At 47.0% G+C, this 72089-nt stretch overlaps 1 protein-coding gene across 1 annotated transcript; it reads left to right on the forward strand.

Annotated features, from left to right (window-relative positions):
- Window positions 1-1470: 1470 nt before the first annotated feature.
- On the forward strand, window positions 1471-35281 carry LOC144819188 (avidin-like). Its single transcript, XM_078677164.1, has 4 exons — window positions 1471-1607; window positions 22063-22264; window positions 31387-31507; window positions 35053-35281. The coding sequence occupies exons 1-4, from the start codon at window positions 1530-1532 to the stop codon at window positions 35084-35086; spliced, it is 435 nt and encodes a 144-aa protein (XP_078533290.1). The 5' UTR covers window positions 1471-1529; the 3' UTR covers window positions 35087-35281.
- Window positions 35282-72089: the final 36808 nt, after the last annotated feature.

The raw sequence follows: 72089 nt of genomic DNA on the forward strand, positions 1-72089 counted from the left end.
AGAGGGCCTTTAACAACCAGGATAAACCTACGCAGAAGGGCGATAGAACTGAAGGCTGCAAACTAGGGCCTATAACGAGGGAGAGGGCCTTTAACAACCAGGATAAACCTAGGTAGAAGGTCTGTAGAACTGAAGGCTGCAAAAGAGGGCCTATAACGAGGGAGAGGGCCTTTAACAACCAGGAGAAACCTAGGTAGAAGGTCTGTAGAACTGAAGGCTGCAAACGAGGGCCTATAACGAGGGAGAGGGCCTTTAACAACCAGGATAAACCTAGGTAGAAGGTCTGTAGAACTGAAGGCTGCAAACGAGGGCCTATAACGAGGGAGAGGGCCTTTAACAACCAGGAGAAACCTAGGCAGAAGGTCTGTAGAACTGAAGGCTGCAAAAGAGGGCCTATAACGAGGGAGAGGGCCTTTAACAACCAGGAGAAACCTAGGTAGAAGGTCTGTAGAACTGAAGGCTGCAAACGAGGGCCTATAACGGGGGGGGGGCCTTTAACAACCAGGAGAAACCTAGGCAGAAGGGCGATAATGCTATCACAACATTCTATCCAATGGGGTGGAGTTAAATGCATTGAAGGGTGAGGGGGCAGCAGCACAGATGTTGGAACGCTCGCGCAGAGGTCAGTGTCTAGGGCCTTTGTCCTATTAGAGCGGCAGGGCAGGCGCCTCCATCTTGTAGGTCTTGCTCCGTACCGCACATCTGTACTTAGCACTGTTCGAGAGGGACTGTGCTTTTTAACCTCCCTAGCAGAGTCACTAGTGGTGGTTGTCCGACCCTAAGAGCCATTCGCGGAGGACGTCCTGCTCTTCCAGTGGGTTTGTCGCTGTAAAACTCTCCTTAGTGTAGGTGTAAACCCTATGGCTCACTAGGGCTGTCCCCTTCTCTAGGGAGCTGCTGTATTGTACATTGTGGAATCTGAATGATGTATGCACAAGAAACACAGATTACATATATTTAACTTTATATTTATAGAGGGACTTTAGGTTCAGAAAAAAGTATTTTTTAACATTTCATACTTCCCATCTTTGTTGTTACAATCTTGGCTTGTGCAGAGTATCAGAGTTTATTTTTTTCTATAAGTAGGTTTTTACATTTAGAACGTTATGTTTAGTATTAGGATGAAGTGATGGTGCATTAGCAGAGGGGGGAGTGTGTGCTGGTCCAGGGGTAGCAGAGCACCTGTTCAGAGCAGCGGATAAAGAGATGGTGCATTAGTGGAAGGGGTAGGGTCTGCTTTCATTCAAACCCACCAGTCCTGCTTCATGGCAGCTGCTAGGTGCAGAGGGTCAACTAGCTGGGATCACAAAATAAGCGCTGCTGAGATTTGACGGATTGGGTAATAACAGAAAGAAGAAGTTTACTGGAAGAGCCTTAGAAACCACCTCTCCTTCCGCTTTCTTTTTGAGACGGATCGAGAGGGTGACGGCCCCGAGGGAGCCGGGGGTATAAATACAGGGTGCCGGCGGGTGCCAGGGGCGGATCCGTGGGGGCACAGACACGGGCACAGCTCTGCGCACAGCGACGCCATGATGACCTGCAGCATCCGTGGGGGGGCTCAGACCCTGCTCCTGCTCCTTGCCCTCTGCGCTGCAGCTCGTGCACAGGTAAGAAGCATCGTGTGCTGGGACTGCACCCCTGGCAGGGGCACCGCTGTCTGTGGGCACCACAGGGGCAGGTGGGCATAGGGGCATGTGTGCTGCACTGCTGGGGCTCAGACCCTGCTCCTGCTCCTGCTCCTTGCCCTCTGCGCTGCAGCTCGTGCACAGGTAAGAAGCATCGTCTGCTGGGACTGCACCCCTGGCAGGGGCACCGCTGTCTGTGGGCACCACAGGGGCAGGTGGGCATAGGGGCATGTGTGCTGCACTGCGGGGGCTCAGACCCTGGCACTGCTCCTTGCCCTCTGTGCTGCAGCTCGCGCACAGGTAAGAAGCATCGCTGCTGGGACTGCACCCCTGGCAGGGGCACCGCTGTCTGTGGGCACCACAGGGGCAGGTGGGCATAGGGGCATGTGTGCTGCACTGCGGGGGCTCAGACCCTGGCACTGCTCCTTGCCCTCTGTGCTGCAGCTCGCGCACAGGTAAGAAGCATCGCTGCTGGGACTGCACCCTCAGCAGGGGCACCGCTGTCTGTGGGCATAGGGGCAGGTGGGCATAGGGGCATGTGTGCTGCACTGCTGGGGCTCAGACCCTGGCACTGCTCCTTGCCCTCTGTGCTGCGGCTCGCGCACAGGTAAGAAGCATCGTCTGCTGGGACAGCACCCCTAGCAGGCGCACCCGCTGTCTGTGGGCACCAGAGGGGCATGTGGGCATAGGGGCATGTGTGCTGCACTGCTGGGGCTCAGACCCTGCTCCTGCTGCTTGCCCTCTGTGCTGCGGCTCGTGCACAGGTAAGAAGCATCGCTGCTGGGACTGCACCCCTAGCAGGGGCACCCGCTGTCTGTGGGCACCAGAGGGGCAGGTGGGCACCAGAGGGTCAGGTGGGCACCAGAGGGGCAGGTGGGCATAGGGGCAGGTGGGAACCACAGGGGGAGGCGGGCACCCGCTGTCTGTGGGCACCAGAGGGGCAGGTGGGCACCAGAGGGGCAGGTGTGCTGCACTGCGGGGGCTCAGACCCTGGCACTGCTCCTTGCCCTCTGTGCTGCGGCTCGTGCATAGGTAAGAAGCATCGCTGCTGGGACTGCACCCCTAGCAGGGGCACCCTCTGCCTGTGGGCACCAGAGGGGCAGGCGGGCATGTGGGCAAGTGGGGTGCACCATTTTTACTGTTTTTAAAAAGCAAGTCTTTCAGTTGTGAAATGCAGGCATAATTATTAATTTTTAGAAAAGAATCATTCGCCTTCTAACCTGGTAGTCAAATCCCAGAAAGTCACAATGTTGCGCTGTTTTACACCTTTTATAAGACCAACTTTGAATAAGCATTGGTAAAACCAAAAGGCTTGGCCTTGGAAAAGTTTTGGAAAGGTTTTGCCATGCTTGAATTTGTGTGCGCTCTGCCTTAGGCACGTCAGGTGTAATATCTCACTGGCTGTCAGGTGCACACAGCTCCCGAGCAGTCAATGTCTGCCACAAGCCCCTCAGGCGCAGCCACGAGGTGCACACAGAGGTAGCAAGTTCAGGAAAAGGTCACATTGAGAAATAAAGAGATCACTGGAACCCTAATCTTGGTGGCCACGCCTCTTATCTGTCAGTTTGAAGCCAGTGAAAGGTTGAGTACACCCCCTTGATCTGAGAGGACACGCCTATGCGCGCACAAACCTGTGATCTTTGTCACAGGAAAGAGTGCTTCCGGTTCCTGCAGGACGTCGCCACCAATGTTGGGCCGTGATCATCAGGCTATCAAATGAAAACCTCTCTTCTTAGCCCTTAGATTTCAAGCACAATATAGTAAATAAGGGGCTTACTTACCTGAGGCCGGCGCAGCCCGAGCGGCACTTTTTTTCACGCTCCTGCTGCGCAAACCTCTCAACCATATCTATGAGGCGACACAAAACCACTCTGTGTGGCTTTCATGGCCTCATAGAGATGGAGTATGTCAATCAGCGCAAGTCGCTGCGTTGCCTTACTCTATGTCAAGGAGGCGTGCCATGGGCGTTGCGGCGGGTGTTCCCACGCAGCACCCATGCATTTTGATGGGGCCCCAGATTTACTTAATCAGGTAAACCCGGGGTACCGCCAAAACCTTACGCCTCCCCAAAGCAGGCGGATTGAGGAGAAATGTCTTTATTTCTTCTCTTTTTTTCCTCTTTCCATGTGTGATGCTTTCTGCGGCATACATAGAAAGAGAAAAACGCCTCTCAGGATGGTTTGTGTACAAGTAGATACCCCTTCGTGCTCAAAAACAATCCTGCCTGCAACGGAGGCACCCTTGCACCATGGCACAAGGTTGCCTCTGTTGGCGCTGGGCAGTGAACTGTGCACCAGCAGTGAAAGGACGAGAATGCACCTTATGTTATAAATATAGTGCATTTCTGCCCTTTCACATTGCCATAGGGCGTCACAGCAGGTAGACTTGGGGCGCTGCCCTGAGCACGTTCCCTGTAAATGAGGCCCTAGGGTTCCTACCATACCCAGAGAAACCTACTGGCAATGTGTTCATATTTTAAGATTTTGCAAAGGCCCTCACTTTATGAAATCGTCTGTATTCATTTTAACGTGGCTTTTCTGCCTTTGTTTACTTTATGTATCAATCAGGGACATCACATTTTATGGTGATTTTTTATAATGTTTACTGTTTAAAGCATGTACTGATAAAGGGAGAAAATCCTTTAGGTGATTTCACAAATGTTTGTACCAGCTGAAACATAAAAATGCTGGTCATGCATTAACCCGTTCCGTGCTTGTGTCGGCCAATTGCCATCGCGAGAACTACCTCGCTGGTTCTGTGCACGTCCGTTGGCCGACGCGGCCCACCCACTCATTAATTCTCCTGCACAACGGGAGAATTTGCGCCGCGGATAAAAAAATGGCAACCCTTACAACAGAACTGTATGACTGCAAGAAACAGTGGGTCATATTACCAAGCTATAGCGATAATTATCACTAAGCTTGGTTAGCGGCCAAAATTATATCTCCGAGCTTCGCCTATTTTTATCGCTTAGGAGCCTTGATATTATCAAGGTTTATCTCCTAAGCGATAAAGATCGGACGAAATGCATGAATATCGCTGAAAAGTCAGCGATATTCATGCATTACCGAGCAAATGCTCTTAGCCATGTTATCCACCTCCCATTGGATAACATGGCTAAGAACTGCTCTGGGCAGGCATTAGCTTTTGGAGATAATCACGCTTAGCGCGATTATTTCCAAAAGTTGGTAATAGAGGATAGCAATGTTAGCGACTGTTTCCAGTTGCTAACATCTTGGCACGCCCACTTTGCATGTCATTAGCGATAATTATCGCTGACATGCAAAGTGGCCCCCTGAATGCCCGCTATCGCCTATTAGCTATCGCTAACTGGTGTTAGCGACAGCTAGGTAATAGGGCAATAAAATTATCGCCGCTTTAGCGGGAAAAATTCCCGCTAAAGCGGCGATAAGGCCCTTGGTAATATGCCCCAGTATTTTGTAATTTCAACCCGGCTCTACAGACACTCCTAATGTGGAATTTGAGGCACGGTTACTCTGCTTTAAAGATCTCTTTAAGGAGATAATACAGAAATAAAAAGAGCTCATATTTTATAAATACTTGTATATTTTATGCCAAATCCTGCAGTTCTAATAGCGTGGGGAAAGCCCTGAAACACTATTCCTTCGCTTTCCATATGTTGGTTGTTGAAGATGGCGGACATTCGGAATGGTAAAGAATGGGAAAGAAATTTAAAAAAAAAACAGGCACCGAAGCAGTGCCCACACTACAAGCATCAGTTGGCACTGCGTGGGACAGGGGCCTAAGTCCTTAACAGGGGGAGCATTCAATCCAAGGCCAGTAAATAGCAGTGAGATATGGGAGACTCAGGGGCCCCCCTTCACACTCTGCAAGGAGACCCATCTTCTTAGGTCTTGACTCTGTGCAGCGCGCATGCGCTGTCTCGAAGAGAGACATGCTGTATCTACTTGTGGCTTTAAAGCCCGTCCATAGGCTTCCCATTTGCTGGCACCATCGTAACTCCATTGTGCATTCTGCCCATTTGTCAAGGACATGCTTACGTCATGCCTCTTCCAGTGTTTAGCCCTCTCTAAGAGCACCAGCCACCTACTCTAAAACAACCGCCGCAGCCATTTTCATGCATCGGGACTACTTTTCCCCCCAAATGGGTGAACGGTCCCGGCACATCCTAGGGGCAGATTGCTGCTGGTCCAGGCTTTTTCTGCAGAACATAAAATATTTATTTTCTGTTTAGTCCATCCTAATGCTCTGTGTTTAACAAAGCTAACTCATGGGTTTGGGCTCTGTATTTAAATGATCTAAACTCACTGGGCTTCATTTATGAGGCTATGCGTCACTTTTATGCCACTGGTGCGGCACTTTTTGTGACGCGCCAGTGACATAAAAAATGCGCCTTGTTGCACCATATTTACAAAGTGACGCATCTAGGTAGATGCGTCACTTTGTAAACCCCTGCGCCACATTATACCTGTGCCAGGTATAATGTATGCAAGAGGGGCGTATTGACGCAAGAAAGGGTCGTAGAAGTGACGCAGCGAAATCTATGTGATTTCACTGCGCCACTTCTAGGACACAAATGCGTCAATTTCTTACGCCTGCCTCACAGCAGGAGTAAGACTGACGCAGGCCCTTTCACATGGGATACATTGCAGGAGTTGCGTCACTTTTGTGACACACTCCAGCAATGCGTCACTTTTGCGCTTACAGATACGTCAGATATACTGACGTATCTGTAACTCCTTGCGCCATGATGCGTCATACTGTAAATATGACGCATCATTGGTGTTGCAAGGAGGGCGCAGTGAAAAGTGACGCTTCGCTGTTTTCACGCAGCGATGCGTCACTTTTCATAAATGAGGCCCACTGATTCTGGCTTTATTGTTAGATAGGGACCACGACAGAGTGAAAGGAAAGGATGCATTACTGGTGGATGACTTCCTCCATATCAGTCTGTGTACTCACCCTATTCTCTACCATGCAAACAAAACATGTTTATATGAAACGCAGAATAACATATGTACACTAATGCTGTACGTACGGATTGTATTGTTTTAGAATCTCTCTTTGCACATTTACAAAGAATGCATAAATGACAGCCTTCTAAATACATCAAGAGACACGATTTATAAACATAAAGAAGGATTTTCAGAACATGGCAATTTTGTATGACCTACCTTTCTCACAGTTCTGCAATGGTGCGTGCTCTATAGCGTCTCCATCAATACACTGTTAACAAGTATTGGCAAAGCCATTAGGTCTAGGCAATTCAAGAGCTAATAATATAATAATCCACATTTGTAAAGCGCACAATCACCCGTTAGGGTCTCTAGGCGCTGGGGGCCGTCGGGAAGATTAAGCAAGCTATTGCCCAGAGTCATATGGTGCTGGGCTACTCTGCCGCCGGTGCCGGGGATCGAACCGTGATCCCCAGATTCCGGAGTCAGTCGCCCTGGCCGCGGCGCCACACTATAGGCGTTGGCAATGTAAATGCATGTGTGCACTGCTCTGGGGCTGTTTCTGTTAATATATATCAATGCATTAACATTGCCAATGCCTATAGGACTTACATTGCTGAGACCTATTTGGCTTTGCCAATGCTTGTTTCGTAACCACTGATGTGGGGAGCGGCTGGGCCACTATAAAATGAAAAAAAAAGGTTATATCAATGTTTATTAAAATAAAAAAATAATGTATTTATTAAGAAAGAAAGCAAACTGCCCTTGACACTGAAGCAGACTACTTCCATACATGCCACAATTTTACAACTAGAAAGGAAGATTTTGAAATAAAAATTGGGAGAATGTGTTTTCCCCACTGACTTATATTGTTGCTTTGGCAAATTTAGGTGGAGAAAGCCATTTTTGGCTTAAAAAATCAGGGGCTGTATTATAGAACGCACGCTGTGTGCACAACAGGCATTTGCGCACACGTTGAGTGCCCCCGTGGAACTTTGGTATTACAGAAGAGGCCACAGATTCTTGTGCTGCACTTTCTATAATACAGATAGCGCTGGTGCACATGTAGCACTAGTGCTATCACCAGGGGGTGTACCCTCATTTGCAAGGGGGCATGGCCCAATGCAAATGCGGGGATCCCTTGGCCTCTGCGCCCGCGCCTTATTACAAACACGTGCACAGTGGCAAAGAAGCGGTCAGGCGGGGCACTGACAGTGTGATGCCTAATAGTTGGCACACTGTAAGTGCGCTCCCTGATGACCACCATTTAGAGGGGCGGAAGGGGGTCCTATGGACCCCCAGACATCCCCTTGCTGGAAGGGGCAGCCACTCACTGCACCCACCTGCAAGGAGACGTCTCACTCCTCTTAAAAGTGCAGGCGCGTTACTTCCAGCAGAGTGAAACACGGAGCGGCAGCTTAAAAATCGCTCCTTATTTCATTTGAATGCGCTGCTCCCAGGACAACCCGACTTTGTGGCTGCTCGGGGGGCAGCGTATTCAATGTAATAGGGCGCACTTTCCCTGTCTGCACATCGTGTAATACAGTTCCAGGAGTTTCCAGTCTGGATTGGGTCTTTTGACTTCTCTGGACTTGTCATCACATACTTTAAACTGTAAATCTAAAAATAAAGCACTTTAAAATGTGTTCTATACCTGCCCTAATGACCTCTGGCTGATATTTAAAATAAAAAAAGAGGAAAAGCCATGTTAGCCAGCATTTGCAATACAATAGGTCTCGCATTTGCAAGAGTTTAAGCTATTGGCATTGTAAATGACAATGCAATTTTATTTATGTGTTTTTAAAACTAATACATGTACAAAAGACATTGTTATTTATAATGTCAATAGCTCAAACTCTCGCAAAGGCGAGACCACTTTAATGGTGGCTGCGGCCCTTTCTTTAGACCGTACTCGCCGTATTCAGGTTACAGTGAGCAGCGTCTAAAGAAAGGGGCGAGGCCAATATTAAAGTGAAAGTGCGGTATGGGGCACTTTCACCCCAAAAAAATAATAAAAAATAAACAATGTAGTGAAAATTAACTAATAAGTGCAGCCACTATACTTAAAGCGGACCCGCAGCCATAAATATTAAAAATATAAAAGCGGGTGTTGTGCTGCCTCGTAGGAAAGCACGTCATGGGTGGAATAGTGGAAGATCATTAAAGAAAACAGTGCTCACAGACTAGATGAAGCAGACCGTGTAACACCACAAGTAAAAAGTCCAGGCCAATGGTGAGGTTACAAATGCAGACAAGGCGGTACCATGGAGGGACTACTAAGCCTGTTCATCAATCAAAAGCAAGGGATTTGAAAGGACAGTAACAGGAGCCAATTGAAAAGATGGGTGGGAAAATGGGCGGAGCTTCTGTTCCATACCTCAATACAGCATGCCTGCCCAGGCTCGAACCAAAACTGAATACCGATGACTCCATACTTAAGAACCATCTCTGGGCCTTTGCAGAATGGTAAAATGTTGACGGATGAGCAGTATTTTTCTCTTGGAAAGGTGTTGACCCTGCCCTGACCCTAGGGTGGACAGAAGTAAAACATGATTGCCAATAGAATGATGAAAACCACAGAGCACAAGCCCCTATCTGTAGGTACATTATGCATTTTAAAAAAAAATTGTCTGACGGAACAGCTAAAGCTGTCTCAAAGGCCAGACCTAGAAAGGGGCATAAAATAAGTCACTATTTAACAAGGCACCTGAAATCTCAGGTACATTAAATAACTTGGATGTAAACTTAATATAAAGAAAGAAGGAAAAATGCGGACTTTGAGCAACCTTTGTCATTGAAGAGAAAAAACTATTTTTAAGTCGATGTGAACAAAGTGCAGAGACATGGAATAGCAGCCCATGGGAAGAGTGGGATTATCCACTGTCGCGTGCAGGAGCAAAATGTGAAGGAGAATTTAACAGACCAGTCAATAAATCCTGCTGACCAAAAAGACCCTCTGCCCATGTACATTAAGCATGTTTGTTATTTTAAAAACAATAGTCTGGTAAAAGAACTGAAGCTGCCTCAAAGCCAGACCTAAAAAGACATTTGAATGACAGAGAACAAATCCTCTGTGACACTCTTTTAATATATTGTAATATTTAGTGGGGTGTTTCATGCTGTAGATGGAAGTATTTCCTTCAAAGAAACAATTAAAAACTAATAGGAGAGGTCCTAGACCTGAGTCACAAGAGACGACCACAGGGAGTTATAGAAGAGGGCCTAGAACTAAGACACAAGAGACAACCACAAGGAGGTATAGAAGAGGGCCTAGAACTAAGACACAAGAGACGACCACAAGGAGGTATAGAAGAGGGCCTAGAACTAAGACACAAGAGACAACCACAAGGAGGTATAGAAGAGGGCCTAGAACTAAGACACAAGAGACGACCACAAGGAGGTATAGAAGAGGGCCTAGAACTAAGACACAAGAGACGACCACAAGGAGGTATAGAAGAGAGCCTAGAACTAAGACACAAGAGACAACCACAAGGAGGTATAGAAGAGGGCCTAGAACTAAGACACAAGAGACAACCACAAGGAGGTATAGAAGAGGGCCTAGAACTAAGACACAAGAGACGACCACAAGGAGGTATAGAAGAGGGCCTAGAACTAAGACACAAGAGACGACCACAAGGAGTTATAGAACAGGGCCTAGAACTAAGACACAAGAGACGACCACAAGGAGGTATAGAACAGGGCCTAGAACTGAGACACAAGAGACGACCACAGGGAGTTATGGAAGAGGGCCTAGAACTAAGACACAAGAGACTACCACAAGGAGGTATAGAAGAGGGCCTAGAACTAAGACACAAGAGACAACCACAAGGAGGTATAGAAGAGGGCCTAGAACTAAGACACAAGAGACAACCACAAGGAGGTATAGAAGAGGGCCTAGAACTAAGACACAAGAGACGACCACAAGGAGGTATAGAAGAGGGCCTAGAACTAAGACACAAGAGACAACCACAAGGAGGTATAGAAGAGGGCCTAGAACTAAGACACAAGAGACGACCACAAGGAGTTATAGAACAGGGCCTAGAACTAAGACACAAGAGACGACCACAAGGAGGTATAGAACAGGGCCTAGAACTGAGACACAAGAGACGACCACAGGGAGTTATGGAAGAGAGCCTAGAACTAAGACACAAGAGACAACCACAGGGACACATAGAAGAGGGACTAGAACTAAGACACAAGAGACAACCACAAGGAGGTATAGAAGAGAGCCTAGAACTAAGACACAAGAGACAACCACAAAGAGGTATAGAAGAGGGCCTAGAACTGAGACACAAGAGACGACCACAAGGAGGTATAGAAGAGAGCCTAGAACTAAGACACAAGAGACAACCACAAGGAGGTATAGAAGAGGGCCTAGAACTGAGACACAAGAGACGACCACAAGGAGGTATAGAAGAGAGCCTAGAACTAAGACACAAGAGACAACCACAAGGAGCTATAGAAGAGGGCCTAGAACTGAGACACAAGAGACGACCACAAGGAGTTATGGAAGAGAGCCTAGAACTAAGACACAAGAGACAACCACAGGGACACATAGAAGAGGGACTAGAACTAAGACACAAGAGACAACCACAAGGAGGTATAGAAGAGAGCCTAGAACTAAGACACAAGAGACAACCACAAGGAGGTATAGAAGAGGGCCTAGAACTGAGACACAAGAGACGACCACAGGGACACATAGAAGAGGGACTAGAACTGAGACACAAGAGACGACCACAAGGAGTTATGGAAGAGAGCCTAGAACTGAGACACAAGAGACGACCACAGGGAGTTATGGAAGAGAGCCTAGAACTGAGACACAAGAGACGACCACAAGGAGGTATAGAAGAGAGCCTAGAACTAAGACACAAGAGACGACCACAAGGAGGTATAGAAGAGAGCCTAGAACTAAGACACAAGAGACGACCACAAGGAGTTATAGAACAGGGCCTAGAACTGAGACACAAGAGACGACCACAAGGAGTTATGGAAGAGAGCCTAGAACTGAGACACAAGAGACGACCACAGGGAGTTATGGAAGAGAGCCTAGAACTGAGACACAAGAGACGACCACAGGGAGTTATAGAAGAGGGCCTAGAACTGAGACACAAGAGATGACCACAGGGAGTTAAAGAAGAGAGCCTAGAACTGAGACACAAGAGACGACCACAGGGACACATAGAAGAGGGCCTAGAACTGAGACACAAGAGACGACCACAAGGAGGTATAGAAGAGGGCCTAGAACTAAGACACAAGAGACGACCACAAGGAGTTATAGAACAGGGCCTAGAACTAAGACACAAGAGACAACCACAAGGAGGTATAGAAGAGGGCCTAGAACTAAGACACAAGAGACGACCACAAGGATTTATAGAACAGGGCCTAGAACTGAGACACAAGAGACGACGACAAGGAGTTATGGAAGAGAGCCTAGAACTGAGACACAAGAGACGACCACAGGGAGTTATGGAAGAGAGCCTAGAACTGAGACACAAGAGACGACCACAGGGAGTTAAAGAAGAGAGCCTAGAACTAAGACACAAGAGACGACCACAAGGACACATAGAAGAGGGACTAGAACTGAGATGCAAGAGACGACCACAAGGAGTTATAGAAGAGAGCCTAGAACTGAGACACAAGAGACGACCACAGGGACACATAGAAGAGGGACTAGAACTGAGACGCAAGAGACGACCACAGGGACACATAGAAGAGGGACTAGAACTGAGACACAAGAGACGACCACAAGGAGTTATAGAAGAGAGCCTAGAACTGAGACACAAGAGACGACCACAGGGAGTTATGGAAGAGAGCCTAGAACTGAGACACAAGAGACGACCACAGGGAGTTAAAGAAGAGAGCCTAGAACTAAGACACAAGAGACGACCACAAGGACACATAGAAGAGGGACTAGAACTGAGACGCAAGAGACGACCACAAGGAGTTATAGAAGAGAGCCTAGAACTGAGACACAAGAGACGACCACAGGGACACATAGAAGAGGGACTAGAACTGAGACGCAAAAGACGACCACAGGGACACATAGAAGAGGGACTAGAACTGAGACACAAGAGACGACCACAAGGAGTTATAGAAGAGAGCCTAGAACTGAGACACAAGAGACGACCACAGGGACACATAGAAGAGGGACTAGAACTGAGACGCAAAAGACGACCACAGGGACACATAGAAGAGGGACTAGAACTGAGACACAAGAGACGACCACAAGGAGTTATAGAAGAGAGCCTAGAACTGAGACACAAGAGACGACCACAGGGACACATAGAAGAGGGACTAGAACTGAGACGCAAGAGTCGACCACAGGGACACATAGAAGAGGGACTAGAACTGAGACACAAGAGACGACCACAAGGAGTTATAGAAGAGAGCCTAGAACTGAGACACAAGAGACGACCACAGGGACACATAGAAGAGGGACTAGAACTGAGACACAAGAGACGACCACAAGGAGTTATAGAAGAGAGCCTAGAACTGAGACACAAGAGACGACCACAGGGACACATAGAAGAGGGACTAGAACTGAGACACAAGAGACGACCACAAGGAGTTATGGAAGAGAGCCTAGAACTGAGACACAAGAGACGACCACAGGGAGTTATAGAAGAGGGACTAGAACTGAGACACAAGAGACGACCACAAGGAGTTATAGAAGAGGGCCTAGAACTGAGACACAAGAGACGACCACAAGGACACATAGAAGAGGGACTAGAACTGAGACACAAGAGACGACCACAAGGAGTTATGGAAGAGAGCCTAGAACTAAGACACAAGAGACGACCACAAGGAGTTATAGAAGAGAGCCTAGAACTGAGACACAAGAGACGACCACAGGGACACATAGAAGAGGGACTAGAACTGAGACACAAGAGACGACCACAAGGAGTTATGGAAGAGAGCCTAGAACTGAGACACAAGAGACGACCACAGGGAGTTAAAGAAGAGAGCCTAGAACTGAGACACAAGAGACGACCACAGGGACACATAGAAGAGGGACTAGAACTGAGACACAAGAGACGACCACAAGGAGTTATAGAAGAGAGCCTAGAACTGAGACACAAGAGACGACCACAGGGAGTTATAGAAGAGAGCCTAGACCTCAAACACAAGAGACGACCACATGGAGTTATGGAAGAGAGCCTAGAACTGAGACACAAGAGACGACCACATGGAGTTATGGAAGAGAGCCTAGAACTGAGACACAAGAGATGACCACAGGGAGTTATGGAAGAGGTCCTAGACCTGAGACACAAGAGACGACCATAGGGAGTTAAAGAAGAGAGCCTAGAACTGACACGCAAGAGACGGCCACAGGGAGGTAAAGAAGAGAGCCTAGAACTGAGACGCAAGAGACGACCACAGGGAGTTATAGAAGAGGGCCTAGAACTGAGACGCAAGAGACGACCACAGGGAGTTAAAGAAGAGAGCCTAGAACTGAGACGCAAGAGACGACCACAGGGAGTTATAGAAGAGGGCCTAGAACTGAGACGCAAGAGACGACCACAGAGAGTTAAAGAAGAGAGCCTAGAACTGAGACACAAGAGACGACCACAGGGACACATAGAAGAGGGACTAGAACTGAGACACAAGAGACGACCACAAGGAGTTATAGAAGAGAGCCTAGAACTGAGACACAAGAGACAACCACAGGGAGTTATAGAAGAGGTCCTAGACCTGAGACACAAGAGACGACCACAGGGAGTTATAGAAGAGAGCCTAGACCTCAAACACAAGAGACGACCACATGGAGTTATGGAAGAGAGCCTAGAACTGAGACACAAGAGACGACCACATGGAGTTATGGAAGAGAGCCTAGAACTGAGACACAAGAGACGACCACAGGGAGTTATGGAAGAGGTCTTAGACCTGAGACACAAGAGACGACCACAGGGAGTTAAAGAAGAGAGCCTAGAACTGAGACGCAAGAGACGGCCACAGGAAGGTAAAGAAGAGAGCCTAGAACTGAGACGCAAAAGACGACCACAGGGAGTTATAGAAGAGGGCCTAGAACTGAGACGCAAGAGACGACCACAGGGAGTTAAAGAAGAGAGCCTAGAACTGAGACACAAGAGACGACCACAGGGAGTTAAAGAAGAGAGCCTAGAACTGAGACGCAAGAGACGACCACAAGGAGTTAAAGAAGAGAGCCTAGGACTGAGACGCAAGAGACAGCCACAAGGAGTTATAGAAGAGGTCCTAGACCTGAGACACAAGAGACGACCACAGGGAGTTAAAGAAGAGAGCCTAGAACTGAGACGCAAGAGAGGGCCACAGGGAGGTAAAGAAGAGAGCCTAGAACTGAGACGCAAGAGACGACCACAGGGAGTTATAGAAGAGGGCCTAGAACTGAGACACAAGAGACGACCACAGGGAGTTAAAGAAGAGAGCCTAGAACTGAGACACAAGAGACGACCACAGGGAGTTAAAGAAGAGAGCCTAGAACTGAGACACAAGAGACGACCACAGGGAGTTATGGAAGAGGGACTAGAACTGAGACACAAGAGACGACCACAGGGAGTTATGGAAGAGGGACTAGAACTGAGACACAAGAGACGACCACAGGGAGTTAAAGAAGAGGGCCTCAAACTGAGACACAAGAGACGACCACAGGGAGTTATAGAAGAGAGCCTAGAACTGAGACGCAAGAGACGACCACAGGGAGTTATAGAAGAGAGCCTAAAACTGAGACGCAAGAGACGACCACAGGGAGTTAAAGAAGAGAGCCTAGAACTGAGACACAAGAGACGACCACAGGGAGTTAAAGAAGAGGGCCTAGAACTGAGACACAAGAGACGACCACAGGGAGTTGAAGAAGAGAGCCTAGAACTGAGACACAAGAGACGACCACATGGAGTTAAAGAAGAGGGCGTAGAACTGAGACACAAGAGACGACCACAGGGAGTTAAAGAAGAGAGCCTAGAACTGAGACGCAAGAGACAGCCACAAGGAGTTATAGAAGAGGGCCTAGAACTGAGACACAAGAGACGACCACAGGGAGTTAAAGAAGAGAGCCTAGAACTGAGACACAAGAGACGACCACAGGGAGTTAAAGAAGAGAGCCTAGAACTGAGACACAAGAGACGACCACAGGGAGTTATAGAAGAGGGCCTAGAACTGAGACACAAGAGACGACCACAGGGAGTTAAAGAAGAGAGCTTAGAACTGAGACACAAGAGACGACCACAGGGAGTTGTAGAAGAGAGCCTAGAACTGAGACACAAGAGACGACCACAGGGAGTTATGGAAGAGAGCCTAGAACTGAGACACAAGAGACGACCACAGGGAGTTAAAGAAGAGAGCCTAGAACTGAGACGCAAGAGACAGCCACAAGGAGTTATAGAAGAGGGCCTAGAACTGAGACACAAGAGACGACCACAGGGAGTTAAAGAAGAGAGCCTAGAAATGAGACACAAGAGACGACCACAGGGAGTTAAAGAAGAGAGCCTAGAACTGAGACACAAGAGAAGACCACAGGGAGTTAAAGAAGAGAGCCTAGAACTGAGACACAAGAGACGACCACATGGAGTTATAGAAGAGGGCCTAGAACTGAGATACAAGAGACGACCACAGGGAGTTATAGAAGAGAGCCTAGAACTGAGACACAAGAGACGACCACAGGGAGTTATGGAAGAGAGCCTAGAACTAAGACACAAGAGACAACCACAGGGAGTTATGGAAGAGGGCCTAGACCTCAAACACAAGAGACGACCACAGGGAGTAGTAGAAGAGGGCCTAGAAATGAGTCACAAGAGACAACCACAGGGACAAATAGAAGAGAGCCTAGAACTGAGACACAAGAGACGACCACAGGGAGTTAAAGAAGAGAGCCTAGAACTGAGACACAAGAGACGACCACAGGGAGTTATAGAACAGAGCCTAGAACTGAGACACAAGAGACGACCACAGGGTGTTATAGAAGAGAGCCTAGAACTGAGACACAAGAGACGACCACAGGGAGTTATAGAAGAGGGCCTAGAACTGAGACACAAGAGACTACCACAGGGAGTTAAAGAAGAGAGCCTAGAACTGAGACAAAAGAGATGACCACAAGGAGGTGTAGAAGAGGGCCTAGAACTGAGACACAAGAGACGACCACAGGGAGTTATAGAAGAGGGCCTAGAACTGAGACACAAGAGACGATCACATGGAGTTATAGAGGAGGGCCTAGAACTGAGACACAAGAGACAACCACAGGGAGTTATAGAAGAGAGCCTAGAACTAAGACACAAGAGACGACCACAGGGAGTTATAGAAGAGGGCCTAGAACTGAGTCACAGGAGATGACCACAGGGAGTTATAGAAGAGGGCCTAGAACTGAGATACAAGTGACAACCACAGGGAGTTATGGAAGAGAGCCTAGAACTGAGACACAAGAGACGACCACAGGGAGTTAAAGAAGAGAGCCTAGAACTGAGACGCAAGAGACGGCCACAGGGAGGTAAAGAAGAGAGCCTAGAACTGAGACACAAGAGACGACCACAGGGAGTTATGGAAGAGGGCCTAGAACTGAGACGCAAGAGACGACCACAGGGAGTTAAAGAAGAGAGCCTAGAACTGAGACAAAAGAGACGACCACAAGGAGGTGTAGAAGAGGGCCTAGAACTGAGACACAAGAGACGATCACAGGGAGTTATAGAAGAGGGCCTAGAACTGAGACACAAGAGACGACCACAGGGAGTTAAAGAAGAGAGCCTAGAACTGAGTCACAAAAGACGACCACAGGGAGTTATGGAAGAGAGCCTAGAACTGAGACACAAGAGACGACCACAGGGAGTTATAGAAGAGGGCCTAGAACTGAGACACAAGAGACGACCACAGGGAGTTATGGAAGAGAGCCTAGAACTAAGACACAAGAGACAACCACAGGGAGTTATAGAAGAGAGCCTAGAACTAAGACACAAGAGACGACCACAGGGAGTTATAGAAGAGGACCTAGAACTGAGACACAAGAGATGACCACAGGGAGTTATAGAAGAGGGCCTAGAACTGAGTCACAGGAGATGACCACAGGGAGTTATAGAAGAGGGCCTAGAACTGAGACACAAGAGACAACCACAGGGAGTTATAGAAGAGAGCCTAGAACTAAGACACAAGAGACGACCACAGGGAGTTATAGAAGAGGGCCTAGAACTGAGACACAAGAGATGACCACAGGGAGTTATAGAAGAGGGCCTAGAACTGAGTCACAGGAGATGACCACAGGGAGTTATAGAAGAGGGCCTCGAACTGAGACACAAGAGACGACCACAGGGAGTTATGGAAGAGGGCCTAGAACTGAGACGCAAGAGACGACCACAGGGAGTTATGGAAGAGGTTATAGAACTGAGACACAAGAGACGACCACAGGGAGTTATTGAAGAGGGCCTAGAACTGAGTCACAAAAGAAAACCACAGGAACACATAGAAGAGAGCCTAGAACTGAGACACAAGAGATGCCCACAGGCAGTTATAGATATGGCATAGAACCGAGCCAGGGCAGAGCTCCCAGGTAGCGATAGAAGGGGGATAAAATGGTGGTTGTACAATTTCAGATGTATTGGCCGCAATAAAGTGTCTATAATGACGTGTTTTGCTGATGGCTGCAGATAGTAAGGTCTCTGTAACATGGTTTCTTGCCAAGTGTCTGTAATGTGGTCTTCCACTTAAGGGTGCATGTGGTAAGATTTCTGTAACATGCAGCCTGATTCATCAACGGGCCATTTTGCGAGCCCCTAATAGCGATTCATAGCGAATCGCTATTGAGGACTCGCAAAACGGTATTCATGTAGGAATTGCTAAATAAATAGCGATTCCTACACATTCCTTATTTGCGAGTAACAATTTGCTACTCGCAAATAAGGAATAACTCCCCATTCATTCCTAAGGGCCAAAAGGCCCATAGGAATGAATGGGGAGTATCCCTTATTTGCGAGAAGCAATTTGCTACTCGCAAATAAGATAGCGATTTTAAGGGTGCCAGGGGTGTCCAAAGGACACCCTGTAGCACCCCTTAAATGCACATTTGAACAGGTGTTGCGCACACACATGTCCAAATGACATGTGTGTGCAACATGCAACTTAGTTTTTGCTATTTACCGAGAGGTCTGACCTCTCGGTAAATAGCGGCCCGAAATTGCGAATTAGCAATTTAAAATTGGTTGATGAATTGCATTTAAGGCATCTCTAATAGAGATTCCTTAAATGCAATTCCTCGCACAATAGCGAATTCTGTAATAGCGATTATTGCATTTGGGATGATGAATCCCAAATGCAATAATTGCGCTCGCAAAGGGCCAGATTCTCAGAATCTGGCCCTTTGCGAGCCGATTTTCGTTTCATGAATCAGGCTGTTTGTCTCTCATTGTTACATGTTTCCCCACTGATGGCTGCATGTAGTAAGGTCTCTCCAAGGGGGTCTATTGCTGACCTCTGCAGTAGCAGACTGTCTGTAACCTGCTCTGTGGCTAATGGGTGCATGTGGTAAAGTGCCTGTAATGTGGTATGTTGCTGATGGTTGCATTGAGTAAGATGTCTGTAGTGTGGTGTGTTGCTGATGATTGCATGCAGTAAGGCCTCTGTAACAATCCATGTTGCTGATGGTTGCATGTAGTAAATTGTCTGTAACCTGGTTTGCTGCTAATTGGGCACGTAGGAAAGTGTCTGTAATGTAGCCTCTTGGTGTTGGTTGCATGTAGTAAGGTGTGTGTAACGTGGCCTCTTGGTGTTGGTTGCATGTAGTAAGGTGTATGTAACGTGGCCTCTTAGTTTTGGTTGCATGTTGTACGGTGTCTGTAAAGTGGCCTCTTGGTGTTGGTTGCATGTAGTAAGGTGTCTGTAACGTGTCCTCTTGGTGTTGGTTGCATGTAGTAAGGTGTCTGTAATGTGGCCTGTTGGTGTTGGTTGCATGTTGTAAGGTGTCTGTAACGTGGCCTCTTGGTGTTGATTGCATGTAGTAAGGTGTCTGTAACGGGCCTCTTTGTGTTGATTGCATGTTGTAAGGTGTCTGTAACGGGGCCTCTTGGTGTTGGTTGCATGTAGTAAGTTGTCTGTAACATGGCCTCTTGGTGTTGGTTGCATGTAGTAAGGTGTCTGTAACGTGGCCTCTTGGTGTTGGTTGCATGTAGTAAGGTGTCTGTAATGTGGCCTGTTGTTGTTGGTTGCATGTTGTAAGGTGTCTGTAACGTGGCCTCTTGGTGTTGATTGCATGTAGTAAGGTGTCTGTAACGTGGCCTCTTGGTGTTGGTTGTATGTCGTAAGGGGTCTATACAGTGGCCTCTTGGTGTTGGTTGCATGTAGTAAGGTGTCTGTAACGTGGCCTCTTGGGGTTTGTTGCATGTAGTAAGGTGGCTGTAACGTGGCCTCTTTGTGTTGATTGCATGTAGTAAGGTGTCTGTAACGGGCCTCTTTGTGTTGATTGCATGTAGTAAGGTGTCTGTAACGGGGCCTCTTGGTGTTGGTTGCATGTAGTAAGTTGTCTGTAACATGGCCTCTTGGTGTTGGTTGCATGTAGTAAGGTGTCTGTAACGTGGCCTCTTGGGGCCCGATTCACAGAATGAACTTAAGACTAAATCCTAAACTTACTACTATTTGGTATTCACAGAATGCACTTACTACTTTCGGGATTCACAGAGTGAACTTACTACTTTCGGGATTCACAGAATAAACTTACTACTTTCGGTATTCACAGAATAGACTACTAACTCTAAGTCCGAAATCGGGGAGTAAATTCCGGCCTGGAGGCGGAGCTTACGGCCCGGAGGCGGAGCTTACGGCCCGGAGGCGGAGCTTGCGGCCCAGAGTTGGAGATTTCAGCATGGCAAAAATCCCCACCTCCGAGCCGGAAGCTCCGCCTCCGGGCCGTAAGCTCTGCCTCCGGGACGTAAGCTCCGCCTCCGCGCCGGAATTTACTCCCCGATTTCAGACTTAGAGTTAGTAGTCTTAAATCTATTCTGTGAATACCGAAAGTAGTAAGTTTATTCTGTGAATCCCGAAAGTAGTAAGTTCACTCTGTGAATCTCGAAAGTAGTAAGTGCATTCTGTGAATACCAAATAGTAGTAAGTTTAGGATTTAGTCTTAAGTTCATTCTGTGAATCGGGCCCTTGGTGTTGGTTGCATGTAGAGAAGCGTGGCTCAGTGGTTAGAGGCGGCATACCCGGAAGCTGAGATCGGCCGTGGACCAGGGTTCGATTCTCAGCCTCGGCGGGATTCGGGCTCATAAATTCCACGGACTTGACAATTCTCGCTTCGGTGCCTACTCGACTCACGGGGTCACACTCTGCGACTCTGGGCAATAGCTTGCTTAATCTCTACTACAGCCCCTCGCGGCGGGATGCCTAGCTTTCACTTGTGGATACCCTGCCGGGGTATCTCACAGGGGAATACCAGGACGGGTTCCCTAAGCAAGCGCCTTGATGCCTTCGGGTGATACGTGGGCTATATAAGTCGCAATACATGTAGTAAGGTGTCTGTAACGTGGCCTCTTGGTGTTGGTTGCATGTCGTAAGGTGTCTGTAACGTGGCCTCTTGGTGTTGGTTGCATGTAGTGATGGGTCTGTAACGCGGCCTCTTTGTGTTGATTGCATGTTGTAAGGTGTCTGCAACGTGGCCTCTTGGTGTTGGTTGCATGTCTTAAGGTGTCTGTAACGTGGCCTCTTTGTGTTGGTTGCATGTCGTAAGGTGTCTGTAACGCGGCCTCTTGGTGTTGGTTACATGTCGTAAGGTGTCTGTAACGTGGCATCTTGGTATTGGTTCATGTAGTAAGGTGTCTGTAACGTGGCCTCTTGGTGTTGGTTGCATGTCGTAAGGTGTCTGTAACGTGGCCTCTTGGTATTGGTTGCATGTAGTAAGGTGTCTGTAACGTGGCCTCTTGGTGTTGGTTGCATGTTGTAAGGTGTCTGTAACGTGGCATCTTGGTATTGGTTGCATGTAGTAAGGTGTCTGTAATGTGGCCTCTTGGTGTTGGTTGCATGTCGTAAGGTGTCTGTAACGTGGCATCTTGGTATTGGTTGCATGTCGTAAGGTGTCTGTAAAGTGGCCTCTTGGTATTGGTTGCATGTCGTAAGGTGTCTGTAACGTGGCATCTTGGTATTGGTTGCATGTAGTAAGGTGTCTGTAACGTGGCCTCTTGGTGTTGGTTGCATGTCGTAAGGTGTCTGTAACGTGGCATCTTGGTATTGGTTGCATGTCGTAAGGTGTCTGTAAAGTGGCCTCTTGGTATTGGTTGCATGTCGTAAGGTGTCTGTAACATGGCATCTTGGTATTGGTTGCATGTAGTAAGGTGTCTGTAACGTGGCCTCTTGGTGTTGGTTGCATGTCGTAAGGTGTCTGTAACGTGTAACAAGTGCATACAGTAAGGGGTATGTTCTTGACTGCGTGCAGCCGGATATCTGCTGACATTGGTACTTTGCTGTTTGTTTCATTTGCTGGTGGTATTACAAGTTTATTTTGCTGTTTTTACCTGGAGTGTTGTCCGGCATTGTGCTTACACGGTTTCTTCTTCCAGTGCGATCTGGAAGGGAACTGGACCAATGAGTACAGGTCCAACATGACTCTTTCCAATGCTGACAGCAATGGGTTCTTCTCTGGTGTCTACAACACAAGGGTGTCTCTGATGAACACAACCATCATCGCGTCTCCTCTGACGGGCTACCAGCAGTCATCGATGGAGCCAACCTTTGGATTCACCGTCAACTGGAAGATTTCAGGTAGGAACTTCCATCTGTGGAAATCTAAAGCACTGCAGTGATCCTCTGCCTCCTTCTCTTCACTTCCTGAGTTTCACCTCAGATGCCTCCTCCTTGAAATCTTTCCACTGATCCATCTCGTTGCACATTGCCCTTACTCCTAGCCACATACTACTCTACTTATGCTTCATTTACAGACCGCCCACGGTGGCAGGACATACCCTTCAGCCTGCATCTCCTTAGCTTTGGGAGACCCAAGGATCCTTTCTTCTACACTCCTGTCCCGCACTTGAGCTCTCAAAAGCACCATCTGCTACCTTGATTTTCACCTCTCTCCCAGGGCCTTCATCACCCTGGTTCTGACCCATTTGTCTGCCTTCTTTCCCAATTCTTGGGGAGAGGTCAGATCAGAGTCCACCAGGTACTGATGCAACAGCTGATTTTGACAAATATTAAGGATAAGCTCCCTCATAATTAAGTTGTACAATCCCACACCTTACTGCTAAGTAACCAGCCCTCCAGAGCCTTAATAGCACAATCTACAAAGTCAACCCAGTCTTGAGTCTGGGCCTTTTGGGTATCTCTGAACTGAATCCTGTATTGTTCAGTGGTTAGGCCAAACCCATCTATCAGAGCACACTGCATAATCATCAGCATCCTCTTCTCTAACAGTGAGGAGCTTATACCTTTGTCTGCAAAGGAGAGCCACATGATTGCTGCCTACTGCTCCTGGGGGACCTTCTGAACTTTACACGCCCTTTCCAGTGCAGTAATACATTTGTGGATGTCATCCCCATTCTGATAGGGAGGGACAATCTTGGTTAAGTTCCTATGGTTATGAGATCTCTCTCTACTACTAGGGATGTAGCTGCCCCATCTTATTCTAGCTCTTTGAAGCTCTAGGGACTCCCTTTCTAAGGTTATCTGATGTCTTCTAATTCTCAGCTGGGCTTCCTCACACTTGATCTGCCTTTCTCTCTTCTCCTGGGAGGATTCCCTCCTGAGAGAAGAAACAGAGGTCCCTTCAGATGTGTCAGAATGGACAGACTCCTGAGAAGAAACTCTGGACCTTCTAGGCACACAATCAACTCTCCCTGGTGGAACAAAGAGAGGGCCTTCCTGGCCTTCTTCCTCATTTCCAGGTGGAGCTGCATTTTCCAGGTTAAGGTCATTGTCACTTTGCTGGTCAGCATCAGAGGTCAGGTCCTGGTCATTTTCACCCTGGGCCTTTCCTCTTCTGTTTCCCCACCCATACTGCCTACCCCTCCAGGCCCTGAGGCCTTTCTGAGATCATCCAACAGCAGTACCTCTAGGAGGCGTTGGGTGTTTGCACTTTTGCCTGTCTTCAATCTGCTAGTAGTACACAATGCTCTCAATTTCAAGAATGGGAATCCGTCATACTTGGATGCCAGTACTGTACTGACATCTGGCAGGGACCCACTGGTTCCTGGCCTTGAAGACATCACCAGTGTGGTGTGTTGTATGCACCTATCTACTCTAGTTTGGCCTACTAAACTCTCTTGAGTTGTAGAAAGGGTGTGCTAAGCCCTTGACACACAACTCTAAGTTCAATAGAATTTACTGTAGTTTAAGCTTGTATTATATGTACCTCAGGTACCTTTAGTGGTTTTCAGTTAGTCACTCACTTGAGATTATCTGCTAAAACAATGGCAAGCTTGAATCCCACCGTTGCCACCAATGTGAGAAGTTGGCCTGGCATATGCTGTCCACTAGTTATAGTGGGCACCTTGCACCAGTCCAAACAGCCCCTTAGAGGTGATAGGTTAAAGACAACCTTTATTGAAAGCTATCCTAGTGGTAGCTATGGAGAGCAGTCTTCAGGCTAAGTCTTGAAGGAATGTAATGCAGATTGTTTAACCAGTCTATAATCTCATGAATGACCAAATGAAAGGAGAACCACACGAGGTATATATTTAAAATATATGTGTTTCTTCTAAACACACCCTACTAGTCTCTTTATGAGGCTAGAGGTAAAAGCCCATACGTTACACTGAATATCACACAGCAAATTAGCACAATATACATTGAGTCCTAGGGGCGTACCAAACCATATATTAAGAAAGTGGTATAAGAACCACAACTTGACTAGACATAAGGTCTATAGCTTGTACAATCGCTTGACCTACAAGGAACCACCCAAGGTAGTGACACAGGGGACCCACGGGGGGATGCGTGCAGTGTGAGAACACAGCCACGAGACGCCGCTAGCTTCTATGAGAAGAGTCGCGGTTGGAAATTTAAAGATTAAGGACACTTAGGAGAGGACTTTGAGCAAACCCCTTTAGAATTAAGGGTTTCTAGAGCCAACACCCACAGGAGCACCGGAGTACTCAAGTTACCTCACCCAGGGAAGCAGGGTGCATAGGTGTCTTATGGTGTCTAGAATCGTCGTCGTTTTCAATGGCGATCTGCTGCCGGTGTGATCCAAGCCTGGATCGAAGATGTGAAGAACCTGAAAGCAGAGGGGACAGAGTCTGGGTCACTTGCCAGTGACCAAGGCCACTATAGTCGAGTACCCACCAATGTAGGGTGTTTTCAGGTTGAAGTGGTGAAGCTTGACTCTGCAGCAAGGAGACCAGGAGGCATTGACGATGACCAGGAGCTGTTTTCAAGCTTTCCCACAAAGGATGTTGACTGCTGCGAAATAGGTGACCGGATTGGACTCAACAAGCCTTGGCAACAGCAACCCATGTAGAAAGTGAAGAAATACTTTGGTGCGGATCAACAATGTCCGAGGGACTCATCAAGTGGTGTAGCATCAGGGCACGCCTAGAGCAACCAGGAAAACCCAAGGAAAGTAAAATTTACTTTCTCAGGGACCCACCAGTCAACGGACCAGGGATTGCGAAGGTACCTTGAGCTGAAATGCAAAGAGCGGAGTGTAGGCCCACCATCTTCGGTGCAAAAGGTGCTCGGGGTCTGGGGTATAAGTAACCCAATGCACAGCCTCAAGGGACGTCGAGAAGCTGATGCACTTGCAAATGTGCACGGTGTCCAGGAGTTCCGGTTCCATGTCACTCACAAGGTCTGCGGTTCTCAGCCTTGCTGGGGACTCGGTTCGGCATCGGGAAGTCTGGACATCCACCTTTGGTGTTGCAAAGTATTCGGCGTCCGGCAGGAGCTTCGGTGATGCAGACCGGTCAGATGCTTCTTTGGTGCCTGCCAAGCAGGGGAGTAACTCCTTTACTCCAAGGGAGATTCTTCAGTCATCAAGTCATGTAGATCGTCGAAGTTCCAGGATATCTGTAGCAGAGTTTCATCCAGGTGTAATCTAAAATCCTGTAGTCAGGGGTTCCGTTCTAATACCCAAGGAAGGGGTTGGACTTACTCTGGGGACCCAACTATGGGAGCGTTTGGAAAGAGGGGTGGCTACACCCATTTCCTTTGTCCAGTTTCCACCAGAAGCCCCTGCATCCAGTTTGAACTGGGCTTTGCACAGGGACACCAAATGTGCCCCCAGTGCAGACTGCAAAACACTCTCAGAGTGCACCCACCCAGCCCCAATACAATAAAGCCTGTCTGGGAGGTGCTGACACCTCCCTGTGAAAGGAAACCTATTGTCCAGGCCTCCCCTGCCGGAGTTTCGACCTGCAGCAGGAGGCCAGACTCGTGTCTGTGGCTGCAGCATCCATTTACCGGTGTGTACAAGTCTCTCCCTCTAGAAGGGTGGAATTCTACCCCCGCCGCCAGGACTGGTGTGGGGGCGGTAGGATTCCAAAGTGTTTGACACCAAACACAACATGTTTCCATGCAGTCATTCCAAAGTTAGCATTTACCGGGAGGTTATAATGCACTTAAGCGTATGTGGTCTGGCTGCATCACAGAACAGCCCCAGAGAATAGATTCCCAAGGCAGCAGAGGGGTCCTGCTCATGTATGGCCACCCTCTCACATGAAACCAAGCACCCTACCTTCAGGATTGATAAGGCCTGCCATAGGGGTGACTGACAGGTTTCTATCTGCAGTGAGTTAAGGTAGATATAGGTAACCTATATCTAAGTAAGGGGTGCATGCACCACCTTACCCATGCTGCAGTAGCAGTCCTGTGGTGTCATTTTTGAAGGCTTCCCAGGGGTGGCATAATACATGCTGCAGCCCCTGGTAGGCCTCTGGGGTACCTATGCCCTTAGTACCTGGTGTACCATATACTAGGGACTCACATGGATACCCCAGTAACCAAGTTGGAGTGTACCTAATGTACTTGCAATCAATTTAGAGAGGAAGCAGACAGGCTGGGGTCCTGGATAACATGGCCCCAGCCAGAATAAATTCGTAAAACAGGTAAACATCAGCAAAAAAAGTGGGGGTAACCATAGTAAGCAGATCCTACTCTCCTACACAAAATCACAAACTTTACGTCAACTGCTCTCTCCATCACGGCTCCTCCATCTCTCCCTCACGCACATCTGCCCCCTGTCTGCACCTGCCGTCGCGACTTTCACATCGGTCTGGACCCACATCTGATGGTGTGTGGCTCTACTCCAGTGACCTCTGCAACCTCTGCTGCACCTCAACAACTTTATCTCCAGGGCCTTCCCCAGTCCTGCAGGAGAACTCAAAGGCCATTGTCATGAGTGATCTCCTTGGGCTCTTCAACCGATCTTCAGACCCGTCCTTAAAGTCTCCAACTATGCCCTCACTCCCTCATACCCTTGTGTCCTCGTGCCCTCGTACCCTCGCGTCCTCGTGCCCTCATACCCTCGTGTCCTCATGCCCTTGTGCCCTCACGCCCTCTTTCCCTGCTCAGCCTATCCTGCTCTTACGCCAAGTTAGATGGGTCATGGCTACCACCTAAGGGTGTCCATCAGTGCTCAGGTCTGCTCTCACCCTGTCCCACCCCTCTTGGCAAGCTTAGACTGTCTTCTGTGCACTCCCAGTGTCCAGCATTTAAATGCCCTCCCAGCCCCTCTGCCTCAAGCCTCAGTACTAGACCTTTGGCCCCCAGGAACCCCTTGATTAGAAGATCCCTCCTTGACAGATGACGATCCAGTATGTGAAAAGGGTTTCCAAGGGCACCTTCAGGTGGAAGCCACCCTTCGTTGAGGCTGTCTCTATACCATGATTGACACCATGATTGACATCACACAGGCTAGCAGAAGCCTGTATAGACAATGTCTGTGGACACCATAGGTTGTTTCCATGTATAGATGCCATACAGAGACCCACTGTCTTGTATCTAGTATTTGGGAACCCAACCTCCCACCAGGCCTGAAAACTGTTCTGCCACCATTATTGCCCCCCCTTCTGCTTCTGCCCCGATACACATGGCCATTGCTGTTCACTTTGACCTCTCGGAAGAGTTCTCCTGGCTTTCCGCCCTTCAGACTTAAACAAAATCAGGCTATCCGCGTACTCCCACCACCTCTTCTGACCAGTTCAAGGCAATCCCACGGCCATGGTTCAACTCTCATTGCTGCCGCTGCATGTTCACCCTCCTTATCACCCATCGCCCACAGTCTAGACTTACACTGCCATGGCTCTCCTAAGGCTGGCATCTGTACCACCCTCTGTAGGTGACCGAAAGGTAAGGTCCCAGCAGATCTAAAGGAGCCTTGACACAACCAAATCAGCCCCTGTCTAGACCTGTCCATCTTTCTTCAGCCATCCCCATCTCTCTCAAGGAACCCTTAGTCCCCCACCACCCTCCGCAGCCTACAGCTTACCCATGCCTCATCGGTTAAAAGATGGCCTCCAACTTCTTTCAAACCTGCCCCCGCCTGACCCGTCCAGTCCCCAGAGTATGAAGCCCCACGCACCCATGTATGGTAGCGGATCATGGTATTTCCTGCTGACGCTTCTTGGAGGTGAGTACTCTACTCGCGTATTCAACGGGAGCCTCCGCAGTCTTGTTTCTGTAGCTCTGTGGGCCCCAGCCAGTGGACAGCTCCGTGGTTGCAGAAAGGTCAAATTACACTAGGGAGGTGACAGCCGACATCACTTCCTAAGTCCGCTGAAAGCACCCCATGTCCATGGCATGGCAGCCTTAGGGAGTTCTGTTGAGTGCTGCACGGGTGCCTGAGTTGCATGCAGGATTGTGTTTGTGCAGGAAGGTGTATCTTCATGCACAAAAACAATACCCTGAGGCATTTTCCTCTTTCTATGTGTGCTATAGAATACTGTGTACATGGAAAGTGGACGTAATGAGGAGAAATACAAACGTCTCCTTGTCACACCTCCCCTGGGTAGGCACAGTCATTTGGTGCATTCCGAGGTCTACCCGTAATGGTAAGTCTGGGAATGTGTCAAAATCCATGGGTGTTGCGTGGAAACACCCACGCAACGCCCATGGAACGCCTTCCCAGGGCAAAGTATTGCCAGGCTACAATTTGTGCTGTGTTACGTTACTCCTGATTATTTAAGCCACCCAGGGCCATGCAAGGTGGCTTTGTATGGCTTGATGAATTGCATTTTGGGGTTGCATTGTGCATGTACCCCGGTTGTGGTATTGGGTTTTAACAGATCTACATACTCCGCATAACTCACGATACCTTAAGATAGAAATTGGCACGGAAACTGAAAATGCAAAAGACAAGTTTATTAAGACCCCACGGGGTGGTGGTACAATCCTTACAGCACCCTTCGGCAATGCAAGAAGTATCACCCCGAACATTTGAATACATGGCTCTTATATACCTTTGCAAGGGTTTGGAAAATAGGCGGTACACACATAAAACAGTTTTAGGTACATATAAGGGCATTTTTGGAACACAGCCAACATGTGGGAGGAGCTTAGTACTACTGGTCAGTTTTTGCAACATTCCTGAGCAGTGACCGATCGTTAACTTTAGGGACCTGAGTGCGCATGTGCAAGCTTGACCATCCCTATAAATAGCCTGTTGCTGGGCAAACCAAGTGGTCATCGGGAGAGAGAAAGGACGAAAGGGCACACTGACCACGAGGCAACGCATTCATTTAAAATGGAGGCCTGGAATACAAAATGGCCTCCGGAATATAGTCAAGCTAACAGTGTAAAACTCGTGTAGCTGAAGCAAATGCTAACCCAATCGCTATCAAATTACGACACGGTGCATGGTGCAAACGTGACACAAACCCTTGATAACTAGGGTCCTCAGTGTGAATCGAACTAGGCCTTTCTATTTGGCTGTTTGGCAGCTTACCAGTATGCCATGCCTTTTTGGGCGATGTAGACAATTGCTGTGCCCATCTGATGACCATGCATGATGACAGTTGAGAACCTCCCTGTCAGCGCCAATGACTTCTTTTATCCATATGCGCACAATCGTGCTTTTGCCGGAGCGAGACAGTGCAGGAAGTAAGGTCTCATGGGCACCTCTGGCCATCAGGTTGATTGAGTCCCCTGTGTTGAAAATGGCTGCCATTTTGGTGGATGCTACTTCATTTTCACACTTCGAAGGGACTGAATCGGTGGGCATAGGAGCCCACAGCTAACATCGAATGACCGACCCCTTCTAGTGCATCATGGTCCATGTCATCCGATACACCTTCTCCATCGAATGCATCAGTGGGACTTCCGAAGACATCCACAGATTTCACCAGCTTCCATTTTGAAAAGTCATCAATTGGCAGTCTCTCGCAAAGTGATTGAGCTTTTTGCAGGAGTAACATATCTTCCCTCATGCAGGACATTCAGTCTGGTGGTGGATGGGGCCTCCACAGTACCCACAGAAGTTGTTCAGTCGCTACTGTTGCCTGCATTTCTGTGGGTTTCCTTGTAGTGACTAAGTTGACAGATTCAGCTCTTATGTGGTTGTGTAGCACCGCCTTCCATATTTGAGGTTTGGTCCCTCGACAGTTCTTTAGACCCGCCCAGCATCAGTATATTATTTAGCGGCATTCCTGGTAATTTTAGGATGCGTTCCTGTAGTTTGAAGGAAGCGCATCCTTAAATTACCTGTGCACGTGTGTCCTCTAGTTCAATTGTGACAGTGCAATTGCTGGCCAGATTATTGAGCCACCAGGACAGTGATGATAATGACTGCGCCAGCGGCTCAGCATGGAGTCCTGGGGCCGCATTGCGAAAAGTGCCCCCGTGGTGCAACGGCATATGCGGCTACTTGGTGCGCTCCTAGGGCACTTTGTTATTACAGAGGGGGCCCGACGCTTGTTTGGCCCTTTCTGTAATACCGATAGTGTTGGCGCACATATAGCGCCAGTGCTATCTCCAGAGGGTGTTTTTTTCTTTGCCTGGGGGCGTGCCCCCAAGCAAATGAGGGAATCCCTTGGCCTCTGCACCCGTGCCGCGTTATAGACTCGGGGGCAGAGGCAAAGAAGCTGTCAGTGCGCCCCCTAATGGCAGCCCTCTGAAGGAGGAAAATGGGGTCCCGTGGAACCACCAGACATCCCCTTACCACCGGGTGCAATCACTCACTGCATCAGCCTGCAAGGGGATCTCTAATCCCCCTTCAAAGTGGTTCCCGCCTGCACTGTGAAACACAGAACGACTTCAAAGCACCCGCGCCGTTTTTCACATGAATGCCCAGCCTCCGGAGCAGCACGAGTTCAGGGCTGCCCTGAGGGCAGTACATTCATGTTATCACAGCGCATTTTCCTTTTTTGCATTGGGTGCACCTTTTAAAAGGTGCACCTGGCGCAAACAAGGAAAAAGCGCTGTATCTGTGACATGGTTCCCTGGATGCCTGATTTGCGCCAGGGTTTCAATATTCAGCAGTTTGAGCCCAGTTTAGTCTTTCAACCCAATTATAATTAAGAACCAAGCCTGTAACTATCTATATTTTTACCTCTCTGATCACCATCTCCTCATTCCTCCTCAGTCTGGTACCCGAGCCCACCATTCCATGGAGGCTCTTGCGCTTCTGCATCAAACCTCATCACCTCTTGCCGCCACCTTGTTCTATCCTCCGCCCTCACTCTCCTAACCTATCGGCAGCTTTTGACAACGTTGATCAGCCTCCCTCCCCAGCTCTGGAGTGGCTGCTTCACACTCCTCAGAATACTCTTGTTTCATCCCCTGGTGCTTCTCGCCTTTCCTTCCAATTCCGCTTCCAGTGGGGTTCCCCAAGGGTCCCTCCTGGTCCGTCCCAATCTCTTTCACGATATCATGTTTATGCACCATCCCCGCGGCAGTCTCCATCGTCCTGCTGTGAACCCCTTGACCACCGCACTCTTTGTTTCCCCCCACAGAGTCCATCACCACCTGGGCCGGGCAGTGCTTCCATACTCCGCAGGGAGAGCCGTACCTGGTCACCACCTGGCTGCTGAGGGAAGAAGTGGACAAAGTGGAGGACGTGTGGAAATCCACCCGGTGAGCGTATGCACAAGAGAGAAGCCTGTTCTAGGATGTACAATGCCCCAGGGGGCTCTAGGGGTCTGTGTAATGCATGCATAGTACAGGTCTGTCAGAGCCAGATGCAGTCCCCTCAAGCACAAGTGGGTCACGGCTGTACCCTGTGCGGTAGAGGAAGGACCCTACAGAGATCTCTCTGACACAACTGTCACTCACAGTCGGATCCCAGCTCTAGGCCAAGCAGTACAGGATATTCTGTCTAGAGGTCAGTCTGAGGGAATGTATCATGGTATTCCGCATGCATTTCACACGCACGCCTTCTGAACGCCATCATTAGTACAAATGCGTCTTTATCTCGCATTCATTCAGCACACAAGTCGTTATAATGACTTGCCTTGTGGGTAGCGGAATTTTGGAATAGTTTTCAGTAACTATTCCAAATCCAGTCTGCGCTTCAGTAGAGAAGGTGTTGGACTTTCAATCCAACACCATTCCACCAATGCACCCACCTAAAGCAAGTCCTTGTAACGACGTACGTGCTGAATGAAGGCGTGCTAAAGATGCCTGTGTTCTAGTGCCACAAAAGGGGGTGGTGATGGACGGAGCATCTGAACCAATCAAACACTCACACCCAGTCAACAGATCTGGGTTTAATCCATCACCGTTCTTTAGCCCACTCCGCCACCCCAGTTCAGACATGGCCATATGCAAATCAGTCTGACCCTGTGCCTCATGGGAACAGTCTAGCCCGAACTGCCAAGCCATGCCTTCCCTGGACCGGAATCAAGCTTCCTATGACCGGTTTCTGGCACCCTTGATGGTTAATGTCTTCAAAGCGGTAATGGTGGGTTGCATTCCTTCATCATGGAAAGAGGCAGTAGTGGTGCAGATCTATAAAAAAGGTAACAGGAATTATTCTGTTTGTTACAGGCCTATTTCTTTAACCGATGCCACATGTAAAGTCCTGGGAGGGTAATCCTTGTACGCCTGTAATCATGGGCTAATGCCTCTGGACTTATATCCAATACACAATAAGGCTCCAGAAGGGGTATGGGAACAAATGAACAGTGCCTCAACTTATGTCTGGTCATGGGTAAGTACAAGAAGGTCAGGAGGGGGTCAATCCACCTGGCTTTCATGGACTTATCCAGTGCATTTGATACAGTAAAGCGGGGGAAGCTGTGGAATCTAATGGGAAAAATGGGCTTCGAGGAACCCCTATTACACTGTTGCGCAGGTGGCATGCCTCGACTACTGTAGCCCTTCGTTATGGTCCTGGGGGAGAGAAGACGAGGCCACTTGCTTCTACAGAGGAGGAGCAGGGGGTGCTGGTTCTGAGAGAGTACTGTCTTTGAGATAGAGAGAGAGTGGACTGTTTGCTGCCACACAACGCAGTGTTCTTTAAAGGGGGCATCTTCAGCTCTCCTGGATTTTAGAGGGGTGTGGGTAGCGATGAGGATCACAAAGATGAACTTCCACATCCAAGGTGCGTCAATGGGGTGCGCTTAGTTTTTTATTTTTCCCTTTTTCCACGTCTGCCCCAACCTGGTGGTGTCTTTACCACTCGCGTGCCGAGAGCCACCAACATGGTGGCTTGTGAGCACATAGGTGGAGGTGTCAGTTGTGATGGCTTTGTAGATGATGGAGCTGGCCTCGAAGGTGGGGTACAAAAAGGGTAAACCCAGAGTCACTGGAACCTGGGTACAATGCAGTATATATTGGGGTGGTCCCAGTATTCTGAACATCAATAGTGTCAAGAGGGAAAAAGATACAGTGGGATTCAAAAACACAAATCAAAGCATGAGTGACTCAATGTTCCAGTGTTGTTTAGTCACACTGGGACTCATTAGCATTTTGTCAAACAGATATTGAAGAAAAAGCATTTTTATATAAAAACATCAGCATTGCAGTGCCCTTGGTGCGGGGTTGGGAAATGGAGGGATGTGATTTCGGTGAGGTAGTGAGGTAGACAAAGTCAAGGCGGTGACAAAATATCACAAACAAATGTTCAGGCATATATTATTCGTATGCCAGAAAAGGCACATCAATTAAATATTCATCACAGTACATAGTCTCTGTACAAAATTGCCATGTAGCACAAGAATCCACAGTAAGCTGAGTACTGTTGAAAGGACTGGCATTTCTGGAGTGTCGACGTTTCGACCCCTGTGTATATGTAGGTTCTTCCAAACCTTACTTGCGGGGTCTTCCTCAGGACAAAAAGTGAGTGGTGTGGGGTGGTGGGGCACCGTGAGTGGAGAAAAGGGAAACCTCTAACTAGTCAATGGTGAAGGGTCGAAGGGCTCAGCGGCTCTCAATCAAATGAAGGGGAGAGTGAGATTACACTCGGATAAATACTGTCGGGGTGGTCCAGGTAAGTCAAGGATCCGTCAAAACAAAAGGTACAACTCCCGTATCTTTAAGGAAGAGTCAACATTCCCGAATGAATCAAGGGACTTTGGCGAAGGTGCTGGTGTCCGTTGTTCTCCGGAAGGTGAGATGAAAAAGGTGGACAGGCCGGCAAGTGGGGCCAGTGGGTTTCCTTCAGGGTGGGGCTGATGTGTTCATATTTTCTCAGGATATCGATGGGACCTCCTGTGGCTTGTACGGTGTCCTTAGAGGGGCCAGTGTGGAGCCTGGGTAGATCCACCATCCAGATGCAAGAATGGCAGCCCTCTTGGACTGCGGTGCTGAAGTCTCTGAGTGGGGGGAACAGTTTCTTGTTCTTTAATACAAAGAGCTGCGCAGACTGAGCACGCTCTTCTTCGCGATCGGTTTATTGAGCGCGAGTTCAGTTTCAAGGGTGAGTCAGACTGATATCGCAGAGGTCATAGGATGGCTTGAATTTGCAGCGGTTCATGGCGCTGAGAGAGGTCTTTTCTCTGTTATTGCTTCTTATGAATAATTAGGAGAAATTTCCATTTAGTGGGGTCAGTGTCCAACAGGTGCTGGTCGTCTGGGTGTGGATGAGGTCAGGCAGTGCTTGAGGCATTGAGCGTTGAAAGAGGCGCTGCTTCCCATGGACCGTTGTGTGTCGTTGGGGGACTGAGGGTCCCACTGCTGAGCCTGGAGCTCAGTGCAGAGTTCCACGCTGTCCATGTAGGACCAGTTGGATCCCTGTTGGACTCCGCAGGATACGGGGGGCTCGTGGGATCCTGAGGCGCCTATGTGAGTGAACTGGTGTCGGTTAGAGAGGCAGCCAGAGATCTAGCGGGAAACTTGCACTCAGTGCTTTGAATGGAAATGTAGAAGTGCTGGTAATCAATGCTTATACTACCATTGTGCTCCCAGGAAGTGCTGGCACTCTTCCATTTACCGTATTGCAACAGTCCTGAGAAGTGCAGGTACTCTCCCTTTCAAATGAAAGAAGTGCAGACACTCAGTACCAGACAGTACCTGCCCACTTAAAACACTGCTTGCAGTGAACCCTCTTCAATAACGGGTTGGTTGAAGCTCTGCTCCGTATTCAAGCTACGTCAGAGAAGAGCTCATATTCCGTTCCATCCCTTACACCCTGGGATAGACCAAGATTAAACCTTTACTTCTTTTCCTTTCTCCAATAGGGTTGGACAAGATGTCTTCTTCCGCATGAAGTGACGTGTGCTGAAGACACCAAGATGGCTGGATCAGACAAAGGCCTCTCCGCTTCACCTCTCCAGGCTTCACCTGTGGCTGCAGATCCAAGCAGAGACCTAGCCATGCCCCTGTCTGTTTGCTGTGCTGAGCACTTCCTACTGTGAACAACTGCATCATTTTCTAAAAATTAATAAAACAACAACATTTAGAATCAAATGCCACCAACGCTTTTTTGGTTCACCTGTAAACTCCATTATCATGTTGTGCTATGTTGTGTCATGTATGTTATGTTTTGACATGTCATGTCATAGCACGCCATACTGGGTCTAGTAGCCCAGTGGAAGGATCTGTGTTTGACCTCAGGGTCACAGGTTCGAATCACGGCATGTCCTCTCAGCCTTTCATCATTCTGAGAGCAAAGAACTGAGGCCCAATCTGTTCTGTGGTAATAAACACATGTTATCCATCAATAAGACACCCTTCTGGGGGAATGTACACCTTACAAGTACATGTTATGTTATGACACTTTCTATAGTTATTGGTCACCACTGGGTGAACTCATGCGATGATACAGAGTATAACAGCACCAACTGGGACGGCTGTCTTACACTGAATACACATGGTATAACAGCACCAACTGGGACGGCTGTCTTACACTGAATACACATGGTATAACAGCACCAACTGGGACGGCTGTCTTACACTGAATACACCCGGTATAACAGCACCAACTGGAACAGGTGTCTTACACTGAACACACCCGGTATAACAGCACCAACTGGGACGGCTGTCTTACACTGAATACACATGGTATAACAGCACCAACTGGGACGGCTGTCTTACACTGAATACACCCGGTATAACAGCACCAACTGGGACGGCTGTCTTACACTGAATACACCCAGTATAACAGCACCAACTGGGACGGCTGTCTTACACTGAATACACATGGTATAACAGCACCAACTGGGACGGCTGTCTTACACTGAATACACCCGGTATAACAGCACCAACTGGGACAGCTGTCTTACACTTAATACACCCGGTATAACAGCACCTACTGGGACAGCTGTCTTACACTGAATACACCCGATCTAACAGCACCAACTGGAACAGGTGTCGTACACTAAAAACACCCGGTATAACAGCACCAACTGGGACGGCTGTCTTACACTGAATACACCCGGTATAACAGCACCAACTGGGAAAGCTATCTTACACTGAATACACCCGGTATAACAGCACCAACTGGAACAGGTGTCGTACAATAAAAGCACTGGTATAACAGCACCAACTGGGACAGCTGTCTTACACTGAATACACCCGGTATAACAGCACCTACTGGGACAGCTGTCTTACACTGAATACACCCGATCTAACAGCACCAACTGGAACAGGGGTCGTACACTAAAAACACCCGGTATAACAGCACCAACTGGGACAGCTGTCTTACACTGAATACACCCGGTATAACAGCACCAACTGGGAAAGCTATCTTACACTGAATACACCCGGTATAACAGCAACAACTGGAACAGGTGTCGTACAATAAAAGCACTGGTATAACAGCACCAACTGGGACAGCTGTCTTACACTGAATACACCCGGTATAACAGCACCTTCTGGGACAGCTGTCTTACACTGAATACACCCGATCTAACAGCACCAACTGGAACAGGGGTCGTACACTAAAAACACCCGGTATAACAGCACCAACTGGGACAGCTGTCTTACACTGAATACACCCGGTATAACAGCACCAACTGGGACAGCTGTCTTACACTGAATACACCCGGTATAACAGCACCTACTGGGACAGCTGTCTTACACTGAATACATCCGATCTAACAGCACCAACTGGAACAGGTGTCGTACACTAAAAACACCCGGTATAACAGCACCAACTGGGACAGCTGTCTTACACTGAATACACCAGGTATAACAGCACCAACTGGGAAAGCTGTCTTACACTGAATACACCCGGTATAACAGCACCAACTGGGACAGCTGTCTTTCTCTGAAAACCCCGGTATAACAGCACTAACTGGGATTGCTGTCTCACACTGAAAAACCCAGTAGAACAGCACCAACTGGGACATCTTTCTATAGTTATTGGTCACCACTGGGTGAACTCATGCGATGATACAGAGTATAACAGCACCAACTGGGACGGCTGTCTTACACTGAATACACCCGGTATAACAGCACCAACTGGGACAGGTGTCTTACACTGAATACACATGGTATAACAGCACCAACTGGGAAGGCTGTCTTACACTGAATACACCCGGTATAACAGCACCAACTGGGACAGGTGTCTTACACTGAATACACATGGTATAACAGCACCAACTGGGACGGCTGTCTTACACTGAATACACCCGGTATAACAGCACCAACTGGGACGGCTGTCTTACACTGAATACACCCGGTATAACAGAACCAACTGGGACAGGTGTCTTACACTGAATACACATGGTATAACAGCACCAACTGGGACGGCTGTCTTACACTGAATACACCCGGTATAACAGCACCAACTGGGAAAGCTGTCTTACACTGAATACACCCGGTATAACAGCACCAACTGGAACAGGTGTCGTACAATAAAAGCACTGGTATACCAGCACCAACTGGGACAGCTGTCTTACACTGAATACACCCGGTATAACAGCACCTACTGGGACAGCTGTCTTACACTGAATACACCCGATCTAACAGCACCAACTGGAACAGGTGTCGTACACTAAAAACACCCGGTATAACAGCACCAACTGGGACAGCTGTCTTACACTGAATACACCTGGTATAACAGCACCAACTGTGAAAGCTGTCTTACACTGAATACACCCGGTATAACAGCACCAACTGGAACAGGTGTCGTACAATAAAAGCACTGGTATAACAGCACCAACTGGGACAGCTGTCTTACACTGAATACACCCGGTATAACAGCACCTACTGGGACAGCTGTCTTACACTGAATACACCCGATCTAACAGCACCAACTGGAACAGGTGTCGTACACTAAAAACACCAGTATAACAGCACCAACTGGGAACACTGTCTTACACTGAATACACCCGGTATAACAGCACAAAGTGGGACAGCTGTCTTACACTGAACACACCCGGTATAACAGCATCACCTGGGACAGCTGTCTTACACTGAATACACCCGGTATAACAGCACCAACTGGGACAGCTGTCTTTCTCTGAAAACCCCGGTATAACAGCACTAACTGGGACTGCTGTCTCACACTGAAAAACCCAGTAGAACAGCACCAACTGGGACATCTGTCTTACACTGAATACACCCGGTATAACAGCACCAACTGGGACAGCTGTCTTTCACTGAAAACACCTGGTATAACAGCATCAATTGGGACAGCTGTTTTACACTGAATACACCCGGTATATCAGCACGAACTGGGACAGCTGTCTTACACTGAATACACCCGGTATAACAGCACCAACTGGGACGGCTGTCTTACACTGAATACACCCGGTATAACAGAACCAACTGGGACAGGTATCTTACACTGAATACACATGGTATAACAGAACCAACTGGGACAGGTGTCTTACACTGAATACACATGGTATAACAGCACCAACTGGGACGGCTGTCTTACACTGAATACACCCTGTATAACAGCACCAACTGGGAAAGCTGTCTTACACTGAATACACCCGAGATAACAGCACCAACTGGAACAGGTGTCTTACACTGAATACACCCGGCATAACAGCACCAACTGGGACAGGTGTCTTACACTGAATACACATGGTATAACAGCACCAACTGGGACGGCTGTCTTACACTGAATACACCCGGTATAACAGCACTGAATACACATGGTATAACAGCATCAACTGGGACAGGTGTCTTACACTGAATACACCCGGTATAACAGCACCAACTGGGAAAGCTCTCTTACACTGAATACACCCGGTATAACAGCACCAACTGGAACAGGTGTCGTACAATAAAAGCACTGGTATAACAGCACCAACTGGGACAGCTGTCTTACACTGAATACACCCGGTATAACAGCAGCTACTGGGACAGCTGTCTTACACTGAATACACCCGATCTAACAGCACCAACTGGAACAGGTGTCGTACACTAAAAACACCCGGTATAACAGCACGAACCGGGACAGCTGTCTTACACTGAATACACCCGGTATAACAGCACCAACTGAAACAGGTGTCGTACAATAAAAGCACTGGTATAACAGCACCAACTGGGACAGCTGTCTTACACTGAATACACCCGGTATAACAGCACCTACTGGAACAGGTGTCGTACACTAAAAACACCCGGTATAACAGCACCAACTGGGACAGCTGTCTTACACTGAATACACCCGGTATAACAGCACCTACTGGGACAGCTGTCTTACACTGAATACACCCGGTATAACAGCACCAACGGTGAAAGCTGTCTTACACTGAATACACCCGGTATAACAGCACCAACTGGAACAGGTGTCGTACAATAAAAGCACTGGTATAACAGCACCAACTGGGACAGCTGTCTTACACTGAACACACCCGGTATAACAGCACCAACTGGGAAAGCTATCTTACACTGAATACACCCGGTATAACAGCACCAACTGGAACAGGTGTCGTACAATAAAAGCACTGGTATAACAGCACCAACTGGGACAGCTGTCTTACACTGAATACACCCGGTATAACAGCACCTACTGGGACAGCTGTCTTACACTGAATACACCCGATCTAACAGCACCAACTGGAACAGGTGTCGTACACTAAAAACACCCGGTATAACAGCACGAACTGGGACAGCTGTCTTACACTGAATACACCCGGTATAACAGCACCAACTGGAACAGGTGTCGTACAATAAAAGCACTGGTATAACAGCACCAACTGGGACAGCTGTCTTACACTGAATACACCCGGTATAACAGCACCTACTGGGACAGCTGTCTTACATTGAATACACCCGATCTAACAGCACCAACTGGAACAGGTGTCGTACACTAAAAACACCCGGTATAACAGCACCAACTGGGACAGCTGTCTTACACTGAATACACCCGGTATAACAGCACCTACTGGGACAGCTGTCTTACACTGAATACACCCGATCTAACAGCACCAACTGGAACAGGTGTCGTACACTAAAAACACAGGAATAACAGCACCAACTGGGAAAGCTGTCTTACACTGAATACACCCGGTATAACAGCACCAATTGGGACAGCTGTCTTTCTCTGAAAACCCCGGTATAACAGCACTAACTGGGACTGCTGTCTCACACTGAAAAACCCAGTAGAACAGCACAAACTGGGACAGCTGTCTTACACTGAACACACCTGGTATAACAGCATCAATTGGGACAGCTGTTTTACACTGAATGCACCCGGTATAACAGCACCAACTGGGACAGCTGTCTCACACCAAAAACACCCGGTATAACAGCACCAACTGGGACAGCTGTATTACACTGAATACACCCGGTATAACAGTATCAACTGGGACAGCTGTCTTACACTGAATACACCCGGTATAACAGCACCAGCTGGAACAGCTGTCTTACACTGAACACACCCGATTTAACAGCACCAACTGGAACAGCTGTCTTACACTGAATACACCCGGTATATCAGCATGAACTGGGACAGCTGTCTTACACTGAATACACCCGGTATAAAAGCACAAGCTGGAACAGCTGCCTCACACTGAAAAACACCCGGTATAACAGCACCAACTGGGACAGCTGTCTTACACTGAACACCCTGTATAGCAGCACCGACTTAGACACCTGCTCTACACCTAAAGGACCTGGTATGATAGCACCAAGACAGATGCCTTACACTGAAAACATCCGATGTAACAGCACCAGCTGGGGTAGCTTCCTTATACTGAACACACCCAATATTACATCCCCAACTGGGACAGTTGCTTCACACTGAAAAAATCCTCTATAACAGCACCAACTGAGACAGCTGCCCTACAATAACAAGCATTTACTATGCAATACGTTTCGCATTTGCTAGAGTTTGAGCTATTGGCATTGTAAATGACAATGCCTTTTATTTATGTGATGATATTAACATATAAATAAAAGGCATTGTCATTTACAATGCCAATAGCTCAAACTCTTGTAAATGCGAGACCTCGGCCGGGCTGCTCGGAAAGTTAAAGCAGCCATGGCACGCTGAAAGTTGCAGGAAAGCCTCTCATGCCTGCAGTAGGAGAAAAGCTTTAAAAAAAATAGTGCTTACAGACCAAGTAGACATAGGTGTAACAACAGCAGTATCAGTGCTGATCCCCTTCTCTGTGAGCTGTTCTTCTCTCTTAGTGAGGTTTAGTTTTATACTAATTTGGTTTATCCCACTTTGGGGCATATGTACGAGGAAGTGCCAGAGTGAGGCGTTACCTGTAATGGCGTAATGCTTCCTATTGCCACTTCAGAAACGCAAGGCTGCACCATATTTACAACGATGTGATGCATTCTTGCGTTTCCCCCTGCGATGGCGCTACACTTAGCTGTGTAGCACCAACACAGGCCCCCTTGCAGCTTAGTACAAGGGTGTCTGAGTGCAGGGGAAAGATTGTTTATCTACAGGAAGGTCCTCTTTCCTGTACATAAACAGTATCTAAATTCAATTGTATCACTTCTATGTGTGCTGCTGAATGAAGCAAACATGGAAGTCGCAAAATGGCAATTTTTTTAATGATTGTTTATGTACAGGAAGGGGGACCTTACTGTGCATAAACAAACCATGGCATTTTGCTTTTTCCATCTGTGCTGCATAAGGCAGCATCAATCAAAAATCAAAAATAAGGAGAATTGTTCCATTTCTCCCTGTTTCACCTGGTTTTCCCTTTTCTTAATTTTGGCGTTGCCTCCTATGCACGCTGCCCTTGTAAATAGGAGGCAGCATCAAAATCAATGGGTGTTGCAGTGGAAACCCCACCGCAACACCCACTGCCCTCCCCTTTCACGCTAATCATAGCGTGAAAGGGTGCCTTATGTACAAGGCAGCATTAAGCCACGTTAAGTGGCTTAGTGCTGCCTTGTAAATAAGGCTAAGCCTCTATCGCCACCACAACGTCGGAAAAAGTGACGTTCTCATGGCGGTAAGGGCTTGGCCAGATGCCCCTTTGTACGTCGCTGCTGATTTCAGAGTTCGTTTGCCAACACTTTATGTGGTGTCATCAAATGTACATACTCGCCGGTGGCTTCCAGTGGTTGGCACCAGCACTTTATTGCCAACACCGGAACTTATGACAGCTGCCACATGGGGGGGCTGTTTGTGTCATTTTAAAATGAACACAAAAACAGTTGTTTACTAATTCAATATACATTGTAAAAACAAATACCTGCCTCCCAAGCCATTCTTCTAGCTTTGGGGGCCTGGAATAGTCTGAATTGTCACCCTTGTAGCAGTGTGATGGGTAGGACTTGTGTAGGTACTGCCATTGGCAGTGCTGACAGTGACAATGGGTGGTGCAAGCTGCCATGGACTCCTCTACAAATTAAGCACTGGCTCTAGTGTTACAAACCCAGGCTAGGGACAGCAGATCTTTCCCTCACTTTAGGCATATATTATAGGACTAGACAGCAAAGCAAGTGCTCAGGGTACACAGACCATACATATTCACACAGATGTTGCACTAATATTCATGCCACACCAGCCACTACACCTCAGACAAAAGAGTTACATATATTGATGTAAATAAGAAAAGCCTTCATAAGTCAAGAAATAACTGAAATCAATCAATCAATCAATAGAAGCTTTATTTCGGCCTAAACGGCCATAAAAACACAGATAAAAATACAGTACAAGCCATTTGATAAAAAGAAAAGGTCATTACAATATAAAAAACAGCCGCTTGGTCTAATTGAAACAGCCTTACAATACATACAGAGCTCCACCGTCCCCCCAGTCTACCATGAAGTTATGTAATTTACAGTGCATGTGCAATACATAAGCAACGCTGGGCCTAACGTTGACAATAAATCAAATTCAGTAAAGTGCATATGCAATATGTAAACAACAAAAGGTAGTGTAAAGTGCGAGTGCAATATGTAAACAGCATTTGGGCCTATAACGTAAAAAGCGACCTCATAGTACATATACTTCAAACAATTACATAAGTACAAGTCCGCTGTACCCTCTGATAATCCTGGATCACTAAGGCCCTCCTAGGAAATTTACAGAACAGGGTCTGATTAAAAAAGCCGTTCATAAAACACAATTCACATATCCCCTCTTGTGTTCCTAAGGCGCATAGCTACTCTCAGAAAATGTACAATGCAGTACAATGTTAACGTGTCCGCAGATAGTTTCAGGTACAGTAGAGCCACCTTGGCCTGTCTAAAACCAGCCTTTTTTAAAACTCTTTTTAAAAAATGTTTCCTTGGGAGCATGTAATACGGGCATAGCAGCACGAAGTGAAGGGTGTCCTGCGGAGATCTTCGATCGCAGCCGCAGGGACCCTTCTGCTCCACCGTTTTAGTAAAACCTGCAGGCAGCGCTAGGCTGTGATGTATGGAGTTCAACCTGAAACGCGTCATGAGGAACCTATCCTGAGCACTGTGAATGAGACACAGGTACGGTTCGATGCCCGGGCAAGATTTCGTCAAAATGTGCCTTCTCACTGCGGGTTTTAATATCGCTTGATCTTCCCTGCTGGAACCCAATAAATTCAAAAACTCCCCCTTAACAATATTCTTATCCTTTGCCAATATTTTCATGGGGTGAGTAAAAAATTCCAGGTAACCCGTAGCCTTGATAGAATCGCTACCGTATTTAAGCCATGGGATATTCATCCTCTTATCCCGAGCCAGGCAGTCCTGAATGATATCTCTTGTCAAGGTGGTCTCTGGGTTTGTCCATATCTTATTCCAACAGCTGACCGGTTTTAGTTTTATCCTGTCCTCGATGTAAACAGCACCTAACTCCTCATGTACAATAAAGCCCGGGGTACATTCTGGCACTTTCAATAGTCTTCTTAAGAGTTTGTTCTCTTCAGTGTGGAGCGACTTTGCATCCACAAAGCCCCAAACCTCACTGCCTTGGTGAACTTTGGCGGAACATATTGAATTGTAAAGAATCAGGATCTGGTCAGGAAGCCCATTGACCCAGCCTATACGCGTGATTCATAATCGCACCCATGCTTCTAGTTAGTGTACGACATTTATCTTCCAGCAATGGTTTAAAATTGAGCCTGGAGTCAACCAATATCCCTAGGTATGAGAAGGACTGAACATTTTTAATACAATGTGCCCCAATCGTATATTTATATTTCTTTGGGGGCGCCTTCCCTTCCATTCTATAGGATTTGGCTAGGTTTGCTGACAAGTCTAGGCTCTCCAATAAGTGGATAAAGCCATCTAGCAATGTTTGTCGGCCACGCGGGGTTCGGGCCAGAAGTACCGAATCATCTGCATAGAGCAGAACCTGTACCCCCCTGTGACCAATCTTAGGCGAGTCCACTCCTAGCCCAGCCAATGCTTTCTCTAGGCCATTGATATAGAGGGTGAATAGGAAAGGTGCCATGATACAGCCCTGTCTAACTCCCCTCGTACAGGGGACTGCCCTCCTCGTTGTACCTAACCTGGGCATGGGTATTCCTATGTAGGGATCGCAAGATGTTTACAAGGCCCTAATCCACTCCCAATCCCTCCATAAATTCCCACAGTTTGTTCCTATTTACCCGATCGAATGCGGCTGTAAGGTCCATGAACGCCAAGTACACAGTTCCTGGACTCGCTATCGTGTACTTGGCAGTCGGGAGATACAGGTTGATAAATTGGTCCGTTGTAGAACGTCCGGCCCTAAAACCATACTGCGTGTCCGTGATGATCTTGTGTTCTTCTGCCCAGTCTAATAAGCAGCAGTTATGGTTATTCTTCCTGCTGCTGTCTTGAGGTATTTAAACAGCCCGAGCACCTCAATGCATATACTTTTATTGATTTTACAACATCAGTAGCTCAACTCTCACAAATGCGAGACCTATTTGCATTGTCAATGCTTGTTTATCCACCATGCAACTTTATTGTGAGATCTGGTTTATGCAAATCAGCCTTGGTCCTTGTCCAATAGGAAGAGCATATCCCACAATACCAGGTCACACCCCCTCCAGATAGGAAACACCACCAACCCCAGCCTGGAGATTTGTGTCTTGTCCGTAGGTTGAGGCTTGGGGGGTCCTGGGGTGCAGCGGGCACGCGCCCCACCACGCGCTGAGGGCACCTGCTGCAGGGCACAGAGAGTGGGCAGCACCAGGTTCGCGTCCTCGCTCCTGGTTGTGGTTGTTTTCTGTCATTGGCTGATTCTATCAAAGCCAGGAGTGGCCTCTGAGCACAGACATCTCTGCACCCCCCCAACTCCCCAAAGTCACACACCTCTCAGCTGGGGCTGTGAGGGACTGGTTAGGGGATGTGGCGAGGGGGTGGCAGGGAGTTGTGAGAGGAGAAAGGAAAGAAGTGAGCGGAGGGTTAAAAACAGGTGACAATGGAGCATAAAAAACACAACTGATTCAAATAAGACGAAGTTCAATCCCTGCTGACTTCAAGCCCTTTACGAGGCAGCTGGGTGCGCCCCTCTGAAGTCTGGCGCCCTGGGCATGGGCACAGCTCGCCCGTGTTGAAGGCTGGACGGCTCTTCTGCAGCCATAAAAGGTATTTAATTTAATTTAATTTAATTGTGGGTTTCTAAAGCGCTAGAATCGACCCCCGAAGGAGTATCTCTGCGCTGTAGACCGCTGGGGAACCCATCCTGGCTTTCCCTGTGAGATGGTCCCTACTGGGTATCTCCAAGGTGAAACCAGGCATCCCCGGCGTATGTGGGGGGCCGTTGTGGAGATGAGGCAAGCTAATGCCCAGAGTTGCCGAGTGTGATCCCTGGTTAAAGTAGGCACCGAGGGGAGAATTATCGAGTCCGCTGACCCTGGTCCACGACCCTGCTGCGTCGGGAATAGAACCCTGGTCCCAGGCCGTCCTCTGCTTCCGGGTCTGCCGCCTCTAACCAGTGAGCCACACCACTCCACAAAACAATTCTTAAATTATTCTCAGCCACTGTCAGAGTGGCCGAATAAATGTGGTCTGGAATGTTGCCCAAAGCTTGAGGTTTCTTGTAGCTCTACTACACACCCTAAGATTATGAGGTTTGCTTATTTATTTTATTTTACCCACCTTACACCTTGCATCTGGGATTCTCATTCATAGGATATGAATGAGAATCTACTCTTGACGCGTAGGTTACACCAATGAAAGGAAGTGAAATGTAGACGCGTAGCGAGATAGCAGCACAAATAACAGCCCATGGGGCACTGTATTTTCTGAACCGCCAGGATGGCATACTTTTTATTTATTATTTTCTAGGCCACTGGAGCTGAAACATGCATCATGACGCTATCATTTTCTGAAATATGACCCTAAAGGGCCTGAGACAGTCCCACTGCTGGCAGGGCCAGGCCTTGCTTCATGAGCACACTGTCAGTGCCCACACTGGACACCCCCCACCACCCTTCCCCTCAAAGAGGGCCTGCCTCCTGCAGGTCAGACGGTGGGCAGTGCCAGTGGTAGAAGTGGCACTGCCAATGGTTGAGCAGGGGGGTGCAGGTGGTGGCAGCCTCCTGAAGACCCGGCCACCAGCACCTATTCTTTTTGTGATACACATTCAGCAGAGGTGATGGTTAGAAAGGTTGTAGGCTGTGCTGACTGTGTTATGTACAGCAGTGGGAGGCGGCATGTTGCGTTATGCTGAGTGCTGTGTTAAGCACACCACAGTGTTATGTACAGCACAGCACAGTGAGTGCTGCTGTGCTATATGCCACACAGTGTTGTGTGTGTATGCATCATGCTATGGTATGTCCAGTGCAATTATACGCTGTCTTATGTGCAGCACAGTGTTATGTGTGACACAGTGTTATGAGCAGTACAGTGCTATATGCAGGGCAATATTGTGTGTGGTCTTGTGGTATGTAGAGTGGGCTGTGCTATGCGCGGCTCATTTGTATGTGTGGCAGTGTTATGAGCAGTTCAGTTGTATGGGTGACACAGTGTTATGAGCAATTCAGTGTTATGTACACTGTAATACTGTGCATGGTCCTGTGGTATGTTGTAGGAGGCTGGCTTAGTATATGGTGTTCACTTATCTAAGTGTAGCACCTTGCTCTAATTCAGACAACCCTTTTGGTGGTTTTAGTGGTCTTCGTCAACCTTAGAAAGCTCTCAAAGCGGTAGCTGTGGGGAGAAGCCTTCAAGCTTAGTCCAGAAGGAGTGTAAAGCAGCTTATTCTAACATTACTAATCATATAGTGTAGGGCAAGTGGAAAAGAACCACGCAGTGTAGCTAATTTTTATTTATTTATTATAAACACTCACTAACACATTGCAATAGCTCCTCCCCGGAGATAAAATCACAATAAACACAATACGTCGGTAATAGAACAGGTAAGTAGCACAAATACACTGTGGTTGCCAGGGGGAGATCAAACCGTATACTAAGAAAGTGGAATTCGAACCATGACCAAAGTAAAGACTGGACCCAAGAAGAGCTGGGGTCCCAAGACCCACCCAAGGTAAGTACCTACGAACCCCACAGAGGCCGTGGGAAGAGTGGGAACACGACTGTGTGCTTAATGCAAGATATTGGATAAGTCGCGGTTGCAGATTTTAAGAAGAAGGACCCTTCCCAGAGGACCTGAAGAAACCCCGTGGAAGATTGAGGGTTGGAGAGTCACCCCACCCGTGTATACCCAGGAGACCAGAATACGTATACCAGGGAAGCCGGGTGCATAGGTGTCAAGTGACGTTAGAAACTGCCGTAGACCACAATGGAAGACTTCAACAAAGAAGCAGCTGGTGAAGAAGGTGAAAGAGTCTGGTGGAAACCGTGGGCCAGATTTACAAGCCCCTTGTGTCATTTTGGCGCTGCTATTGTGTCACTTTTTGTGACGCAGCAGCGGCGTAGAAATGCTGCCCATTTACAACGTGACACATCTAGGGATATGCATCACTTTGGAAAGCCCTGTGTCACATTATACCTGCGTCAGGTATAATGTATACTCGGTGGGCATTCCCACGCAAAAAAGCCTCGTAGAAGTGATGCAGTGAAATCTACAAGATTTCACTGCACCACTTCTAGGACGCCACTGCATCAAAACCTTATGCCTGCTTGAAGCAAGTGTAAGGAGTGATGCAGCACAATGAGGATAGGCCTCCCCATGCATTAATGGAGTTGCGTTGTGCTTGTGACACAACTCCAGTAATGCAACATTCTTTATAATGGCGTCCCAGCTTATGCCCTCCGACGCCTACAGCTGGTACAGATCCAAGCGGCTTGCCTTATCTATGGCCTCCCTAAGTTCCACCATGCCACCGCTGTACTAAAGAACTTACACTGGTTGCCTATTAAGGAGAGGGCTCTCTTCAAACTAGGATGTACTGGGTTCCAGGCCCGAGCTGGAACTGCCCCAGCCTTCATAAACTCAACAATTTCCAGCTACGTACCCGCCAGAGAGCTTCGCTCCTCTTCTCAATCCCTCCTCTCTGTCCCACGTTTCAGGAAGATGAGGATGGGGGGGGGTGAAGTTTGCGGTCCTCGGCCCTACTTTCTGGAACTCTCTCCCCCCCAACGTTCGCTCCATCTCACTTTATCATGATTTTCGCAAGTCCTTAAAAACGTATCTTTTCCTGCAAGCCTTCCCTGCCTAGTTCCCTCCTAACCACTACCCGGTGTTCAAAAGTCCTAGCGCCAAGAAACCGCCTGGTAAAAGTGCGCTCTACAAGTGTTTTTAAATTCAAATTCAAATTCAAATGCGTGAATTTTGTGCAAACAGATTCATCAGAATTTCTGACGCATCTGTCAATCCTTGCACCATGGTGCACTGTATTGTAAATACGGCGCATTCATGGTGGTGCAAGGGTTTCTCAGGGTGGCTCAGGGAAAGTGACACATCGCTACAGAGGTGTCACTTTCTTGTTTCTAGATTTAGACAGAAGAGTACCTACAATCAGAGGGAATAGAGTCTATGCCTCTCTGGGGTGACCAGGAGGCACGGAAGAACAATGATGACCAATGAACGACAATGCAGGAGGGTTGATGGTGACCTTGTCGCTGCAGCTTTGAGGACCAGGCGATGCATACATCTGTTTCTGTCTTATGGTTGTTGCAGCACACGTATTTTACACTACAATGACGCTGGTTCAATAAATGCTTATTTGAAAATGTCCCCATTGTTTATTCTGTGTATCTCTCGGAGACAAAGTGAGCACAAGTGACAGAGCGAAAAGTATTGTACTGTTTCCACGATCCTTAGTTGCCAGAAACTATTCTCTTCTTGGTAAGAGGGGTTCATAGTGGCACTGTGAGCTAGCAGGTATATATGCAAACGTATTCAGTGGGGGTGTCTGGAGTCAGTCTGGACACCAATCCCACAGTTTATGTTGTCTAAAAGTGCAGATAATATATAGATTTAGAGGAACTACACAACATGGTGCCACCAACGTTGGTTTGGTTCTTATGTAATGGTCAATTCTGAGTAGTTCAGTCATGCTTCTTTCAGAGAACCCTACTCACATCTACCCAGAGACGTCTGGAGTGGGAAGGGAAAAATCTGCCACTGCTGAGTAGGCATATCATATGTATTGGCTGTAGGTTTGTTTCAAGCTTGAAGGATGAAAAGGTCCCTATTGTGCATAAAGCCTTATCTCACTTTCCTTGAAACTCTTTCAACAATGTCTGTAGAAGAGAACGCTTCACCAGGTGCTATAAACATTTAATAAAATGTCAGAAATGCACTTACTTTAGAAATCTGGCAGAGTTTGGAGTCCCATTATTGCCACCTGCAGACGCACGCACAAAAACATTTCATTCCTACACTCGGGATGAAACACCGGAAGAATACTGTCCATACGAAGTCATTGAAGTACCGCTCAGTTACCAGAAGCATATAAACTGGTATAAAGGTGCCCTCCCACACACCACAGATAAAGTAAGACTTAGGCGCAAGGCAGAGACGGAGTGACTTGGCTGGTCCTAGCGGCTTACACGCCGCATCCAGAAATTGACACATTGCCAATAGCAAACTTACGTCCACTTCACAAACAAATAATCTAACTTTACAGAAACTTGACACAGTTTGTTATGAGAACCCTCACACTTCAACCTACAAAGGTTATAACAACAGGTCAACTACAAGGGACTGCAACTAAGATCACGCCACAAATGCTGATAGAGGTTATGGGAAGAATGCCCACTAAACATGAGCAAATCATTCTGGATAGCACCGAAAATTAAACAGTCAGAGGCTGTGTTTCCACACACAGTCCCACAAGCAAAACACAAAATACTGACAATTTGCTTGCAAATGGAGGTAGCTCCCCCGATAGAGGATTGTACCTCTTGGGGTAAAGTTTTCACTGCCAACTACACCAGAAATCATGGTATCCCTTCAATATCAGTGATACCAGGAGTATTAAGACAAATACAGAATGAGTATGAAGCGGAATCTGCTCTAAACCTGGTGATGAAATTATTAGGCAATTTTTCCCAGTTATCAACAATTATGTTGGCAAACATAAAAGGCGAGGCAGCAGCACTGGCTATACGCCACTACCTAAGAGAATGCACTCCTGCACAACAGGAGCAAGAATTACCTAAAATTATCGAAGATACATACGCCGAACCGTGGAAGAGATAATTTGGGAGCTAGAGCTACAAAATCACAAGTAATGGGTAGTCCTGAAAGGGATAACTCCAAGAAAGCACCTAATTCTTCTACAAAGAAATGGGAGAAAACACAACAGAAAAATAGAAAGAATAGATCACAATCTATGGGTGGGTTTCCTCAACAGGAGCCCTCCGAAAGGAGGTATATCATTAGAAATCGTGATAATATGAAAAAAACTGACAGGTATCAGGATACTGATACACATTCCTGTTGTTCCTTTAAGGGTTCATCAAAAAACTCAGAGAGGGAAGGACAGTCAGAACACAGATCAGAAGAACAAACAAAGTCCTTCGGACTATAATATAAAAAAACAAGACAAACCAAAATCAAAACCTCATTTTAAAAAGAAGAAAGTAGCTGGCCTTAAAATAAGAAATGTCCAGGCTGCTGAGGACTCAACTACTGACTTTCGGATACGACATCCTTTTGGCTGAAAAAGATTGGCCACCTGAGTTCGTTATGGATTGCCCAAAAGGAGAAATGGTAATGTTACCTGCTTTCCCTGATATCATTCCAGATTCTTTAAAATATTCATAAGTACAGGAGTGGGAGTTAGCACTTGCTCCTGCATTATACCGCAATCATGGAGGGTGGGATGCTGAGTCACCTCACCATTTTATACCAGTAAAAACTACTCCAACGCCACAGAGACAATACCCAATAAAACAAGATGCGAAAAAACAAGTCAGGGAGATCTTAGATCAACTTGAATAACAATGTGTAATAGAGAATTGCACCTCTTCCATTGATAATCCATTGTTTCCCATAATGAAACCAGATAATTCATCTCATCTAGTTTTAGACTACAGGCATTTGAAAACATGCACAAAGACATTTGCATTGCTGAATAACATCATACGAAAAAAATACAAAACAATAGTAGATATCTCAAATGGATTCTTCTGCCAAAATATAGTGTCTAAAAGCAGATATTTAACAGCATTCTCATCCCTAGGCTGTCAATTTTGTAGACTGCCCCAAGGGTGTAAGAATAGCCCCGGGTTGTTCTCAGCAAGGGTAACAGAGTTGCTTCAAACCTTTGATGAAGAGGAATTGTCCTAGGTAGATGATATTTATCTGACGGATGATGAATTATTGGATCACTTGACCAGGGTGAACAACATAATTTTGGGGTTCGCCTCTGAGGGCTACAAATGTAACTTTAAGAAATAAAAATTGCCCACTTCAATGTCCTATTTTTGGGATATAAGCTTTCAAGTGAAGGGAAAGCCTGGAAGATAAGGGGCAGATTTACAAGCCCCTTACACCACATTTGTGCCACCGTTGCATCACTTTTGTGACGAGCGGCGGCGCAAAGCCAGCACCATGCTGCGGGGTATTTACAACGTGACGCATCTATAAAGATGAGTCAAGTTGTAAAGCTGTGCACCACATTTGGGTGGCTGAGTGAAATGTACAAGATTTCACTCAGTCACTTTTACGGCCATGCTGCGTCAAAACCCTGCGCCTGCTTGAAGCAGGCGTAAAGTTTGATGCAGCATGTTAGCCATAGGGGCACCCCGAGCCTTGCTAGAGCTGCGTTGCGCTTTTGAAGCAACTCCAGCAATGCGCCGCCTTTCCGCCAGGGGATGCGACACGCATCTGGCCATCCGTGCTCCACGGTGCGCCGCATTGTAAATGGGGCGAATCAGTGGTGGCGCACTGGTGGGCAGATGCGTCATAACTCTCTGGCACATTCCTGCTGATTAGCAGGGATGCGCCAGAAGTAGTAAATCTGCCCTAACCTTTTAGTAAAGTGTGCCCTTCTCCAACATCCAAAGACTCTGAAAATGTTTTGTGACGCAGCGGCGGCGCAAAGCCAGCGCCATGCTGTGGGGTATTTACAACGTGACGCATCTAGGGAGATGTATCAAGTTGTAAAGCCGTGCGCCACATGTGGGCTTGCCAGCACGGGGGCGGGGGGGGGGCATTCTGGTGCAGGAAAAACCGCAAATGTGGCTGAGTAAAATCTTCAAGATTTTACTCAGTCACTTTTATGGCCATGCTGCGTCAATGCCCTGCGCCTGCTTGAAGCAGGCGTAAGGATTGATGCAGCATGTTAGCCATAGGGGCACCCTGAGCCTTGCTGGAGCTGCGTCGCGCTTGGGAAGCAACTCCAGCATTGCGCCGCCTTTCCGCCGGGGGATGCGACACGCATCTGGCCATCCGTGCTCCGCGGTGTGCCACATTGTAAATGGGGCACATCAGTGGTGGCGCACTGGTGGGCAGATGCGTCCCAACTGCTGTGCGCTTTACAAGTATACGACATTTAACATTTTAACATTTAACTCTCTGGCGCATCCCTACTGATTAGCAGAGATGCGCCAGAAGTAGTAAATCTGCCCTAACCTTTTAGTAAAGTGTGCGCTTCTCCAACATCAAAAGACACTGAAAATTTTACAATCCATTTTAGGATTCTTACATTTTGGCAGAACATACATTTTAGATTACGTAGAAAAAGTAATTCTTTCTATGATTTAATCAGACCTGATTTTTCTGTGCACCATTGGAGACAGGAACACACAGTAATCCTACATTCCTTACAAGCTGACATGATAGCTGCAAAGCACTTATATACACGTGTAAACACTAGGAATTTGGTGATGCATGTAATAGCAGGCCAATCAGAGTACACATACCTGACCTTCAATGAAGGCGGAATAGTACCAACTGCATTCAAATCTCGTCTATACACAAATGCTGAGATGCATTTTGAATCCACTGAAAAGATTCTAACAGCAGTACAGACTGCTGTTGTGAGAAAAAGAGCACTCGCCCAAGGGAAACGAATAATCATTGTGACTCCGGTACCGGCCTTTGAGCCTGTCACAAAAGCTAGCGTTCCGAAAGCAAAAGCACTGCATGCACAATGAATACAATGGGCTAATTTTCTCACTGCAACAGATGTAGACTTCAAGTTTAATTCTATATTAAAAACACAAGCATTTCTGCAATACAAACAAGAATATCCTCTCCTGAATTAAATACCTCTAGATCAGTATGAATACATTATTTACACTGACAAATTTGCCCAGCCAGCCGTAGGAAGTAAACAGCAATACAGCGCCACATGTGCGATTGTAAAGGGAAGTCTGCGGAACGGCAAATTCCGCCCAAGCAATACGCAGACGCAGTCTCTAGGAGATTGCACGGCTCAGGTGGCAGAACTAAAAGCCCTAATACTGGCACCAAAAAATACGTATTGGGAATTCCCCATACTTATTGTGTATGATTTGTTTTATAGTGTCCAGTCATACAATGAATATCTTAACTACTGGGGTTAGAATAGATTTAAAAAATCAAAAGGTTGCAAAATGAAGAAAAAGTTGCTTTGGGAACAAGTGGTAGAGCTGAAAAAAGGCTGGCTGTGGGCTCACGTGATCCATACGCTGAGTCATCAACGAGTTGGCGTGCACGTTGAAGGGAATTCATTGGCTAATGAAGCCGCCAAGGCAACAATGCGAACTGCTGCCGTAACTGCAATCACTCGTTCTCTGACAAGAATTGACGGACAGATAATTATTTCACACAAAAACAGCTCCGCCGTGCCAAAAGGCTTTCCACTCAAGTATTCCTACAAGTTAGATGCGCAAAAAATTCTGTATGCTAAAATTTCAGGAGTGGGGGTTAGAGTAATACCAAACATGGATCGCAGATTAGGTTTATTTCTAGCTGCACACAAGGGTCTGGGTTCAGCACAAGAAGGGATTACTGCAACAGTTTCAATATTGAAACAGCCCTATTGATGGCCAGGTTTAACAAAACAGACAAAAGCATTTGTCCTTAAGTGTGACATCTGTCAGCAGATGAAGGGTTCCACCGTAGCATGTCCACCGCAAACATCACTACTAATATCAGACAGACCTCTTGCTTGTGTCTACTTGGACCACTGTGGCCTATTACAATCTGATGGGGCTTACAAGTACATCTTGGTGGTAGTAGATTCATGCTCCAAATTCCAAACTGTTATGAAGGATATGCGAGTCTTTATAGGGACATCCACAATTGGCACATTACATGTTCTCTAGGAAGGTGCACTCCGTATGAGGTCCTATTTGGGACGAGAATGTGGGTACTAGACCTTGATTGTGGCAGCACAGTGGTGGATAAGAAAATATTTGACATCTATAACCGTTTGGCTGTTTTACAGGAACTCAATGAATACCGGGCACTACAAAGCAACATCCAATTAAAAGGCACCACCACTGGGGAAGTAAAATCAGTATCGGCAAGACCTGCCTGTGTCCCAAAAGTCTGGGATCTGGTCAGAGAAAAGATTGTGGACAAGAAATAATTTGAACTGTAGCGGTCCTGGCTGTTGAAGGAACAAGAACAGTACTTCTTCCACCTCTTGCTGGAAAAAAAGAAAAGATATTTGTCTCCGTTGATATGATCAAACCACACTATGTGGCCAATACTAAATAACAGGCCACGTGGGCTCCTGGGTAGCTGCCGATCTCCTCTCGCTACCATACAGAGGTTCAGACAGAAAGACTAATAATGTTGAAGATTCTACTCTGCGGAGTAGTGGAGTTGCCAACAATGAAATGGAACTCGTGCCTATTGAAATTGAACTAAAATAAAGCAAAAATAAAACACAGATCTCAATTTGGCCTAATACCAACATCTATGTGAATATGCCTCAAAACAAGTCATCTGCCAGTTCAACAAAACCTGCTGGGCTACCTAAGATAGATCAAACTGCATTTGGCTATTTAATTGATTTTGACACCTTTTCTCTGAATCCAAGTGAACCTGAGTCACCACCAGCTCCAGTTTCCCGCAGAAAAGAACTTCAGGATTTCTACCCTTGGCTGAAAAAGAGTTACCTTGTTTCACTGTGGCTACATCTTTGGATAGCAATTGGTCTACTGTGCCTAGTCCTCTGGATACTGCATGGACATTATCTTCCAGAACTCTCCTCAGTATGAGATGTGAACCTGGTCTCAAAACCACACATGTCATCCCTGTCCCTGTCATCCCTGACCTGTCCCCAGGACACCAGCTGCTGGTGCGCCCCTGCCCTGCGCCACAGGCTCGTCCCTGACCTTGGTGCCCCCTCACTGCCGCTCGTTCTTCCTACCTCGCAGCTCTCCGCTTTTTTTTCCCACCAGCTTGTCCTAAATTGTACTTGTGTTTTGCCAGTTTGGCCCTAACTTGTATTTTTGTCATCTGTTTATTTTCATTTTGTGCCTTTTGTTGAATTGTACCCTCTGTTGTGTGCCCCCCCCGCTCTCCGCTTCCCGCCGCTGCTCCCTCGCGGCTCCGCCCCCTTTCCTTTCTGTACACCCCATTGGCCGCCCCACTCCCGCCTCCCAGCTGCTCCTCCCTCCGACTTACCTCATATGGAGACCGCGCATACGCGCAGCGGTCAAGCGCAGCGGGCGCGCCGATTGTGCGCTGAAGGCGCGCCAAAGGCAAGCCCGTCTACGCCCGTCCACGCCTGGACCGCGCCCATTGCCAGGACCCCTGGTCTCCGATGATACCAGCGCACCCAACGGACCTACGCCGCCGCCGCCCTCAACGCACTCAAACCTGGCTGGAACCCCGCATGCTACCGAGCCACCCCGAAACACACCTACGGACCCTTCACCTGCCAAGCCTGCAAGTTCACCTGCATCCGGACCTGCACCGCACCCGACAAACCAAGCACCAGCAGCAACCACCTCAAGTGCAACCTGCTCAACACCCGCTCCGTCCACAGATACGCCGTCGAACTCTGGAACCTGCTCGACACAACATCATCGGACGTCGTCTTCCTTACAGAAACCTGGATGAACGCCTCCTCAGCGCCTGACATCGCCATAGCCATCCCGGGCGGATACAAGATCACCCGGAAGGACCGCGTCAACAAGACTGGAGGAGGCATTGCCATCGTACACAAGAACACCATCCACATCACGACCAATCCCGACGACACCTTCACCGCCGCCGAACACCTCGACTTCCAGATACACACCGATCCCAAGACCACCCTCAGAGGCACCCTCATCTGCAGACCCCTGGGACCATGCACACAATTCAGCGAAGACATCGCAGACTTCATCAGCCCGTACGCCCTCCCCTCCGCTGACTACATCCTTCTAGGGGACCTCAACTTCCACCTGGAGAACAACAAGGACAGCAACACCACCACCCTGCTGGACAACCTCGCCAACCTCGGACTCAAGCAACTGGTGAACACCCCCACCCACTATGCCGGCCACATGCTTGACCCCATCTTCTCCTCCAGCAAGCACATCTCCTTCAGCCACTCCACCGGACTCCACTGGACTGACCACAGCTGCATCCACTTCCGCTTCAGAAGAACAACGACCCACCACCACCCGCAACAGGAGCTGGAGCAAGATCACCACCGAGCAGCTCACCACCTCCCTCCGCCAGAACCCTCCCGCCAGCACAACGGACCCCAACGAAGCAGCCAGCAACCTCACACAGTGGCTCACCAACTGCGCAAATGACCTCGCACCACTGAAGATCCCTCCCAGCAGACCCGGCAGCAAGAAAGCCTCCTGGTTCACCGAAGAACTCAAGAAATCCAAGAAGAACTGCTGTACCCTTGAGAAAGCCTAGCGTCACGACTAAACCACAGACAACATGACTACCCTCAAGCACGCCACCCGCAAACACCACCAGCTGATCCGCACCACCAAGAAGACAGCATTCACAGAACGACTGGACAACAACGCCCACAACTGTCATGAACCACATACACCTAGTTCTCTCGACTCCCATGAAAGCAGTTTGCCCTCTCAAGAAACCCACCCCTGTCCCGTGCAACCAGCACTCCAGTAATGTAAAGTGTATGTGTGAGTGCATAAACAATGTTTCCTGTGATTACTCATAGTATTCTGTTGTACAAACCTTTTCTGATAATATTGCCAAAGTGCTTTTGTTTTCATTGAGAAAGGACTAGAGAAACGTTGTGCTTCTTTCCACATTGTGCGCTTATAGGGAAGTAATGCTTTGTCAGTTATTTCCTGAAAGATGCAGCAGCAGCAACGCGAGCGCATGCAGAGTAAAACGCACGCAGGAGAATGGTGCGAGCGCACGCAGTGAAAAGCGCACGCTGGGGAAGGTGCGCGTTACGTCAGCAGACCCTGGGTGTGGCACCGCTATAAAAGGCCACACCCAATGCTGCTCGACGCTTTGCCTCTCATCATCGCCCAGCACCGGATCGTCCTGAAGATTCTACGGAGCCTGCAGACGCCAGCCAACGCCCCAGCATTTCGAAGGTCTGCAACTTCACGGAGCCTGCAGACGCCAGCCAACGCCCCAGCATCTCGAAGGTCTGCAACTCGGCATCGCGCATCATAGGAGGAAAGACAAGCTAAGTGAAAACTTTCATTATTGTTTAATTCTTCAGGCGCCCAACGCAAGCAAGCGACAAAGATTCGAAACTCGAGCAAATTTACCTGGACTTTGATTTAAAGAATCGTTGTGAGGAACTTGAATAGAAACTTTTCGAATTGGACTATTCTTTGTTCTTTTGGCTTTGAGAAGTATCAAGGCTAACTATTGGAACTCTAGTTCGTTAGAGTTATTTGGTGCAAAACGTGTTGTGTTTATAATGTTATTTTGTCTAGGAGGAAAAAGTGAAGGAAGACACAGCTAGGAACAGAGAGAGTAAGTGAGGGAATAAAATAGTTAAGAATTGTAGTAAGCATTAGACAAACATAAGAAAGGAAGTAACTTATTCTCAACTGTTTATTTCTTCAGTGACAAGGTGATTCTCTGGCAACCCATCCCATTCAACACAGCTCTGCACTACTTCATCCTTCACGACGACAACACGGACGCGACGCCTAGGCCTTATCAGTCGCAGGTAGGCTTGCGCATAATTTGCCTTGGAACATTCAAAGGAAGAAAAACTCTTGTGTTGTAGAAATTGAGAATAGGTATTCTGAATAGAGAGTACAAATAGCTTTCCTTATTGCCTCGCAGGTCGACAATTAAGGAAGCAGGTAGCGTCCACGATCCGGCCTACCTCCCTGATTTCTAGAAGATTACCTCAGTGTAATAAATAAACCACTAGGGATTGCCTAGAATTTGGGGAAGCAGGTCCATAACGTCTCTGCGGAATCATCTTCAAGCAACCTACAGGTAAGGGTGCTTGTAACCTTGACAGAAGGCAAAGCCCACAACTTTTATTCCGCCCAGACGTTATGGATCCTTCCATTGCAAATTCTTTACAAGACATGGCAAATCTGTTAACTGCAATTCAAGCAGATAACGCAGCCCTTCGTAGGGAGGTCGCTGACATTAGAAGTAACATGCAGCCTGTTTCATCCGGTCCTAGTACTTGGAATTTCTCCCCAACTCAGAAGTCTGTGTTGAAACCAGCGACTTTTCAGCCGGGGTTTCAAACCTTGCATCCTGATGCTAGCTCATCTTCAACATCGACTCAGATTCAAGTGGTAACTCCAGTACCTGTCCCATTAGCACCTCCAGAGAGGTTTTATGGAGATAGTAATACATTTTCCATATTTTTAAATCAATGTCATTTGCATTTTATAGCAAAACCAGCAGCCTTTCCTGACGACTCCTCTAAAGTAGCCTTTATTCTCTCATATTTAGGAGGTGATGCAGCTTTATGGTCAGTGCCTATAGTCGATCGTGATGATCCAATTCTCTATAATCTTCGGACTTTTAAAAATACTATGAAAAAACTGTTCGCAAAACATGTTTTTGTCCAATCAGCAGATCATGAGTTATTACATTTAAAACAGGGTTCATCTGACTTACTGCATTATATATCTCAATTTAATAGACTCGTAATTGAAGCTCAGTGGCCAGAGGAAAAAAGGGTTTCTCTTTTTTACAAAGGACTCAAAGACGAATTAAAAGATATGGTCACCCAAATTTTAGATCCTCCAGATACTATAGAAGATTTCATTGACCTAGTGGTGAAACTTAATCATCGGCTATCGGAACGCAGAGGTGAAAAAGGAAAGACTGAGGTTAAAGTCTTCTCTTTTAAAGAGAGAAATAATAGTATGAGAACAGAAAGCACACCTAAGGTTGATTTAGGAGAACCCATGCAGATAGGTACTATCAAAGGTCCACTAAGTAAAGAAGAAAAGGACAAAAGAAGAAAATTAAACCAATGTTTGTATTGCGGCAAGTCAGGCCACTTTGTCAAAGAATGCCCGGTGCGTCCAAATAAACCCAAGGGGAAGAATCCTGAGGTAGCTTTGGTACAACAGTCGGAAAACTAACTAGCTCGACAAATCGAGAGGTCAGATTGTCGAGTAAGATTTCTAGTTTGGCCTCCATTACTCCTGAAATGACTTCCCAACATCTTAGTATTAAGGTCACTCTACAATCTCTTACAGAATCAGAGAAAAGATGGACAGTTGACGCTTTAATTGACTCAGGAGCCACAGGCAATTTTGTAGACACAATGTTTTTGAAAGAGTTAGATTTTAAGACCAAGTCCAAAGAACATCCAGAAGTGGTTAGGGCTGTTGATGGCAAAGAATTATCATCGGGTTTAATTCAATTTCGCACAGAAACACTTGCCATGACTTGTTTGAATGTCCATAAAGAAAACATAACCTTCGACATCATTGACGCACCTCAATTTCGCTTGATTCTAGGTATCCCCTGGCTCACTAAGCACAATCCCAAGATTGATTGGGTGGAGAGAACAGTGTTGTTAGATTCACATTACTGTACATCAACCTGTTTGTTATCACTAGATTCCAAAGTACTGATTCAAGGTAGTAATTTCCCCCTGAACTCAAAGAGTGTGTTACTTTTGGAAGGAATTCCTGAAGAGTATTCTGATCTTCATGATGTGTTCGATAAATCAAAGGCCAATACCTTACCACCACATCGAGATTTCGATTGTCGAATAGATCTAGTGCCTGGGGCTACTCTACCGTGTAGTCGTATTTATGCTCTCACTGAAAAAGAAAACGACCATTTAAGAGAGTATTTAGACGAATACTTGGCAAATGGATTTATTAGACACTCGAAATCGCCTGTATCCTCTCCTCTCTTTTTTATCCCAAAAAAGGGAGGTGAGTTGAGAACGTGCATTGACTATAGAGCTCTTAACAACGTAACCATTAAGAACAGATATCCACTTCCTTTAATTCCAACTCTCTTAGACCAATTAAAAGATGCCGTCATTTATACTAAATTGGATTTGCGAGGAGCTTATCATTTGGTTAGGGTTCGAAGTGGCGATGAATGGAAAACAGCATTTCGTACCAAATTCGGTCTATACGAGTATCAGGTTATGCCATTCGGACTCTGCAACGCTCCCGCGGCGTTCCAATTTTTTATAAATGAGGTTCTAAGGGAATTTCTAGATATCTGTTGTATTGTGTACATAGATGATATCCTCATTTATTCAAGAGACACCACAGAACATGTACAACAAGTAAGAGCAATTCTTCGAAAACTTCTTGACAACTCCTTGTATGTAAAACTTGAGAAAAGCACGTTCCATACTACCAGAGTAGAATTCCTGGGGTATGTTCTAAGTCCAGAAGGTATAGAAATGGATCCTAAGAAGATCCAAGCAGTTCTAGATTGGAGTAGTCCTTCTTCAGTGAAGCAAGTACAAAGTTTCTTGGGGTTCGCTAATTTTTATAGACGTTTTATCTGTAATTTTTCCCATTTGATAACCCCAATTACTAGGCTTCTGAAGAAAGGTGTAAAATTTGATTGGAATAACGATGCAGAGGAAGCTTTTCAGAACCTCAAACGACAGTTTACTACAGCTCCTGTATTAATGCATCCGGATCCTTCTAATCCCTTTATAGTGGAAGCAGATGCTTCACAGTTTGCCATTGGAGGGATTCTATCTCAAAGACACAAAGAAACAGGTCAAATGCATCCAATTGCATATTATTCACGGAAACTAACCCCTACAGAACAAAACTACGCTATCGCTGACAAGGAGTTGTTAGCCATCAAAGCAGTCTTCGAAGAATGGCGTCATTACTTGTTAGGGGCAAGACATCCTGTAACGATCTATACTGATCACAGAAATCTTCAATTTCTGCGCTCTGTTAAGGCACTCACAGCTAGGCAATTACGTTGGACATTATTCTTTAATGATTACAATTTTGTGATAACTTACCGACCAGGAAAAGAGAACCTAAAAGCAGACGCTTTGTCACGTTTGGCAATATTAGAAGAAAAAGAAGGTTCATCTGAAGAAATTCAAGCTGTTCTACCAGACCATTGTTTTAAGGTTGGAGTGATTGTGTCCAATGTAATGGAAGACATTAAAAAGAGGGTTCAAGAAAAAACATCACAAGAATGGTATGACTTGTATCCTCTATTACAGTTAAGAGAAGGATTTTTGTATATGAATGAACAAATTTTTGTACCCACACCAGAATTACAAAACAAAATTATACAGTTGCATCATGATACACTTATGTCTGCACACCCTGGAATCATCAAGACTAGTCAATTGATTAGAAGGAAATTCTGGTGGTCTTCCTTGTTAAATGATGTTAGATCTTATATCGAGACTTGTGAGATTTGTGCACAGAATAAAACACAACATCAGGCACCTAGTGGTCAACTGCTTCCTCTTCCAATTTCCCCTCAACCTTGGCACACCATATCTCTTGATTTTATCGTGGAACTTCCAAAAACCAAGGAAGGGTTTAACACAATTCTGACAGTAGTCGATCATTTCTCTCGTATGGCGCATTTCATCCCATTAAAGAAAATTCCCTCTGCAAAAGAGTTAACTCAAATCTTTTCCAAAGAAATAATTCGATTACATGGTATTCCTTCAGTAATAATTTCTGATAGGGGTCCTCAATTTGTTTCACATTTTTGGCAACATTTAGGTGAAACCTTAGGTATGGATATCCGCACGTCTTCTGGGTATCATCCTCAAACTGATGGCTTAACAGAGAGAACCAATCAAACCATAGAGCAGTTTTTAAGATGTGCTTTGGTAGAAGAAGAGAAGGAATGGTCAGATGTTTTATGGGTTCTAGAATTTGCATTTAATAACATGGATAGTTCCTCCACCACTTTATCACCCTTCTTCTGCACCTATGGTTTTCATCCTAAAAATATCCCAGAAACAGTATTGATCCCTTCGGCTATACCATCTTTAGAAGACCACATCACGAAATTAATTCATGCGCAAAATTTGGCTCAGTATCATTTAGCTCAAGCAAAAGAAAGTCAAAAAGAATCTGCGGATATGCACAGAAAACCATCACCTGAATACTCCATCGGAGACAAGGTATGGTTATCCACAAGGAACTTAAAAATTAATATTTGTAAAAAGTTTCGTCCAAAATTCATAGGACCATTTGAGGTAGAGAAAATAATCAATCCAGTCAGTATTAAACTAAGGTTACCTTCCAAGTATAAATTTCATGCAGTATTCCATGTGTCATTGATTAAACCTTGTGATCCTAAGACAAGATTCAGAGTAAATCCTGGACCCCTATACATCGATGGTACCCCTGAATTTGAAGTCCAGAAAATTTTAGATTCAAAGAGAATTCGAGGAAAGCTATTTTACCTAATACATTGGAAAGGATATGGTCCAGAAGAACGAACTTGGGAACCTCTTTCCAATTTACAGAATTCTCCTCGTTTACTCAGAAGTTTCCATCTTCATAACCCAAACAAACCCAAACCTGTTCCACACATTTTGGGAGGGCTCTTGAGAGGGGAGTACTGTCATGAACCACATACACCTAGTTCTCTCGACTCCCATGAAAGCAGTTTGCCCTCTCAAGAAACCCACCCCTGTCCCGTGCAACCAGCACTCCAGTAATGTAAAGTGTATGTGTGAGTGCATAAACAATGTTTCCTGTGATTACTCATAGTATTCTGTTGTACAAACCTTTTCTGATAATATTGCCAAAGTGCTTTTGTTTTCATTGAGAAAGGACTAGAGAAACGTTGTGCTTCTTTCCACATTGTGCGCTTATAGGGAAGTAATGCTTTGTCAGTTATTTCCTGAAAGATGCAGCAGCAGCAACGCGAGCGCATGCAGAGTAAAACGCACGCAGGAGAATGGTGCGAGCGCACGCAGTGAAAAGCGCACGCTGGGGAAGGTGCGCGTTACGTCAGCAGACCCTGGGTGTGGCACCGCTATAAAAGGCCACACCCAATGCTGCTCGACGCTTTGCCTCTCATCATCGCCCAGCACCGGATCGTCCTGAAGATTCTACGGAGCCTGCAGACGCCAGCCAACGCCCCAGCATTTCGAAGGTCTGCAACTTCACGGAGCCTGCAGATGCCAGCCAACGCCCCAGCATCTCGAAGGTCTGCAACTCGGCATCGCGCATCATAGGAGGAAAGACAAGCTAAGTGAAAACTTTCATTATTGTTTAATTCTTCAGGCGCCCAACGCAAGCAAGCGACAAAGATTCGAAACTCGAGCAAATTTACCTGGACTTTGATTTAAAGAATCGTTGTGAGGAACTTGAATAGAAACTTTTCGAATTGGACTATTCTTTGTTCTTTTGGCTTTGAGAAGTATCAAGGCTAACTATTGGAACTCTAGTTCGTTAGAGTTATTTGGTGCAAAACGTGTTGTGTTTATAATGTTATTTTGTCTAGGAGGAAAAAGTGAAGGAAGACACAGCTAGGAACAGAGAGAGTAAGTGAGGGAATAAAATAGTTAAGAATTGTAGTAAGCATTAGACAAACATAAGAAAGGAAGTAACTTATTCTCAACTGTTTATTTCTTCAGTGACAAGGTGATTCTCTGGCAACCCATCCCATTCAACACAGCTCTGCACTACTTCATCCTTCACGACGACAACACGGACGCGACGCCTAGGCCTTATCAGTCGCAGGTAGGCTTGCGCATAATTTGCCTTGGAACATTCAAAGGAAGAAAAACTCTTGTGTTGTAGAAATTGAGAATAGGTATTCTGAATAGAGAGTACAAATAGCTTTCCTTATTGCCTCGCAGGTCGACAATTAAGGAAGCAGGTAGCGTCCACGATCCGGCCTACCTCCCTGATTTCTAGAAGATTACCTCAGTGTAATAAATAAACCACTAGGGATTGCCTAGAATTTGGGGAAGCAGGTCCATAACGTCTCTGCGGAATCATCTTCAAGCAACCTACAGGTAAGGGTGCTTGTAACCTTGACAACAACAGCAAGGAACTCTTCAGCATCGTCAAAGAGCTCTCCAACCCCAGCGCCGGAAACAACGACATCACCCCCTCGCAAGACCTCTGCGACTCACTCGCCTCGTTCTTCCACCGCAAGATCGCCGATATACACAACAGCTTCGGCGCACCTACCACGCACCCAACCTCCAAACCAACGCCCCCCACCACCACCCTCTGCGCCTGGACCCCGGTCAGCACCGAAGACACCACCCGCACGATGAGCACCATCCACTCCGGATCACCAACCGACCCCTGCCCCCACCACGTCTTCAACAAGGCCGACTCCATCATCGCACCCCAACTACGGGACATCATCAACACCTCCTTCAACACCGCCACCTTCCCGAAGATCTGGAAGCACGCCGAGCTCAGCGTCCTCCTGAAGAAACCAACAGCAGACCTCACCGACCTCAAGAACTACCGCCCCATCTCGCTCCTCCCTTTTCCTGCCAAAGTCATCGAGAAGACCGTCAACAGACAGCTTGCCGCCTTCCTCGAGACAAACGGATCCTTTGAACCCTCGCAGTCCGGTTTCCGAGCCAACCACAGCACCGAGACCGCCCTCATCGCAGCCACTGACGACATCAGATCCCTGCTCGACAACGGGGAAACAGCGGCCCTCATCTTCCTGGACCTCGCTGCAGCGTTCGACACGGTCTGCCACCGCACCCTAGTGCAGCGCCTCAGCAACATCGGAGTCCAAGAGAAGGCACTGGAGTGGATCATCTCGTTCCTCGCCGGAAGAAACCAGAGAGTCCGCCTCCCCCGTTCAGATCCGAGGCCACTGAAGTCATCTGCGGCGTACCACAAGGATCATCACTCAGCCCAACCCTCTTCAACATCTACATGAGCCCTCTCGCAGCCATCGCACGCAAACACAACCTCAACATCATCTCCTACGCCAACGACACCCAGCTGATCCTCTCCCTCACCAACAACCTCGCCACCGCCAGAACCAGCCTGCATGAAGGGATGAAAGACGTCACCGAGTGGATGAAGAACAGCCGCCTGAAACTGAACTCAGACAAGACGGAAGTCCTCATCCTGGGATCATCGCCCTCCGCCTGGGATGACTCCTGGTGGCCGCCTGCCCTGGGCAGCGCACCCAAACCAACGGACCACGCACGCAACCTGGGCGTCATCCTGGACTCCTCCCTCACGATGACCAAGCAAGTGAACGCAGTCTCATCATCCTGCTTCAACACCCTGCGCATGCTCCAAAAGATCTTCCGATGGATCCCCACCGAAACCAGGAAGACGGTCACCCAGGCCCTCGTCACCAGCTGCCTGGACTATGGGAATACTCTCTATGCTGAAACCACAGCCAAACTCCAGAAAAGACTCACGCGCATCCAGAACGCCTCAGCATGATTCATCCTGGACATCCCGCGCTGCAGCCACGTCTCCGCCCACCTGAAAGACCTGCACTGGCTCCCCGTCAACAAGAGGATCACGTTCAGACTCTTCACCCACGCACACAAGGCTCTCCACGACTTGGGCCCGAAGTACCTCAACAGCCGCCTCACTTTCTACACACCCACCCGCCAGCTCCGATCCGCCAGCCTTGCCCTCGCCTCCGTCCCAAGAATTCGGAAATCCACCGTCGGAAGAAGATCCTTCTCCTACCTGGCAGCCAAGACATGGAACTCCCTCCCCACTCCCCTACGGCTCACCCAGGATCACCTCTCCTTCAGGACATTACTCAAGACCTGGCTGTTCGAGCAGTAGCGACCCCCCCCTTCAGCGCCTTGAGACCCTTACGGGTGAGTAGCGCGCTATACAAATTTTTATGATTGATTGATTGATCTCATCGTGAACAGAGAGACCTGTCCTTTGTGAACATTACAGCAGTTCCCATTCCTGAATTAATAGTTTGGGAAAGGGTTTCATATGATGTATTTGGTCCCACAGAACTATTAAAAATACTGCATGCATTTGAAATTTCTTTGAATGATATCATCACCTCCAGTACATTGTCTGAAAATTGTGATTTAGGAATTGTAAATAGTATGCTGTCTGATTTAGAACAATCTGCTGCATTTTCGAAAATTAAAATGAATGATGATACAATTAGTTTCAACACCATGTATTGTTACCAACATTATGGTGATAATTTTTTGAATAACGCAAGTACCACACACAATGTTTTCACATACCACCAATGGGAACATTGACCCAATACCACCAAAATGTAGTTCACAAACGTTTGCACAAACTTTGGTTATTTTTCTGGGTTTAATACCGCAGGTCCACGCTCATATTATTATAAGCTTGCACCTACAACTGTAAAGAAATATATGGTCACTAACACAAAACAGATATACTCTGCTTCTTTTATCTCCCAACTGTCTGAACAGGGTTTCCACCTATAGAAAGGCACTATAGACATATAATCAGTCTGGGGGACTGAAGAATGGCCGGTTCGGGGAACTGAGGCTCTAATAAGAGCATGTTTTCCTGAACAATACTGTGCAACAGACTTCCTGTCTTGGGTTAGCCAAGATCAAGCTCTTGAACACACCTCATATTCCCTCGCTTTCACACTTTGAGGGATGGCAAAACTATACAGAACATGGCGAAGGTACACTTGATGACATCATGCATGACGTTTCATACAATTCATCAGACCCCAATTGGAAGGGATGGTTGGTTTGTCCTATTGACACAAATAGGTGTCTGTCAAGATTCAAGGGTATCACCGAAGGGATTAGTATCCATAGGCCTGATCTATACTACGTAAAACAAGAACATTCGGGGGTGGAGACATCATACAGTGTTGCGAAGTTATGCCTAGACTGGATAAGAACCTCAACACTGTCACAGATGAAACAACACTTTTCCTTACTCTCAGATAACATGGATTTAAGGGATTTTTTGCTATGTCCCCGGAAACCATGGCGTAAAAATTTGTTACACACTATTTACAATGAAGTTTGGAAAATCTTCAACAGGAAGCTGCAGAGAGATTGCGTGAAATTGACAGAATTAACATAGAAAAGGCTTTGGCAGTGGTTGACAATAGAATGACCACACTAACATCCAGGATTTATTCACTGGGCAACATTGTGTCTTCTGATACTGATATAATGGAACAGGATCTGTCCATCCTACAACACGGGCAGTGACAGTTGAGATCAATTCTATTATTAAGCTGGAAGCTCCAATCATTGCGCACTGGTTACATGCCCTGGCAACATATTAACAGAACGTCTCTATTCTCTACATATAATCTATCAAAAAGGCAGACGAGAATGGCATGAGATGCAAAATATACAATGCTGCACGTAGAAAAATTAAACCGATTACCTTTCACCGTGGCAGAGTCACCATCCACAGAATGGTTAATTCATTGCCACATAACATTGCCAGAATCAACTTTCCAGTTTCAATATTGCATAGGACAACACCAGATAGGCAGGTATGAACCGATGCGAAAGGACTTCATCCATGAATCTTGGGAATTGCTGTATAGATTTAGATGCAGGAATGCGAACACGGAGGTGTTTCTCAGCAGTACAGACTGCAAGAATTCATTAGGTGGGTCTCTAATTTGTCAGAATATGCTTTACGGGGCCTGTAATGGTTCAGTTGCAAACCTATACTGTAATTCAGAGGGGTCCTCAGCTGCCAGTGTTCAGGCTGCTCTCGAATGGGAGTTACTTAATGCTGAATGATCAAGGTTGTTGTGGGATACTTCCAGGCATCATATATCTAGTTTACATTGGGTCTTTAGACTAAAGAGTGACAGTCAAGGACTCAAGGACAAGAATCCCTGTTTTTCTCTGTGGTGTTTATAGTATGAACACTCACATTCAAAATAGGACTAATGTCTGCATGATTACTGCCTAAATCTACCTAAATAATACCGTTACCTTTCTATCTTTATGGAGTGAGCTCTCTGTGAAGTGCATTCACAAGGTTCCAGTCATTAAGCATTGTACTTGTCGCAATTATGACATACTTAGTCTTTGGAGACTCTTATTGTGGGTTTATAGTTTTCTTTTAAGTGGTTTAGCCACTTTGGAACACTGGCCTTTATTAAACTCTTCTCTTTCTACTCCCCTTTTTTTATGATTAGGATTTGTGAGACATGTATTATTAGAGTAACTACATGAGCGATTTCCCATTTTCATCTTGATCGTGTACCGAATGATGAGGTTCTGCCCTCCGTGATGCGTCATGTCTCACATCAATGGCCGGAGGGTGTTCCTTATGCGTATATGGAAACCTATCTGCAGCTTCCTGAACCTTTTTCTGACCGCAGACTGGGCCACATTGGGACCGTGTACTGTGCTTCATAAAGTGTGAATACACTCCGTTTCCTGATATTGGTTTAAGTATCGGGATGCCAATATTGTGTATTTGGGGGTCATGACCGTGATCCGGCCATTGGTTCTGGACAATCCGGCATCTCAAGAGCTTCTTTCATTTGCATGTGGTGGGAAATATCCCCCTCCAGGAAGCCATGCATGTTTCCATTTTGATGCTGAGAGCATTTTTCGGCTGAGTATAATGACTAAGTGTGCACGGCGCTATTCATGTGACCTGTCGTAGTGACTCTTTTTAAATACAGCCCACTTTATTTGCAGTAATAAAAGAGATATAAGTCCTTTTGTACTAATTAAAGAGACACAACTTATTTTCTCGCCTGCTCTGATCATATTATCAGATTGATTTGTTATGTGATGTTATGTTAAAACAATTTATAAAGCGCACAGCTACTCGAAGATTTTCCCAGCGCTGTAAAAGAGGGAAACAGAAAAGACCAAGGGACTATGGGTTAAAAAGAAGGGTTTTGAGTTTTTCTTGAACAGTTCCAGGCTGTCAGTCATTCTCAAATAGGGAGGGAGACTATTTTAAGCAGTGGGACCTAAATATGCAAATGATCTCCCACCCATCCGAAGCTGGTTGATTCAGGGGACCCTTGCCATATGAGTCGAGGAAGAGCAAAGAGTATGGGCAGAGGAGCGGTAGGAATTTTTTCAGCATGAGGAGCGCACTGAAACATGTCCCCGTCATGGCCTGGATCTGCGGGAGAAAAGATAATGAGTTGTCCATATTAACACCTAGGTTCTTGACACAATTTTTCAAGGATCCCGGATGCAGGCAATTGCTGGATCAGCAATCTATCACAGAATTGTAAGGAACAGCACCGAAAGTCACAATCTCCGTTTTGTCCGGGTTACATCTAAGGTGATGTGACTCCAGCCATTGAAAGACACTGGTGAGGCAACTAGCAATCTCCTTCTCGTCCAGGTCTGAGTACAACAGCTGAGTGTTGTCTGCATATGAGAAGACCTTAGCACCCAGGAACTCTGCCAACTTTGCAAGAGGGGTCAAGTAAACGTTAAACAACGTAGGGCTAAGAGACGAGCCCTGAGGCACTCCCACCGACAGAGATCTTGCCCGAGCTGTAAAAGGAGGCAACCAAACTTCCTGTAACTGTCCATTAAAAAATGATGCCAGCCAGCCAAGTGCCTAATGTCTAATTCCTATTTCTTGTAATCGTTCCAACAGCTTGAGGTGGGGAACCATATCAAATGCTTCTGTAAGGTCGAGCAATATCAGCAGTGCTTTTCCACTCCTGTCAAGAACATTGCGGATATGCTCCGTCACTTCCAAGAGTGCTCTCTCAGTACTAAATTGAGTGCGGAAGCCAGATTGCGTAGCATGAAGTATGCCGTTGGCTTCCAAATATATGGACGGTTGCCTGTTCTCCGACTTTATCAAAATTTTGAAGAAGGCCGGGAGCCGCAAAATAGGCTTGTAATTGATAGCAAGCTTAGGGTCTGCTGTAGGTTTTTGAAGCAGTGGGAGGACTTTCGCTTTCTTCCACAAAGAGGGAACCACCCCCAAAGCCAGAGGAGAGTTAGAAATATGATTCACACTAGGATTAATCATATGTGCCGCCATATTTAAAACCGTGACAGGGCAGGGATTGAGAGGGGAGCCAGGTTTACAACTTTTTAGTGCTGCTAAAGACTGAGCCACAGGGATAGGGGTAAAGGCGTCTAAGGTGGCATAAATATGTAGAGAGGGAACTTAACTCAGCCCCTGTTTCTGTACGGAGGGAGCAGATGTCGCAAACTATTTTGGAGGGACATGATTTTGTCATGGAAGAATTGGTCAAGCTCTTTGCACCAATCCATAGAGGGGGTGCAGACTCTTGAAGTGACCACAGGACGCAAAAAGGAGTCGACTATTTTAAAGATAGCCTTAGCTTTATTGTCAGCTTCCATTACCCTAGTATCCCCAAAACATTTTTTAGCCATATGCAATTTCATTTGGTATAGCTTTAAAGAAGCTTTATAGGCAGTTTTATCTTCTATGGAATATTCTTGTCTCCATATCTCCATAATCTCTTCAACTTCTTACATTGACCCTTACAGAGACTAAGCTCGGAAGTGTACCAAGAGGTTGTTGGGTACGCTCTAGATTGAGAGGTCTTTTCATAGGTGCTTGTACATTCACCGTCTCGCCAATCCAATTGTTCAGCAGGACGGTGTCATAATCTATATTCCCTGTCATAACTGGGGTGGAGGAGGATAGGGCTTGATTAATAGCCTCTGGTTGTAGTTTATGATAGGTCCGATACGTAGAGGGACCGCTACTACTACTTAAGGGAGACTTACTGCAGGAGGGAGGCTTACTGCACATCTGAGACCACGAGAGAGTGATAAGGTTGTGATTAGTCCAAGGGAGGGGACTAGACACAGTAGTAACTGAATTCAAATCGGAGAAGAATTGATCAAGAGTGTGACCCACCAAATGGGTAGGACAAAAAACCTCTTGTTTCTATCACAACTGACTCATAATCTCCAGTAAGGCAATGGTTTCAGACCCTGTGACGTTTCTCTAAATGGATGTTAAAATCTCCCAATACCATGAAGTTAGTATATCTCATAGCCCAGAATTCCAGTGTGTTTTCCAACGAGCGAAGACACTTGATTGCCGAACCCAGTGGTCGGTAGACCAGGACCCCTGCTACAGACTGATTAGGCAAGTAGATGAGACAGGAGCCTAAGGCTTCAATCTCATGGAGGTCAGTTGGCGCAAAGCAGACGCATTCATAGTCTTTTTTTAGTGTGATAGCTATCCCTCCTCCTCTGTCAGAGTGCGGTCCTTCCTAAGTATTCTATAATTGTTATGAATAGCTAGTGCTAATAAG

Source organism: Lissotriton helveticus, chromosome 2_1, assembly GCF_964261635.1.
Source record: "Lissotriton helveticus chromosome 2_1, aLisHel1.1, whole genome shotgun sequence".
Lineage (NCBI taxonomy): Eukaryota > Metazoa > Chordata > Amphibia > Caudata > Salamandridae > Lissotriton > Lissotriton helveticus.

What these genes read in the sequence shown, in the direction of transcription:
- LOC144819188 (XM_078677164.1), top strand. Translation starts at nt 1,530, where the DNA reads ATGATGACCTGCAGCATCCGTGGGGGGGCTCAGACCCTGCTCCTGCTC. An exon ending in CGTCAACTGGAAGATTTCAG is followed by an intron (nt 22,265 to 31,386) that starts GTAGGAACTTCC and finishes TTCCCCCCACAG; the next exon opens with AGTCCATCACCACCTGGGCC. An exon ending in GACGTGTGGAAATCCACCCG is followed by an intron (nt 31,508 to 35,052) that starts GTGAGCGTATGC and finishes TTTCTCCAATAG; the next exon opens with GGTTGGACAAGATGTCTTCT.